This window comes from Aulonocara sp. 'chitande type north' Nkhata Bay, linkage group LG23 (assembly GCF_057382095.1).
Source record: "Aulonocara sp. 'chitande type north' Nkhata Bay isolate Kocher_YH1m ecotype deep benthic linkage group LG23, A_spYH_male_GT1.1, whole genome shotgun sequence".
In the NCBI taxonomy this organism is placed as follows: Eukaryota; Metazoa; Chordata; class Actinopteri; order Cichliformes; family Cichlidae; genus Aulonocara; species Aulonocara sp. 'chitande type north' Nkhata Bay.
Window position 1 is genome coordinate 26,913,504 of NC_141365.1, and position 72,089 is coordinate 26,985,592.

The following is a 72,089-nucleotide window of genomic DNA, read 5'->3' on the forward strand; positions in this document are numbered from 1 at the left end:
ATGATGTTTTTATTATATCATATTTTCTTGAAGCGGGTACCCGAGGGTCCACATCAAAAGACACTGGCATCACTAGACCCCATTTACTGGGACTCGACAGCTGCAATAAAATCTCAGGTTCAAGTTTAAAATGTGCTGTGGATTCATTATTAGAATAGCCCTGTGATAGGCTGTTGACCTACTGACCCCCCCATTGACACAGAATTTGATAAACTGATAGATTGATTATCAAAAAAGCAATATTTTGTTTGTGAAGCACAGATTTCTGCAGGACTGTAGGATTATTACTTAAAAGACATTCTAATATAACCGAGCACTCTTGCCCTCTGGACTTCATTTTTTTCTAGCAATTTTGGTCATGTTTTTGATAGAACAAGTTAAGGTGAAAGAAATTGTTAAATTTCTTTGCGCTTCCAACAGGTCCTCTGCTCATAAATGAATGGAAAACCAAAGGAAAAACATGCTTTGCACTTGATCCATGATGCTGGTAAGCCTTTTCTTGATGCTTTTATGAGTTTTAAGTCTTGCACGTAATGTTCCTATTTAGAATATAGTATGACACAATCACCTAACATGCAAAAGATCCCTGGTTCTCAGAAAAGACACAATCCCTGAGATGGTTTGTGTCAGGAAGGTCATCCAGCATAAAAACTGGTGCCAAATCAAATATGTGGTTCCATCTCACGTAGCTACACCTGTGGCAGCATCTGAAAGCAGCTTTTTTCTAAGTCACTATGAGCTTGCAGTGTCCCTCAGTTTCTTAGTCAGGTCTCCCACTTGCCTCTTACAGCTTTCAAATAAAAAGGTGAACTCAAGGCTTTAAGATGGAACTTTACAAACCAACAGGTGGCATGGTGACTACATCCATATTTTATATACAGTCTATGTAATGGTGGGACTTGGAATAGAATGGATCTTACTGACAGCTCAAAGAGCATTAGAAAAGCCACTCAAACATTAGATTCCTACACTGGTCAAACTTTATCCACCTCAAATCCACAGCCAATTTGGAATCACCAGTGGCAAACATGGAAACTCCCCACAGAAAGGCCCTGAGTCACCACCATCACATCCTTTAAGCTCTTATTTGCAAAAAACCTTCAAAATGTAATCACACAAAGCTACGAAAATAAGAAACAATTTGTACTAAACTTAAATGAGAGATAAGCTGAGAGACATATTTTAACTAGAGTGGGATAAAAGGCTTTAAAATGTGACATGTATTAAGGTAATGTTGTAGATACACTAGATATTCCCTTTTGATGATTCCACTTTTGTGCAGATGTGGGTCATGTACTCCATTTGACAGCAGGATCTGTTGGAGGCCGCAGATGTTGATACATCTGGAAAACAAGTTTTTTGTCATAATTAGTCCACTCACTGACAGTATGCACTCTGCAGGCTCTTTAAAGCACTTCTTTCTCATCTCAAGTTAATTACTGCCATAATCCATCATTAACCAAACCATTGAAGAACACTAAGCTCACAGGCAGCCTGCTCTAACTGATTTCTAATGATTAATAGAGCATATCCATTATAAGCACTATGTCTGCTCTCTAATCCATATAGTCAGGCTATATCTAAATGGCACAAGCAGCAAAGAGAACAGAAAATGTGACTCTGAATCATTACATTTCAGCTTTTCTCTGCTACTCCTCTGATCAGCTCACAACAATCAATATAAAATGGAAAGAAACAACACTGTCTGAAAATATTAATCTGTTAAAGGTAGAAAAATACCACCAGCCTGCAGCTACATGCCCGTAACGTCCCATCCCAACGAGACTGCTTTACAGACATCATATTTGGCTGGTGAAATGGTGAAAGGCTCTGGCAAAATTTGGAAGGCACCAACTATTGTGGCCGGTGGATGAGAATGTTAATTTCCTCCCTTGATAATGATGCATGTCGTTCCCAAATGTGATTATACAGACAGAATGGTGTGCGGCACGCTCGTAATGTGCTTAAGATATTTTAAAATACACCATCATGCCTGCACACTGTGAAATATGAAAGGCCCCAACAGAAACCACAGGGGTACCGGGCCAGTTCCCTGAGGAACTCCAGGATCAAAGGTTTAAGAACATAAAGGGAATTTGTGGCATTTGTAACACTTAAGAAGATTATTATTACGTGCAGGGTTAAATTATGAGAGGAAGGGGTGAAGAATGACAATTTTTACATGAGTGTACATTTTTACAGCACCTCAGTCGTCAAAGGAGCTTGCAAAGAAAAGCGTCTGGACTTCTTTAAGTTGCTTGAAGACGTTTCACCTCTCATCCGAGAAGCTTCTTCAGTTCTAAGGTCAAATGGTGGAGAGTCCCAGATATAAACCTAGTGGGACAAAAGGACCCCCTGATGATCCTCTAGTCGCCTGAGCCAAGGTGTGAAACTGGGTGTGGGTCCAAATCAGCCAGAGTTTCGGGTGTGTTCATTGTGAAACCTGGCCCCACCTTATCATGCGAATTCCTGAGATCAGATGGCCCAGGATGTGAGTGGGCGTTAAGGCGTCTGGGAAGGGATCTCAAAACTGGATTATAGATGGCAGAGAGTTGGTGTCGTAAACCCCCGCCTCTGTTCAAAGATGGTCGCTCACAGTGGACATAGATGGCTTCTTTCACTCCTCTTTCAAACCATCTGTCCTCTATGTCCAAAATGTGAACATTGGCATCCTCGAAAGAGTGTCCTTTATCCTTAAGATGCAGATGGACTGCTGAGGTTGTCCTGTGGAGGTGGGTTTTCTGTGTTGTGCCATGCACTTGTGAAGTGGCTGTTTGGTCTCTCCAATGTAGAGGTCTGAGCATTCCTCGCTGCACTGTACAGTATATACTACGTTGTTAAGTTTGTGTCTTGGCGTTTTGTCTTTCGGGTGAACCAGTTTCTGTCTGAGCGTGTTGCTGGGTCTGAAATACACTGAGATGTCATGCTTGGAGAAAACTCTCCTCAGTTTCTCTGATACACCGGCTACATAGGGGATGACAATGTTGTTGCGTCTGTCCTTCTTATCCTCCCTCGCTGGTGTCTGGTCTTCTTTTCTCTGCCTCTTTGCTGACTTTAAGAACGCCCATTTAGGATAGCCGCACGTTTTGAGTGCTTCCTTTACATGTGTGTGTTCCTTCTTTTTCCCTTCAGGCTTAGAGGGAACATGTTCTGCCCGGTGGTGTAGGGTCAGTCACAATTTGTCTCTGGCCAAGAAACAGAACAACCAACACTAGTTGCATAAACCGCTAAGTTAAGTTAAGTTTTGTGGATTTTGCATCTGATTTCAGTAGGCGGGTTTTGCAAATGTAAAATTCCCTTCTTTTTAAATTCATTACAAACCTTTTGGGACAGACAGAAGGGAATGAGGACAATAACTTCCTTCATGTTTTGGAAGACTGTAAGTCAGCAAGAAAGATTTATAAGCCTTATGAACAGTGTTGGTAAGGTTACTTTTAAAATGTATTCCATTACAGAATACAGAATACATGCCCCAAAATGTATTCTGTAACGTATTCCGTTACGTTACTCAATGACAGTAACGTATTCTGAATACTTTGGATTACTTAATATATTATCATGCTTTTTACAACAACGTGAATGTACTATTGCTGTGATTTATTACTATTACTGAAGGTCCGCGACTCCGAACTGTAGTAAAGGGACCTCTGACGGCGGGGTCCCTGTCGGCTCGTAGCCGAACAATAGCTTTACTTTGTTGTGTGGGTCAACTTTTCTTGTGAGAGACAGAGAGAGGCGTTGAAAGGCTGCTTCAACGGAACTTATTGTTTTTGGAGGAAAGCACGAACACGGTGTACAGTCGAGTCTTAATAGCGTACTTACAACTGGGCTCGTCAGGCTCTCTTCTTGGCTGCAGTGGTTATTATTATATTTACATGCTTCCAGCTCCCGTTTTTCCTCGATGACAACTCGTACCTTTCCACTCCCCTTTTTCTCTCTCCCTCCTCGCTCACAGACCCATAACGTGTATGGCAGTCCATTCTCCCTGCAACACGGACTACACTGCCCATGATGCTACATTCTTTAGAGCTATGCTTGTAGCATTCTGCCTGTTAGCTTAGCACAACAACAACAACAACGAAAAGGCGCTCTCTCACCCAGGAAACACACAGTCGCAGAGAGAGAGAGAGCGTCGCCCTGTAACCATGGCAACCGTAACGCTGCCGCCTGGAACAACAGAACGTAGCTGTCAAACAAAACCCAAACAGTCCTGACCCGCGACAAAATGAAACAGGAAAGTACCGCAGTGTAATCCATTTATTTCAACAAAGTAACTGTATTCTGAATACCACCTTTTTAAACGGTAACTGTAACGGAATACAGTTACTCATATTTTGTATTTTAAATACGTAACGGCGGTACATGTATTCCGTTACTCCCCAACACTGCTTATGAATAAGAATGTATGTGCCTCATTTACGATTATTATTACACATGTAAGAATGTTAAAGTTGATATGATTTATTGGACACAGTGGTGCTGAGGTGCAAAATGCAATAACACAGAAAACATAGTTCAACTGTTTTATTCTGTTTTGTTATTGTTGTGTTTTTTGGTTTGTTGTTTTCTTTTAAACTGTGTTATCTGTGTGTGTTTCTGAAGTGTCATGTTTTCTAAACTGTTACGCTTTTGATTTGGTTGTTATTTTGTGGTGTATTCTGCTTTTGTTGTTGGGTTTGTGTTTTCTGAAACTTTCCGTCACTGGTGTAGTGTTGCTCATTCCTTTTTGTTACGTTTCTGAAATGTTGCTCTAATGGACACTGTGAACATCCACGGTCACCACTTCATGCATAATGGACCTTCCATGTGTATGTGCAGGTATATATGTATGTATATGTATACATGTGTATATTTAGTGTGTACATGTGTGTGTGTACTTGTCTATAAATAGGAATAGTAGTGGTACAATAGCTATATCAAGCTATATAGTTTATGTCTCCCACATTTCCAACCATATCCATAATCACATACTGTGTATGCTACCATTGTATATAGTGTATTGTCTTACTTTTTTTCACTGATTGTACTTATTTGTATTTTTGTATTTCCTTCTGATATTTGTACCTATGCTGAGGTGACGCAAAAATTTCCCCATTGTGGGATCAACAAATCTTATCTTATCTTATCTTATCTTAATGTTTTGGTTTTGTTGTGTTTCTGAAATGCCCGGTTTTGTTGTGTAGTTCTTGTGTGTTTTCTTTAAAATGTTGTTGCATTGTGTTGTGTTTTCTGAATATGTTCAGTTTGTGGTTTTGTTGTTGTTAAAATTTTTCAATATTTTTATTGTTTGTGTTTTCTGACACTTTTGGTATTTTTTATTTATTTGTGATGTGTTTCTGTCGTTGTGTGTAAGTAGAAGTAGTGGATATTGTCTACAAATGTAAAAACATGTGTAATCTTTAAGTCACTGGATGACTTTGACAAAAGAATATAATAACAGATGAACAGTGGTGATTTAAAAAAAAATTATGACAGCAGGCTAATACTGCATACACACAAATATACAAAAATGTATGTCTTCTAATATCCAGTATGCATGTAGATTTGTGATAGCTGGTTATATTTGCTCAGTCAAAATGGGTTTAATTTAACCATAACCTTTAAACCAAGCAGCGTTTGTACTAGTAATCCCACCACAGTGATTTTACACAGTAACTGTGTGAATCCCAGGTTTGACCGGAATAAACACCTTAAATAACTCAACCATAACCTCCAAAGCAGAGATGACTAAAAGACTTACCCTCCATTTGGCCCAGCTGCAGTCATGAATATGATAAACTGTTTGACTATAAAGCATCACGATCACCCAAAGCCTCCCTACAATAAGAAGACAACCCAATTATCATAACATAAGACTCATGAATTTGACTTTGGGTTATAGAGGAGCAGGGGTGTGCTCTCTGGGGACAGGTAACACTGCTCTGCCCTCACTTTGTGTAAACAGAGGCGAGGTTGTGTGAATGCAGCCAGTGGGTTGATGCCAGACCAACCATGACAGCTGTCTACTCTTATATATCGTAGTCTGCTGCACCCGGTTCACACTACAGCGCTCTCACTGCTCTGCACACAGATACTGTTAATGTTACAGTTACAGGAGGCGCTAATGATGTTAAGGGTGGGGGTAAATGCCATATAAACACAGGCCTTCAGTTTCATTATGGCAAATGTTTTCCAGCAAACTGTGCTTATAAACTAGAAAATTATCCATTAGTGAAAGAGACACAACCAGCTGTCTGCTTAAAAAAAGCTGTGGTGGATCCACAGCAGTAAATGCCCATGCTGGTCCACTAATGGTAGGCGTGGGTTTTCTGTGGGGCAGCATGGTAGGGAACACTGTATCCAGATGTGCCCAGTGGGCCCAAACATTAACCTCAGCCTGCACACACTTGGTCTGCTTTGAGGCCCAGGTGTAGCCCTAAGTGTGGGCCTACACTGTGGGTATACGGCCACTTCAGAGCTCCACAGTCACATGTCCTTAATAATTGGTGGTAACATTGCTCAATATGGCCAATTTTCAAGCAGCAGTGGCTCCACGGGGGCAGTTAAACTTTTGTAAATTTTTACCAGCACTTCACTAACTACTACTAATACTTGTGTTTTATATAATAAATATTGTAATATATAAATATATATGTGAAACCACAGCAGCCTCCTAGCAGAGGACCAAAAGAATTCTTGTTAGCAAAACGTCCAAGTATTTTATTTATAGCAATCATATAAAAACCATAATATGAATTACTGAAAGTAAAACAAACAAAAACGCAAATGTTAACTTTTTTGTGTCTTTGCTTTTTTGTATAAAAAAGATACAAAGCATTTGATTCTTGCTTGTAATAAATAAATATTTATTGTAAGATATTTGACCCCCTTTTCCCTTCAAACCAGTTTAAATTCTTCATGGCACAGATTCAACAAGGTGCTGGAAACATTCCTGACAGATTTTGGTCCATATCGACATGACAGACAACATGTTGCTGCATAGTTACCTACAGTTTGCTGATTTTAGCTTACAGGAGTGGCATTTGGTGTGGACTTCTGAGGCTGTAGCCCATTGGCTTCAAGGCTGCTAATAATGTGTCATGAGTGTAAATAATATAATATATAATAAGCGACTTCTCTAATTCATGTCACTTTCATTGACACGTATCAGTGCAATATTTACTTTTTTCTTTTGGACTAGACTTTCTCGATTGTTGTTCTAACTTAAGAAGGGATTGATGTAAATTTTATCAGCTGTGAACTCATTTTTCTAGTTTATTCCAACACCGCATAAACGCAAAATAAGCCAACCTGTGTCTTTTATTGATTAGCTGATTGGCCAAGCCGCAGGATGAGGGAAAAATCCCTTTGGGATTGTGTCAGAAAGGGCATCTCAGTTAGCACTGGATAAAATTAGCTCTATAAGCTAATACAGAAAAAAAGTGCTGCTGCCTCAGGGAATCCCATGTTAAGCTAGCAGATAATGACTAAAAATACTGAGTTAATTAACATTTCTATAATAGTTAGGTTTTAATAATACATGAATATGATAAATGTTTAACTTTATTTTCAACATTTGACAAATGAATGGTGACACGTGTTTAACCTCCTAGGACCTGACGTCCACATATGGCGACATCACATTTTGGGTTGTCTAGACCACAATACTAAATTTGCTCTTTCAAATGAGCCACATTGCTTAAAGGGGCACAATTGTTTTTTCCCATTTTGCTTTTTGTACTCAGGAAAAATGCTGCTGTGTTCAGACACCCAATAAAGAGGTTTTCACATCATTACTCAATTTTTTTTCCAAATGTTTTACTGAATTTCATAAACATTTTCCATATAAAATACTGCAAAATTTCAAACATATAAAGCTGACTGAAGCAGACAGCCTCTGCTAAGTGTTAGCTAGTTTATTACCCAGCCAGTAGTTAAAGCAAAAGCAGATAAAGTAAAATAATAATTACAAATAACAGATTTAATATTTATACAACATTTAGCTATTAATAGTACATAAATTTGATGAATTGAAGAATCAGAATTTAATTTCAATGACTAACAAATGATGGTAAATATATATGACAATATAAAAGAGACCGATGGCTAGCTGAGCTAATTCTATTACAAATTACTGTTTACATTAGTATAAATTAATGATTCTATTACTTTAATATAGACACATCTTTGAAGGAAATGAATTTAAAATTAATCCTTAAAAGAGTCAGAAGCGCAATAAAAAAAAAGTAAAACACACAAAAATGTGATTTAAATTACACATGTAAGATATTTGATGCTCATCTTTTTAGTTTTAGTTTTAGTACAGTCATCATCTTTATATTTAAGTGTTTAGAGAAAAGGAAGAGAGTCAAGGTGGACTTTTTAAAAGAAACTGTACTCCGTTTGATCAAATGAGCTCCAAACATAAAGACTATAGAGGTGCTGCTTTGCATTGAAAGAGTTTTCTTTTTTTATTTATTTACTTTTGCTGGAGATTGGTCGTCGTTTGTTTTCTGTGTAGCATCACATGGCAAACACAAACAGAAACTGGGATTTTCTTGTTATGAAATTTTCTCACGATAAAGAACTGTGGTGCAAACTATACGGAAATTCACCACCTCATGGGACTTCTTTTTGTGTGTAGCACTAAAATGAGCCTGTGTTCTAAAATAGGCACAAATTTCTCAGTCTAAAAAGAGAACAAGAGGCATGCAGCCATGTGATATTTTGTCTGCAACATCCTGCCAATAACATGACTGGCTGTGGTCTTCAGTCTGACTCAGACTTGACTCAGGTGGTCCCGATCACATCGCTGCATGAGGTCTAACCGGGGGTCGTCTGGGGGGTTTTGGAACGGAGTCAGCGCCGGGCTCATCTTTAACCCGTGACCTACTCTTCTGTCTGCTCAGTTACACTTCACAGTTTAGTCATTTAGCTCGGTGGTCTCCAGCAGTTTGCCTCGCAGGGCCAAGAGTCTGCAGGTTTCTGTTGTGAGCAAACACTGTAGCAGAAGCAGCAGCAACAGCAGCTAGTTTCACTACCTGGTACAACTCATAGAGCCTCAAATAGTCAAAACAAGACGTGATGGTGTAGCTGTGGCTTTGGCTTGGAATAAATGAGTGCAGTTACTCATTATATGTTTAAGTATCATTAAACCACATTAAAATGTGAAAATTATGAGCATATTTTATAACTGGTAAGGATATTGTCTTCTTCTATTATCTCAACAACATTCAGTCATTACTAATTTTTAGACTTTTCCTTAAATGCCAAAACCTGTTCCCTTATCAGGCCTAAAAAGTCCTTCAAATTATGCTAAATTTTGTCAAAAGACGTATTTAATGAGCAGATCTTACTTTACTTTAAAAGGTCATGGACTAAAAATATGCTACTTTCAGCACATTGTACAGTAGGTACTGAAATAGGGTTTCAGCTCAAGATTCCCTTAGAGGATTCCCAAACAATTTATTTCTTCTCTTCGCCCTTCAAAGTTTGCTTATTATCTTTCTCTTACATACCTCTAAAATTTATATATATATACTGTGTGTGTGGAAATTTGATGAGGAGTTAGGAGCAGATCTTGCTTTATTTTAAAAGGCCACAGGGTTTAAAAGGACCTGGTGCCTCACAGAGGTCGAATGCAAATATAATCTAATTTCCTCAGGTTTCAGTGCATCAAAGTCTGCATTTCTGAAGTCTAATGTTTACTGTGTTCATCAGCAGTGTGCTTGTTTAGGCATGTAAATACTGTTGTAGTGAATCTTTGTGCTACGACCCCGGTTGGATGGCTTGATGAATGGATTTTTGGATGAATCGTCACTCTTTGATCACTTTTGGGGAACTTTGATGCGTCTGATACAAAAATGCGCTGCTGATGGTTTCTAACTACAAAAATCAAGAGTGACTGGAAGAATAAAGCATGATCAAACACACTCCAGTTCAACGCTGTAGCTTGGTGTCAAGCTTGAGTTGATTTAACTGAAATATTTTAGGGTCTTTTTTGGGGAGGGGATTACTTTCAGGTGTTTACTGTCGTCACTGTTAATGAGAAGCAACCCTACCGCACTACTTCTATGTTTTTAAAAGATGTTTTTTGGAAAATCCAGAACCTGCATGTTCTGATAGCATACGGATACAGAGACCTGGTATTTGTCCTTGACCCTTCTAAGGCAGGAGTGTCAAACACAAGGCCTGGAGGCCTGTATGCCCTACAAAGACACTAGTCTGGTCTCTTGGACAGCTTTGGAAAATGTGAAGGATGGCATAAATATTGGACTTAACTATATTTTCATGAGTTCTACAGCTTCCTCTACCATTAAAGTCCTCCCCCATGGTCATTTGACACCAAAGCAACATTTTCTGTCTGTAATTATAAAACTCTCTGTTTTATAATTACAGAACAATCTGAGCAATGAGCTTCCAGAACTTCTTCTGTAATTTTACACGTTTATTTATGTTTATAACTATTAAACCCAAAGTCATGCAAACAGATTTCTTTCATTTTCTATTCTGAAGAAAAACTGAGACGTACTGTTGAAATTGCACTTGTTCGTTTATAATTATATATCTCTGATATCTAATTGATCAAAATGATCAAAGTGGACCTTATGTGGAAGAAGGGTATGCCTCTCTCTTTACTAACCTGTGTAATCAATACTCTTCAGCTGTGAACAGCTGTGCAATCGATAATGCTACAACACACACAAACGCACGCACTCAAATTTATTTATATTTTTATACTGTTTTTTGTTAGAAATTCTCTTGTTTTATTTTTGTACTAAGAAAAAAGTTTTAATAAGATAATGAGACTGCTTACTCACACTGATTGGGACTCCACACTGGTTTGTACTTTTTGTATAATGACAATAAAGATTGTGATTCAGATTTTTCTGACGTGGCCCATGATGTATAATCAGTTTGAGAGACTGAAACTAGCCAATTAGAAAGCGATAACAGTAAAGGTGACTCAGCATTCGATCACTTTCTTCATTTTGATTTTCAAAGCCTTTGATGCATCTACGATGCCTCTCTAGTGAATTGCACCACTGATGGTTTACAACCACTAAAAAGAAGAAAATCAAGGGACTGAAATAGAAATAGTTTGGGAATAACTCAGATCTGTTTTAGCACCTTTCTATGGGGGTCTTAAAACCACTTTCGAGAGCCTGGTAAGCTTCCTTGGTAAAATCATCATAATGATGAGAAGCAACGCTCACCCAAACACTAAACCATAAATTCTGATAGCTCAGGGTTAGAGGCACTAAATGTATTTGCAACCCTCAAATTTCAGGACTGGGTATTTGTCCATGGTCTCTTAAAGAGGCTGGGAGGACACTGGCTGCACACACTTCAGATTTTAAAATGCTGGAAACTAGAATATGAGAGCAGAAAAAGGGGAGAAAAAGAAACCTAAATTAAAGCAATGACAGCCAGCGTGACTCATCCTCTCATTACTTTCTTCACTGCGATTTTCAAAACAGTATTCAGTCTCTGATGACATCATATGATGCATGTCTCACAAATCAAACTGCTGATGGTTTCCAACCACAAAAATCAAGAAAGTCAAGGGACTGGAACAACAAAGATTATGGGTTAATGTGTTCATGCTTAATCCCATGAGGTCTAAGTCACCATCTTTTCTAACCCTGACATGATTTTATTTATTTATGGTTCTTTTAAAATTGCTTGGCAATCAGGGGACACATAACCTTTTCTCTCTTTTTTTTGCTTCTCACCAACACTCAGGGTTAGGGATAGACTGCACTTTGATCTCGTTTTTAAACTCGGGTTTATTTAAGCCAGAACTTTTCAGAAGATTTTGAGGCTCAAAACTCGATTCATGTGTCCGGGAAACCTCCTTTAACCCTCTGGAGTCGTCATAATAATGAGACGCAACAGTAATCCTAACCCCTACCTCTGTGTTTTACAGAAAAATAAAAGAAAATAAAAAGAAGGACAATATTTTTACTACTATTGTACTGATAGCACAGGGTTAGGGTTACTGAAGGCTTGTAGCTGTATTTGCAACCCTCGACCGCGCACTTGTCCCTCAAGGAGTCTCGATGGACATCGGGCGCCGTCGTCACCTTGACTCAACAGTTCCTCCTCAGGGTGTCTGTCTCGCCTCTCTGTCACGGCACAGTGAGGCGAGGGAACTAAAAATAGCTTCAGGTTGTATCTGGGCAGCAGCTGGCCAGGACTGAATGCTCTTTAATATCAATGGTAATTGGTACAATGAAGAAAATAGGCTCTGGATGAGGCTCTGTAGCATGTACATTAACATTAGCTTTTGTTCTTCAGCTTAAAGGGAACAAAGCAAGAGCAAAGGAGCAGGTTAGGGGAAAAAGAAAGATGCTAAGATGGTGAGGCGGTGAAAAATGACCTTCGGGGTGTGAGGGCCTTATTTGACTCCTGAAAATTAGGAGAAAGCTGTTAGTTTACAGCAAAATGTGTTTTAATGTGGCTTTTGGGTACCAAAACTAAAAACTGGCAGCATTTATTTGCATTTTTACCCCCTCCTCCCATTAGTCAAATAATCAAGTTGCAAGATGCAGTAATGACCAACATGCACGACTCTCTTTGTTCAACTAATTGGAAACGTCTGCAGGTCAGCGCTGCAGTAATTCCCTGCAATTTCCAGAGACATGTCAGGGAACAGAAAAGCCGGCCTCTTCTCGACCTTCCGCGCCATTTGAATTAAAATGTGTGGCATTGTTCTGCAGCTCGCGGTCATGACACCTCAGAAGAAAAACAACACCATTATACTGTTCATTATTAAGGACCACGCAAGACAAAACAACAACAACAGCATCAACAGCACCGGGGCTGATGAAATTTCTCCACGGATATCAGACAGGCTGAGCGTGCCAAGACGGGTTTTGATTTTATTATTTCTTTTTTTCTTCCTTTCCTTTCCTTTTTTTTTTTAACAACAGCACATAGTCTAGTTTTTGAGGAAGCCTATTACTGTCCTCCCACACACACCCATCAGTAGCAGGCGCACCACGACCTCAATAACCCTCCACACACATATAGAGGCTGGCAGAGTCCATTTAAGACTCTGTAAATGCACCAGAGCACTACTGCCATCAAGTGGCTGCACACAAACGCTGAGCACCAGTGCAGAAATACCTCAGTGTGAATGCTGCACACTTGCACAGATGAACTATGAAACATTAAAGTATTTAAATCAATCACAACACCCCTCATTTCAATAGAAAAATAGTCATATAGATTACACTGGAATCATGTGGCCTTTTACCTTTGGGGTACTTTTTACTGGAGTAGATTTCTGAATAAACGTTTCTACTTTTACTTACGTGAAACCTACTGCGATAAAAATTGCACTAATTTTAGCCACATTAAGGCATGCTCCTTAGAGGAATGTTTGGTTTTTCAGGTGATGTGGTCTTTCTGGCTTCATCAAAATGTAGGTTGGGATTAGTTGCTTTCGCAAGACGAGGAGTTTTTGTATCGTTGGGTCTTGTTCATGAGCAAAGGGGAGGTGTAAGCTTTGATTTACTGGTGGAGTTATAGTGCTGTGCAAAAGTCTTGAGCCACCCCTCATTTCTTTATACTCTGACTTTCCTGTCATTGTTTTTTTTAAAGCGGCCTTGAGCAATGGCTCTCGAGACTTTCCGGTGGTCTTTTAAAGTTATTCTTTGGACATTGGCTGCTTTTCACTTATTTTCAGTCCAGTCCTTTTACCCGACCAGTTTCAGAGAAATGACTTGTTGATTGTTAAGCCGTTTAACACTGACCTATGAGTCATTTAAGTATTTTCTTAAAAGGCTCCTAACTTAACAGACATTCACAATTTGACTCACTCTCCAGTTTGTGTCTTTAGAGAAATTTGGGGCTTATTCTCATATCTGGTTTTTTTTCAGTGCAGTTCATATACATTAAAAATACCCCAGAATATTTCAAATTACTCAACACCAAACACACCTGTGAAAGAAAAGCAATATAAGGCTACTCATTTACACACTCATTTACATCAAGTTAATTAAAACTGGATGATTACTGTAATAAAGGAGTGATATTGGCCTTTTCCAAAAGTCCTTTAATTGACCGCACATCATTACAGTACATCGAATAGCTTCGTCTTTAAGGCTTTCCTACACATACGGCACAAAAACACTCAATACTGAAAACTATTTGGCATGAAAATAAAAGACAGGAAGCAGAGAGCGTGTCAGCTGTTGGCAGTGTAGTGTAGCACAGTAAAGGGGTCTTTGCTCAACATCGCATCATAAGAAGTTAGAATAATAATGATGATTAAGAAGAGGCACTTCTTCATCACAGCTCCTTCAGTGAGCTCTGACGAGAATTAACAGACTCAGCAGTTCCTCCCACGAGACTTCAACAATCTGATTTGTCAAGGAGCAACAAAGGTAGAGGATGTAACGTCTTTATGTGGACCAAATCTGCTTTTCCTACATTTTTGCATCCATCTTCTGTTCCAGTGGCCAAAACCCACGTTAAACATGGACAAAACGTATGTACAAGCAACCCTTTTGAGCCGCAAACTCCAAACGCCATCTTATCAGTTCTTTTGCTCTTTATGATATCAGTAAGAGCAGACGTCCTTACATATTGTCATCCCTACTGGGGATACACTAGGTTTGAGTGTGGGATGCTGCAATGCCTTCAAATCACATCAGGAGTGTTTTAGAAATGTAATCTTCTGGGTCTTTTATTTTGAAACTTTATCTGATTTCTACGCCCGAGCATAGAGACACTTCTGAAACACGTCTGCTGGAATCAAAGCGCTTAAGTGAGTGCAGTGTATTCCCAGGCTGGTCAAAGGGATGAAGTGAGACCCATTTTAAGATAAATACGGATTATTTTGAACTGTGAATCATACAAAGCTACTCTAGTAGAGTCCAAGAATGAAAATATTCTTCCCATTTCCAGCTCTGTCCATTTTTAAGGTACCCACAACCTGAAACGGCACTGAAAAAAATAAATTAAATGTATTTAAGGAATTTGAAAAATACAGTTTTAAGTATTACAGCGATTCCCAACAGACAGACCACAGATGTAACCAAATTATTGTAAGCTTATGTAAAAAATACATTAACAACCAACAGTACTTGTTTTTGTAATAAACAGTTTTTCAGATAGTTCTTCTAACCACATTATAGCTATATCAGTGTCAACTGTCATATGAGGGGCAAACTAATTTACCATCCCCCTGAACGTGACGGAGCTCGTTCTGGTTTTCTTTTATGTCTCGGTTATTCGCTTTATTCCCGCGACATTTGAGACATGAAATATGGAGATTGTGTTAACACCACACATGATAATCTTGCGAATAATACGGTGCCATTAACTACCTGAACTGTAATTATATTTCATGTGGTTGCCTTTGCATTAACCTGAATCATTCTTATTGTACAGTTATGGTTACAGACTGTCTACACTCATTTTATGCTTGAATGAATTAAACCCAATTTTAATAAGCACCAGTTTATTATTTTCATGTCAGAATCAGAGAAGTTCTCACAGGAGAAATCATCTATATCTTCAAGAAATTTCACAAATTAATTTTTACTCACGCACTGTGAAGGTGTGCCGTCACAGGCTGTGCGTATTATTATTATTTCAAATTTTTATCACCAAAGTATTAGAAAATCAGTAAAAATCTAATTTATTTATTCTCTTTAATAAACTTTTTATTTTTACTGCAACTAGATTTGCCTGATTTTTATGCACTTTTTCACCAATATATTTGCAGTATTTGCAATTTGATTCATTATTTTATGCAACTGTTTTATTTCGGTTTCCTTTTTTTGTGCAACAGTGGAAACGTAGGGGAAGAACACACAAAAAAAAAAAGACAAAACTTTGGTGAAAGTGTGCACATGTAATGTATAATTTACTGTTTGTTATTTACCTCTAAATTTACATTGTTGTGCCTCATCATGACTCTACAAAGAAAAGGAGAAAGGAGAGGTCATTTCTATGAGGAGGGAAGAGAAAGGTGACATTTTTTTAAATTACAGAAATCTTTGGGGATCGTAGAAAGAGCTCCAGAACAACAGACAGTTAACTTTTAGAGAAACATTAAAATGATACATTAACTTAAATGGGTTAAACTTCCCCAAGAAAAAAATAAACACTGATTTTTAGAAAAGCAGGCCCTCAGTAGAAAAGATAGCCTCCGTTTTATGTGCATTAAAAAAAATGTTTCTGATTTCATTTGTATACTAAGTAATCACAGGTTGAATTTAAACTTGTTGTAAAGCTTTTCTGTTTGCTGTATTTCTCATTCAGTATGTGGTAGTTTTCACGGTTAGTTACTTATGCTGCTGCTTCAAATTAAAAGCACTCAGCCAGACACAACTGAGAGGCTTTTATTGTGAATTTAGCTCCACACATTCGAAGCGTGGCCATGAAAATGATCTACGGCACATTCAGATTGAGAACTCTTGTATTACAGTAGAATTAACAAAACAAAACAAAAAAAAAATCCCTGCCACAAGTTAAAATCCCATGAAGTCATTTGTGCTGTCGTCCAGTCAAAGCTGCACGTTGTATCATTACTTCTTTTAAAAACACTTCAACAGTTTTCTTCCCATTTTAAACGTAAATTAAGTTAAATAACATATCAAGAGGCACATTTACAAATGAAGGAATTTCCTTCACAGTCCACTGGAAGGTGTTGCAGTGCGCAGAGATCAGTTTCAAACCTGCTGCAAAAACCATCCATTAATGAAGTTTAGAAACCACTCCACCTCTAGAATTAAACCATTCCCAGCTTGCTTCCAGTATTCAAGGATAATCCCCCATTTCACAATCATATGTACACACTACACTAGCTTTTAGAATAATCTGGACACAGTGTTTATAAACTGCAGAGGAATCACTTCACCACACAATAGGATTTTAACACTGAACTAGAGGACAGATGAACTTGTTTAGACAGGTCACTTTGCAGTAATGAAACACACTGGGGTTAAAGCCCTCTGTGTGTGCATTCAATAGTTTTTAAATGAACACTCAATGTGGGTTTTCTTCTGTGAAGACCGTATTGTCTTTGGGCGCTCCTCCGTCTGACGCAGGGTGCGTTTGGTCTTTGTCAGAGTCTGTGTGTGAGGTGTGGGCGGTGTCTGCTTGCGTGGGAGTTTCCGTGGTGGATTTCGGCGGGTGTGCGCCGTCATCGCTCGAGTTTCTGTGCGAAGTTGCCACCGCCTCGTACTCAGCCACCGCCCGCTCATTATGCACCTAGCAACATGAGAAACAAAAACATTGAGGGCGGCTGGCAAGAAGCCAGTTGAACATGTGGCACAATTGCCGAACAACAGTTTAGGTTACATCTGCTAGATCATGTCTAACTGCTTCCAACAAAATGCTAGCAGGAAAAACCTGCCTGAGCTGTTACTAGCCAACAAAGACATGGATACAAGGGTGCTAATGCTAACACTAGCTGTTTACATAACATGTTAACTATGACAAGTATTTAAGAATTGGGTAACCTTCCCTGAACTTCCTCTGCTACTCTGACTGCCTCCAGGTCATCTTCAGACCTCAGCTCTCTCGTCCTGGCTCTGTTCCAGGCGCTCTAAGGAGCCTGCACGGTTCAGGCTGGACGGCAACATCGGTGCAGTCTGAATGTGTTTGTCGGTGGTTAATGAATAAAAAGATTTCCCACACTGTTAGTGAGGCTGCACGACTGCAACGACACCTCTGTGCTTGAATTTTAAAGATTTGAACCAAATTTCAACCTCGATGAGTTTCTCGAGTGATGTTAAAACTATTATATAGAACATGTCATTATTGATGTTGTTTCTACATTTTAGAGCCATAAGCAATGCTCAGTGTGTTCAAATATGACTACATTAGACATTTATTCTGACCCAGGAGGAAAAAAAACTAGAAGATGGGTCTGGTACCAAAATGTAGGTAAAAATGAGACCCTTCAGATGCTAAAGACCCTTTAAAGTTCACCCGAAACTTTAAAGGGTCTTTTTGATATTTTCTCTGTTAAATCATTGGAAAACAGATCGAACCTCCAGGATACCAGTTCTGGTTCCTGTTCCTCTGCTGGACACACATTAGAATGTTGTCATTTAACTACAGATGATGCTTTTCCATGAGATCAGATTTTTGGCTGTGGATGTAAAATTGATTTGGCTTCAGTTTTTAAAAAGGGCATAAATGTTTTTTTAAATAAGTAAATCTCATTTACTTGAATGTATTACAAATTGTGCATCTGTATGTATATTGAAGGCCTGTAATCACCAAATAGTCATAGTATACGTAACTTCATTAAATAGCCTGAAGTTATTGTACAAAAACGACAAAAGTGGCTCCTAGATGTGAGCTTGTGTTTACTCCCAGAGCTTACTGCAGTGTTTTACAGTTTCATAACTCCAGTATTGCAAACAGACTCTCACTCCCACACTATTTAACTTGTAAAAAAGACATTGACTTGTAACTAAAAATGCTAGCCCTTCGTCATAAGAAGCAGCTGCGATCACACAGCCACTGAATACTGCACACAGGTTTAATGTAACTTAAATTTATCAAGGACAGATTAAGAAAATTTAATGAAATGCTGTCATATGATAGTAAATATTGTGGAAAAATGATTAGAAGTAGGAGCTTTAAATCTCCCTAAAAGCCGGTGAGGATACGAAAATGAAGAAATTTAACTGCATTAAAAAAAAGGATCAAAATATTAAACAAAGCTAGCTTTTCATTATAAAGTAAATATATGTCCACCATATGTTTCCATTATTTTTAACATCATTGGTGTTTGTTTTCGCAGATGTGGGTGTTTTTTTTTTTTGCAGTTTTACAGATTTTTTTTTTGTTTATATCTGTTTGTAAAAATATTTTAACTGTTAAAATTGAATTTAGTGATACAAAAGCTGTTATAATTTTCATCCTACATTTGAAAATTGTAGGATGAAAGCAGCTTTAATGAAAATCTTGTGTTTTATCCCCTTATAGGGGATTTACTGCTCAGCATGGCTTTTATTTTTTTTATTATTTTACTGTGTTTAAACTAAACTCAGAGCAAAGTGCAGCTACGAGTCATATTTAATCTTCAGATCAAATTGATTAAATAAGACTCACAAAATCTGATTTATTTGCTTGCACGGCTGCTACATTATGGAAAAAAAAAAAGAAGATATGCTCATTTTTCCCATAGCAAACATTACATCATTTTATCTGCAATTGTAATTATTAACTTAAACATTACACAGTTATTGTGGTGTAATCGCAACAAGGAAATGGGATACATTTAATTCTGTTTCCCCCCCTCTTTTGGATAGTATAATTCTTCATAAAAACTGTATGCATGGTGATTTGTTTTTATAACTCATCTATCTGGATACTAAAGTTAGAGACAGCACATCCAAGTAGTTTATGCTGTGGTTTTGGTGAGTTATATTCCAATTAGTCTGTCACTTAGCACAATTAACAGGTTGTGTGATGCACCCATATAGTCTATGGTAATAAAAGCTTGTTAGCATTAGTTGAGAACGCAGTGTTTCACTGTTTGGCCAAGATGCCAACATTGAGTCCCAAAACAAACAGGTGATATTTAGGTTATTTTTTTCATTATTTTTATTTGAAAGGGACTGTGTACAATACTAACATAAATGTTATTTGAGCTACTGTACTAGAGTTAGCTTAAAGCTCATTTGCATCTGCGATACTTTGGCAGGTCACATTTTTACCTACTTTTATGGTCACACAATAAAAAGTCTAAATTGCTAAAACAGTATGTGAGTGAAAATGCACCAACGTTAAGAAAATAAGCATGCGATTTTTATAAACACATTATTTTATGCATATCATCTTCTTTTCTCAGCAAAGAAAATGATATAAGTATTTTTTAACTATGAAAATTATTAAATGCGTTTTGGCCAGAAAGTCTATAACAGTTGTGTTTTAAAGATATATTATATTTAAAAACAGAATATATTGTTTTGGGAAATTCTGCAGACACCAGTAGTGCCATCAAAGCAACAAAAGACTGAAGTAGCTGCTTTACCGAGCACAGATTATCTAAATACCTCATCAGTCAGGGGTAAAGCTCAGATCAGCTCCCGGCCACAAAAGCAGACCTCAGGCCCCACCCCCAGAGGGTGGGGTTGGAGGTGACATCACCGGGGAGAAACCCATACATGTAAGCGCATCACATGATGTCAAGAGTCAGGTGTGGGCGGTTCACAGACACACAAAGACGTACATGCATGTACACGCCCACACATACACAGGTATGCCTGAGTCACTGTTATCACCCCATGCATGAGAAAACACACACAGAAAATCCTGAACTACACCCCCACCTCACAGACGCACACACACAGTAGTTTTCCATCAACCTTTGCACGCAACACCATCTCACCTTTCTTCAGTGTGTGTGGGCAGCCAGTCAGGAGGAAGTGTCAGATTAATGAGTTAAAGCATGAAGAAGAGACATTTCAGACACAACAGATGGAAACAGTGAGTTACTATTACACAACGCCTCGTAATACAGCAGCTACAGCGGCATGTGGCTATTAAAAAAAAATTACACACCGTGTAAAATGTCCACAAATCAAAAGCCTGCCCTGATTTAAATCGTGCTGATGTCTATAACTGACAGAGCTCACTTCTAACCGTTTTCTTATTTTTATACTTGTCGATCAGTCTGATTTGTTTTTACTCCTGTTTGGATCGCCAGTAAATTCCTCATCAGGAATATCCTCTTTTAACCAGACAGGCTGGCTGCTATTTTTAGATCTCTTCCTGAAAGTCACAGTCTGACCACTTACACACTACAAAAAGCAACTCGTGCCTCGGGCTGACCCGGATTGCATCTAATAATGAATGCCAGGTCTCGGGCAGTTTTCAGCTTAAAAGTCATCAGTTTAGAAGCATTAACGCTGGCGTTTGGCTATGTTGAGTTAAGGACTGTGTTCAGTTCTCACAAAAACAACAGGGTATAGCAGATGGTGATGATAAATCATGCAGATAAGATGCTGTAGGTTTGAAAATGTGCTAGAACAGGAGCAAAGATCACCCGTGAGGGGAAGAAACATGAAAAAAAACAAAACATGAATAAATAAAATAATCAGCACAAGAAGCTCTGACAGGCTTCAGACTTTTGGGTTCTTGTGAGTTTTTAAACATGTAAACCGATATACAGAAAATATAGTTTTGAAATTTGCACTGTTAAAATTTTTTATACAAGTTAATTCTATAAGAATTCATAAACTCTGAGGAGACGAGCTGCAGAAGTCTGAAGAAAATCAGGGAACAGGACATAAAAGAAGTTGAAGCTAAGATAGTTTAATGTAGTTAAGAAAAGACTAAGCTCAATTAAAAAAATAATAATTAAAAGGTGTAGTTTTAGTTTTGTATTTTCTTGACCCTCCAGGTCAATGTGAAAATTAATAATAAGCACTGCTGAAAAACTGCTGGATTATACTTTCTTTGTTTTATTTGACAGCCAGTTGCTGGTTTCATACAGACACCCATGTCCAACTGTTAGGTTACTTCAGTTAAACTACTTTGAATATGCCTGCTGTAGGCTCAGATGCACTTTAACAGGCTGATTTGGATGATAATGACAATCCTTTTGGTTTCATTCTTGAGGATCAAACCATTTGAGATCGATCCTAAAATTGAAACCCAATTTTTCTGCTCAGATTTCTTTTGGACTTTTTAACCTGTGTTTAGCTGTTAAAAACACTTTCAGTCGAAAATAAGTTTGTTTAAACATTTCATCACAACATTTAAAGTCAATGTCATGAAGCTTGGATAACTTTCATTAGTGGACTATAGGGCACATTTGAAAAGCACAGATGCAGAATTTAAACTATATTAAAGCTATTAACACCCCTAATAGCAGCATTCATATTAGCAGACCTGCATGAGTGTACGATATTAAACATGCAGAGTGTTGCCTCTATAATGCATTTGTGTACCTCGCAGCATTAATGTTCACACATTAAAGCCTCCTCTTAGACAAAGACTGGCTTCTCTGTGCTGCCTCCAAACTCCAATCAAGAGTCGACTTATTTTTGATCTTGAACTGCTTGTATATCCCACCATTAGTTGGAAGGAACGTAATATGGAACAAACCATCAGCCCAAAATAAACTTGGGAATGGCTCTAAGCTAAAGAACAGCAGTAACAGCAGCTTAAGTAGCCCAGATTACTGGTTGTTCAACATATTTTGAGAAAGCTGCTGGTGATAATGCATAGCTACAACACAGATGATTGTCTGTAAAGCTCTGCGTAGGACAACCACGCAGGTCGCTCCCAATGCCGACTGCCACTGCACTGAACACAGGTCTCGCTCACCTCCTGCCCCGTGTACCAGGTTTGCCTCCCTGTGACTTTAGTTCCAGTTTTGGGAAATGCACAAAGTTGAAGGATCAGTGTTCTGATGCAGTGGAGGACATCCAGCTCACATTACAGAGCCACAAGTACACACGGACGTAACAGGCCCTTCTGTAAAAAGCAGCTACACTGAAAACAGTCTGAGAACTCAAGTCTGATCTGATTAGAGATCAGCTGAAGATAAAATCAGGTGAGGCTTTTGATATTCAGGTATCTGCTCTCAGAACTTTCTGATCACCCCTCGTGTACACACTAATACATTTATCATGTTTGATTCAGCGCACAATGACTTCACTCTTACTTTGAAAGTCCGGGTCAACCAGGTCAGGTTGCTGCTGTGGCATAGAGTTGTCTCAGGTTTTATTCCCTGCTTATTCTAACTGAAACTCCACCTTCTGGGATGTGTGGGGCTGACCTCCAGCTTGACAGAACAAGGACTAGCATCACCAGCTGCACTGGAGATGGAGTACGTCCATGAAATGAAGACTACAGCAGCAGCTGATTGGTGCTCCACTATTTATTATCACTAATTAAAAACGGTATCATTTACTAACTAATTTAACAAAGTGTTTAACATCTACACGCAGATCCTGCCTCACCATCGCAACAAAAATGATCCAATTCTCTGGGAAACACATATTTGTTATATGGATGTCAAATTCTCAACTATGCAATCACTGATTTTAGTTTTTCTTTAATGTGGAAATCTAAACGCTTCAGCTCACCTCACTGCTGACAGAGCTGTCGCTACATTTAGCCACTTTTCCGACCCTTTTTGCTTCGTCTTTCCTAAAAAGACTGAGCTAAAAATCTATACACTCTCTGAAGCCTCTATACTGAGGCTTCAGAGAGTGACAGACGTGCTGCGGCTTTTAGATTCTGTCAGTATAAAGTACCTTGAGGCCCCCGATACTGCGATATGGCGCTCTACAAATAAAACTGTATTAAATTGACTGCAGAAGACAGAAAACTATTCAGGAGAGTCCCAGTTTAATATTCCCACAACTTGAACCAAACATAACATTACTGTAAGTCTTCCGAAATGACCAGTTCTCACATTTTTATCTCCTAAATCAGATTTTTGCTTTTCTTTTCATGTGCTCATGACTAAAACTCTGCTTGGCTACTGTCTGTTCACCTGCAGTGGGTGAGGGTCTCGAGTGCTGTTCTTTGCCAGGCTGATCATCTCTTTGATCTGGACAAAGGCGAAGGCAATGGTGACCCAGGGGGCACCGGAAAGCATCCAAGCCGGCCTGTTCGGGTCCTCCTGATCCTCCTGATGTTTAGTCTTCCTTACTGGCAACAAGGGAGCCTGTCGCACTGGGGCCGGGCTGCCGTCGGGTGCGTGACTCTGCACCAGGTCGATGGTGGCGATCGGGACTGGACTGGAGGGCACAGGGATGTTCTCTGCTAGCATTTTGTCCTCTGGAAGAAGGTGCAGAGGGAAGAAACACAAAACGACGGGCACAAAAATATAGATTTTAAGGATCTGAATGTGTATCATGTCACAGCAAAAGCATCAGTTAAAACAGTTTGTTCTGCTAATCTAGAGCAGGGTATTCCAGACATACTTTTCCAGTTTTTCCTCCACTCTCCAGAGCTCATGACCACCGGTGAGGGTTAGAATGTAGACCTACTGGTAAATCAGGAACTTTCCTCTCGATCAAAGCCCTCTCATTACCACATTATCTGTAAAACTGCACCAATCCACGTCACTCATGAACATCCTGACACACTTAGACCCAACCCCAAGGGACAAACCCAGCAAAAGCAGTGGAAACATGACCAGCCGTGATTCAACATCCGGCTCAAAATATCAACAGGAAGCACAGCTTTTGTTTACTGCGGATCACATAGTTTCAGCTTTAATTTTTAAGCTGCTCCTTTATCCACAAGGGGCTAAGGTCAAGGCATTAGTGTTTCCTCCTGGGATCAAACCAGGAATCTTTCACTTGTTAGGCAAATCTGTACACCTCAACACTATGGAGCTACTTTTCATCAATTTCCTTTTAGAAGGTGATTATTATGCTGTGTTCTTACACTTCTTATTAGACAAGATTAGTTAATGCTTTAGTTTTCTAAATATTGCAGACACTATAAACCTGCAATCTACTTAGTGACATACAAAACAAGCCTAATGTGCATATCTGCGATCTTGTTTATTTGTATGCATTTTTCCCACCTTTGCCTTCAGTGTCTCCGGTCAGACACTGGATGAAGGAGAAGATGAGGAGGATGACGAGGGAGGCCATGCCGATTCCTCTGAACGTATCTGCAGCACCTGCAGAGCAAACAGAGAAACCATTAGCAAGGCGAACTCATATATTTCCTGTGTTTCCTACCCTAAAGCAGCTCAAATAAACAACTTACACTACACCGGTACTGCATTTAAACATTAGCCAGTGTGCTGCAAGGCAATTTCCGCCTCACGTGCTCGTTTCATACCAAAATAATTGACGAATACTCCTCCGACCATGGCTCCGCAGCCGCGACCCAGCCCGAGGTGCAGGCCCTGCAGAATTCCCTGTGCCGACGTCCTGAGAGCCGGCGGGACCGCGGCGCTCAGGAAGGAGATACAAGCTGCCCAAACTGAGGCATGGGTCACACCTGGAGGACAAACAGGGACATACAAAGGGTCACAGCTGAATCTGGATCTAAATAAACTCAAGCATCCTGATGTAATCAATTAACTCCAACATCTCAGCTTTAGAGTCATTACATCAGCAGCATGTGTTGAACAAATACAGGCAGAGCCTCTGAAATTATTATGTTTTTTAACAATTGGCCAGATTTTCAACTTAAAAACACTTTCAGTCGAAAATAAGTTTGCTTAAACATTTCATCACATTTAAAGTCAATGTCATGAAGCTTGGATAACTTTCATTAGTGGACTATAGGGCACATTTGAAAAGCACAGATGCAGAATTTAAACTATATTAAAGCTATTAACACCCCTAATAGCAGCATTCATATTAGCAGACCTGCATGAGTGTATGATATTAAACATGCAGAGTGTTGCCTCTATAATGCATTTGTGTACCTCGCAGCATTAATGTCCACACATTAAAGCCTCCTCTTAGACAAAGATTGGCTCTCTGTGCTGCCTCCAAACTCCAATCAAGAGTCAATAACCTGCAGATATTGACTGCTGCATTCTTTCTTATTTATTTTTCTATTGTTATCTATTATCTAAATCTATTTCTAATTCACCTTTTTCTTCCTGGCACTTGAGTAAGTGAATTGCTCTACTGTGGAATTAAAAAAAGTCTATGAAAATTTGGCTTTTCATGCATTGCAAGATCAAATATCACAAGTTAAATTATTTGTCCTTACTTCTCCACTGCCAAGTGTCAACCATTTGTGGACTCTGGAGAATAAATAAATGCTGACATATATGTTTAATTAACCTGCAGTGACAGTTTTATTTCTTCACCTCAGCTTCCTCTCTGCAGACCAGCTAATCGCATCGAGGTAAAAAGCAGGCTGCCTCAGCCCTCCCTGTTTTTACACCACATGTGTTGCAAATGCTAAATATACTTTTAGACTTTTTGAAATTGTGTCATACTCAGCGTAACGCTGGACCAACAGGTGGAGCACTCAGAACTGAAGCCCCGATGCAGCTTTCACGTGTTTATTCTCCGAGGCAGAGGTGTTTTCTCAGGGCGGATGTCTCATGCAAACCAGTGAGCCACAGAGAGCAGCTGTTCACTGCTCAAGTCTTCACTGTAGTTTTATTGTATACACTGCATTTCTCACCTTACTTTGCATTGCTTAAATAAAGTCAAAGATAAATTAGAAATACAGTGTTAATAATCTGGGATGCCAATTCATATGGTGTGATGGGAATATAAATATAAAAAAATATAAAATTAATATATAATAAAAATATTATATATATTCTAATCAATATTAAAACTATTAAAAACAGAAAATTAAAAAACATAAAAACACAAAATAAAAAATACAATTTAAATAATTATATTTACAAAAATACAAATAAAAAATGGAAAAAAACTTAAATAAAAATACAAAATGTATATCTAGTAAAAAAAATGTTTTAAATGTATGCATAAATCCGTGTTGCTGCTAACTGTGGCTTTAGTTTCCACTAACTGTGAATCTGAAACTGAACTGACTGAGTGAAGACTGAAGACAGATTACTGCTAAGTGTTCTGTAAACCGCAGCAGCTCCCGAACAGGAAACAAACCGCTCATAAACAGGACCTATGACATAATATAATCAGTCTTTTCCTTTTTAAAACTGATCAGCCCTGTTTTGAGAAAGCTGCTGCTTGCACAGAAAAGCCAGCGTTCATTATCCGGGCTGAAAAAAGTGACACATGGTTTGCAAGTTTGCATTCGACTGATTTGTGACTCCGAGAAAGACGACTTTTTCTCTGTTATTTTCAAGTCCGGCAGTGCCCTGCACATGCTTTCTGACAACACCTCTGTTAATATCCTCTCTGTATGTTGCAATGCTGCTACAATAAAGGAAATAACACAGTAATACAGATCGTGCAGTTGAGAATCCGGGCCGTTTCCCTTCCCTTCAGTTTTTTCTCGTACTTTACAGCTTTCTGTCATCTGCTGCAGCCCTGACAGCCTTCTGCTAACCAGCGATACTGTAGGAAGAGAAACGCTGTCTGATAAGGCGCCATGCTGGACAAACAAAGCCATTTCCTGGCCTGCCCTGTCCTCTGGGTCCTGAAGTCCTAATACTCCCTGCAGACACTGACAGAGAAAGGGTTACCTTGAAGGATCTCCATGGGCAGGACGATCCAGGCGTTCTCCAGGTAGGAGATGTACAGGTAGCGAGCTGTGTTGCAGGCCAGCCCGATGTACAGCACTCTAAGGAAGGAAAGAGAAGAAGCATGAGACTTGTTGCAATGAATTACCAACTCAATCCTGAGCTGTTGTTTCTTTGCTTTAGTGATGTTTGGTAAGACTGATATGCATTTTTAAATCCTAATAACATCTTTCCAAGGACTGAAGAAATGTCTTCAACTGTTTCTATCCTGTAAGCATCCCGATTCTTAGTTTTACTGCAAGTATGACCATTAGGATGAACTGGTTGTGATAAGGCCACACCTTCAGTCAGTATAATCGTTCATCATTTGAATCTTTGTTTAAGCTTTGTTCTTTTTTTTCCACGTCAGCAAAGACAACAAATTCATCCTGTAACTAAAAACGAGCAACAGTTCGTCTGGATCTGCTTGCCTTTCTTCTTAAACCCAAACCTGCTGCAGTTTGGGTATCAGACAAAAATAATTTGTCCTATTTAACTGTTTCTTTATTGCAATAAATATTGAAGTTATGACCCAATGGTACAGAGCATAAATGCTGAAAAACTGACAAACACTCAAGCTGGTAAAAAGTCTTTAAAGTCAGCTGACTGAATTATCCTGGTGGTTTTTTGTTGCTACAAAAACAGGAAAAAGTATTTTCGTTATACGAGCCTGTATTTAACTGTTCGCCTCATTAATCTTTCTGTTCTTCTTCTGTGGTGCTGTTCGTACCCATCAAGGAGGCTTTGTGCTGCTATTTCGAGAACAATACAGCACAACACGCACCGAGTTCATCGCGCTCATCACCGGGATTATTTTAATGTTTGCTCATCAGCTGAAGCGTTACTGAACACACAGACACACTCTGTTCTCTGGGTGTGTGAACACTGAGCTCGACAAGCTCTCTCGCTGAAAACAACGTTACAGGGAAAGGTCGTGTTGTCAGCATTTCCCAAAGATAATAACAACGAATGAGAGCTGTTAGGCCTCAGCCACACAGGCCTAGAGATTGGACCGTCATTCCTGGCAACCTCTGGCTGATGGGGAAAAATGTGTATCCCCAAACTGGTTGGCCGCCTTTATTATGAAACTAGTTATAAAGTTTGCATGTTCTCCCCAGTGTCTGCGTGGGTTCTCTCCGGGTACTCCGGCTTCCTCCCACCGTCCAAAGACATGCAGCTTGTGGGGATAGGTTAATTGGTTAATCCAAATTGCCCATAGGTGTGAATGTGCGAGTGAATGTGAGTGCAAATGGTTGTCTGTCCCTGTGTGTTGGCCCTGCGACAGACTGGCGACCTGTCCAGGGTGTATCCCGCCTCTCGCCCTATGACAGCTGGGATAGGCTCCAGCGCCCCCCGCAACCCTGAAAAGGATAAGCGGACGCGAATGGATGGATGGATAGTTATAAAGAGCGCGCTGCACCAAAAATCTTGTTTCGATTGCTTTGGTTACGTGGATGACACCAAATAGTCTGCATTTCAAAAACATTTCAAAGGGGCACAACTCCTTGTATGGGTCGCTTCATACTTTTCACAGCTTCACGACCGCTTAGAGAGTAGTTGGCAAGTTTTTGCAGACAAGTCGGCATCTTCCATGCAAACCACAGGCAACCACAGTAAAGCAATTACAAAGAGGTTTTTGTTGCAGCACCCTCTTTGCGCCCAATATCGGCATTTCCTTCTCTCTCTCTCTCCCTCTCCTTCTAAAGAGTATTCAAATGAAGAAGTATGAATTAAGTTGTGATGATGTTTCAGGCTGCCTTGTTGTCTGATAATGATCTAAACCTCCAAAATATTTCAAGTGTTACAACAAAGCACAGAACAGAAACTTTAAAAATAACAACATTAAATACATAAAGCTAATATATCTGATTTGGTGTGGTGGGAAACTGCGATAATCCTCACAAGAAAGTACATCTTTAGATTCTGGACATTGCGAGTTCAGTCCGTCCTCTAAGATGGACTCCATTAAGTGCTAAACTGAGCCCATCTGAGCAGTAGCAGATGGTCTCTCTGTGCTAACAGGTCGGTTTAAAAGGGTCAACACATTAAACCTTCAGCCCGAGGTCACTTATTGACGTGCTCTCATCGGTTAAAATGAAAGCAAGTGACCACCAGAGAGGAAGCTGCTGCTCAGACGTTGCAGTGAAGCAGGAAGTGTGCTTACTAGACAGAGTCACATCCTGAAAACACAGGAAGATGAAGGGCGTGTTTGCATGAGACTGAATATACACACACAGAGTCACTAATGCAGATTAAGAGGAGCCAGACAGCCTGTGGGCCTGTAAAGGCTGTAACTGTCTTCTGTGAAAAGGTGCTTTCAAAAACAGGTGAAATGTTCTCATTGCTTTAAAATTTCTAAAGGTTTCAATGCATATGAACAGAAAGGAGCTACTGTTAATATATTTAACCAGTGTGTCTGGATTTTACACATAATGAAATAATGACACAGCAAGCCGCTTTTGATTGGCTAAAATGAAACATGGAAAATGGTATTAGGCTTCACAGCTTCAAGAAGCAAAGATGACTTCCAAAAACATTTCTGCTAATGCTTCTAGTCACTTAAAAATCTACCATCAGCTCTGAAAGTGAACTAAAAGTCCCCAGTGTGATCACAGAGAAAGTTAAGGTCTGTCACGTCAACGCAGCCGTATGGTGGCCAGGAGAAGTTCCCAAGGCGCCAATTCTGGAAAGTGCTTACAAGCGTGGACATCTGTCATAGGACTGTATGAAGGAGGAAGATGCTGATCTGAGGAATGAGTTGGATCAGAAAAATGACAAACCGACCCTCAAACAGCTGAAGCTCTCCCTCTCTATCAGCTTCCTACTCCTCGTCTCATGTTGATGTAAAAATTTGAAAACTATTGCTCTACAACATGTTACAACATTTAAAATCTGAGATAGCGAGCAGCTGGATGGTTTTTCATCCTATTGTTGCTTTTTTCCCTGTTTGTTGACATTTATGGCGATGATGTGCCCGATTTGTCTGTCCGAGGCACTGAAATCAAATAGCTTCTGATCTGTGTCCGTGTGAAAATCCCCACTGATGTCTTGCATAAGCACCTCTTCATAGTGAGCATTCCTGTTCAGTTTATTTATATTTTTGCTTCTACTTTAAAGTTAAATCAGTCTAAATATTCCCCAGTTTTAATCTTCTAACTCCCAGTGGAGTAACAAAGACATTACTACTTTCATGCCCTGTGTTTTGCTCATGTACTAACTTATATTATATGCTGTATTTTTGTTATTCTAAATAAAGGAAAAGTGAAATGTGTGTAGTTTAAGATAATCAGCAGCCTTGAGGGGAATAGAAATACTCTGAAACATTATGAATAAAAATTTCGTTGCTAACTGGAGGTCTGGTAACCACAGTCACAGTCATGTCAGTTAGAGTCCCACTATTTTCACTTTTTGCCAGTGAACAGCTGAGTAAATTCTTCTCTTTTGAGGCCTCTAAAAGTAAAACAGAAAGTACTCCACGTCTGACACCAGAGAAACGGTGCTCATCATTCATTATTCAGTTACATTATAGACCTTGTCTAGCTTCTACGACTGCCTCATTTTGTCTGAGTAATTGCTGCATGCTCCCAACTATCAGTGGCTTCGTACAAGGCTTTTGATTAATGCGAGGAACAGAAATATCAGCATGCCCAGCAGGTGTATTTATTAAGTACTTCAGCTAAATTTGCTCCATCTTCACCTCGCGTAGACTTGAGAGCTCTTTGAAAGTCAACAGCATAGATGGATCTGTGAAATCTAACCCCTTGTTCTCAGATGTCGAAGCTACCCGAAGGGTCCGACCCTGAATCCAATGGCCGCATTGTCCCAAAGAGGAGCGCTCACTTGTCACAGCTCTGACACCAAACACAGCGAGGCGATGACTGAACTGTTTGGACCCACCATTAATGCTATGAATGCACAGTTTAAACGGTTGATCAAGAGTTTTTGCTTTTAAAAAGTCTTTAAAGAAAGCATGGAAGTTGTTTTTGGTCATTTATTTGAGAAGATGGATTTTTTTTTAAACAGCTTACAGATTTCTTTGATTTAATGGTGGAAGAGTTAGATCAGAGGCAGCTGAACACGAGGAAAAAGGAACTCATGCTCCAGCAATGGTAATACAGATGAACTGGCTCTTTAAATAGCCCAGAAGGAGAGATAGTACTGTGTATCTAAGGGGGAACATCACCTATGTGAAACCTAACAGCATGATAATAAATAATTAGTAAATAATTCATTACTTCATTAGTTAATTACCAGATGTTTCTGTCTTGGTTCCCATGATTATCAAAAACAAAAATATTTGGGACAAAAAAAGTCAGAAAAAAAAGAAAAAAGTTCAAAGTAAACGTGATCTCCAAGCAGCCTTAACCTCCTCAGACCTGGCGGCCACATATGTGGACATCACATTTTGGGTTGTGTAGACCAAAATACGAAATTTTGCTCTACAATAATAATAATAATAATAATAATAATAATAATAATAATAATAATAATAATAATAATAATAATAATGGATTGGATTTATATAGCGCTTTTCAAGGCACCCAAAGCGCTTTACAATACCACTATTCATTCACTCTCACATTCATACACTGGTGGAGGCAGCTACACTTGTAGCCACAGCTGCCCTGGGGCAGACTGACAGAAGCGAGGCTGCCATATCGCGCCATCGGCCCCTCTGGCCAACACCAGTAGGCGGTAGGGTAAAGTGTCTTGCCCAAGGACACAACGACTAGGACAGAGAGCCCAGGGATCGAACCCTCGACCTTCCGGTTACAGATGCGATTCCCAACCCCCTGAGCCACGGTCGCCCTACAAGGGCCTGATATCCACTTACGAGGACATTATACTGCCACTGTTCTATCAAAATTATAACGAATGTCTTCATATGTGGATCTCATTTATTTTAGGTTAAAAAAAAAAAAAAAAAAAAGATCTGCTAATTCTTTGTTTTTACATTCATCAGGTCCCAATCAGTCCAAATAGCAAAGAAAAATTAAAGCATGCAATGAATGAGTTTGGGTCTTAGGAGGTTAAGGAATATCAACACAGGAAGCAGCTAGCAGCAACATACAACAGAAAATGTCAATGACAACAAGCCACACAACCACTGACGACGCAAAGTGTGCGAAACCTTTTAAAATTTTTAAGCAAGCGACTAAAGAACAACCAATGAAAGTGAAGGATACACTGGCAGTGAGAGAGTGGTATTACGGTTAGCCAGGCAAGTGGAACCTGGGATGCTCTTTAGCGACCAACTACCAGCTACTAACTGATGTGTGATGAGAAAATCTCTGTATATGTAGGAGCAGCTTTGGTGCTTTGTAGTGTTTGCTCTTACCTGATGTGTCCCACGAGCTCGATGAACTTGTGGCTGGTGAAATACGCAGCGAGCTCTGAGATGTGGCTGAGGACGGAGCAGACCCCAAAGAGCGTGGTGGTCCCGCCCAGGTCCTCCAAGTGCCAGTACAGGAAGCTGAAGACGAAGCCGTAGCCAAAGCCCATGAACCAGGCGACAAAGAGGACGGAGCTGTAGCGCACGCTGCACAACAGCTTGAGGAGGTCACTGTAGTGGAACTCCTGGGTGGTGTTGGGGTTGCTGGGGGTCTGCTCTGAAGTGACTGACTCCCTGTCAGTGTTCGCCGAGTCCTCCACCACCTCTGGAACTTCCTGCTGGTATTCACCGCCTTTCTCAAAGTAAAACTGAGTGGCCACAATCAACGCCACACCCATCAGAACACCAAAGACAATGAAGGCGAGCTGGTAGTTGTGAAGGCGAAAATCGGGCACAGCGCAACCAGTGCCTTCGATCGCCACGGTGATATGAGTGTGGTCAATCCAGATGCCCACCAGCAGCATTGCCAGACCCCAACCCAGAGAGCCCCACATCCTCTGCAGGCCATAGCGGTCGCGGGCTTTACCGAGATACTGCAGGGTCACCGTGTCCACGATGGTGACGGCGGGAGCGCTGAAGAACTCGCCCACGATGATGACAAGCAGGATGAGCAGGAAGATGGACTCCACCTGGTCCCTGTTGTAGATGATCTGGTACTTTTTCTCAGGTGCTGGAGCAGAACTGGTGGTGGTCTGCAGAGTGGTGTTTGGTACGAGCTGGGTGGTGTTTAGTAAATTAAATGGAGAGTATGTTGTGGTTATGTTGGCATCCACACTACGTTCTAGCCTGTGGAGCACGTGGGAATGCTCCACATGCAGCTCCAGTACGTTTCGCCGACTTCTGGTGTGGTTGGTGGAGTTGCTTGGTTGTGTTACATTATCCTGAGGCTGGACCGTTACCACGGGTGGAAGCGGCGTGGAGAGAGAAGCTCCCTTTTCCTCACATATCATTTCCGCAGGTTTGACAAACCCGATGCCGCAGTTGAACATTAACCAGCACAGAACGGAAAACAGCAGCACAACTTTTCCTTTCTTGAAACGGTCCGCCACTACACCCCAGAAGGGGGCGCTGCAAAATTCAATGAAGTAGCGGATGCCGACGAGTAGCCCGCTGCGGCTGGCTGACATGCCGAGCTGCTTGTAATACACGGCCAGCAGGGGGTGCAGCGAGCCGTAGGCGGCATAGAAAAAGAAATAGAAGACTTTGGAGATGAGGAGGTGGCTGTTGATGCGGAGGCACGTCCTCTCGCAGCAGTCCATGGAATTTGGCTGTGAGGCCGCCACTGCTGCCACCTGATCACGTGCCATGTCAGAGCCGGGTCCTGGTGGCGCTGTGACATCCTCTTGCTGGGCCATGGAGAGGGTGTTGAATGGCTCAGCGAGGACATACTTCCTCTTCTGCTCCTCCTCATCATCTGTCAGGATGGCAACCTTGTCGTCGGCTGGCATATCTGGAAGATAAGGAAATGAGGGTTAGAGCAACGCCAGAGTAACCAAATGAGGCTAAATTCATCTTGTAACTACTTCACTGTGAGACATCATTAGTAGTTTTCTGCTAAAATATAAGTTATACCAGAAATCTGCTAATAACACCCAGAAATAACCTGAAAGATTAAGAGAAATGTTTTAATATTAAATAATTTTTAAAACAGAAAAAGAACATTTGTGGATAACTTGTTTGACTACGAGAGAAAACAATAAAAAGAGCAAACCTTGATCACGACATGTCTTTGTATTTCTGTGAAAGGGCTGAGTTCTCTGGAGACTTTCCAAAAACAATACTTGTCTGACTGTGGCCAAAATCAAACAACCGGTATAAATAGATCTGCCTCTGGAGGAACATTTAGGCAGTTCTGAATACTGTAGACAAGCTGCTTTAAAAAAAAAACCCATCTATTCAGAGTAGCATTATGGAATATTAATTTAAGGATTACGGTTTAAACAGAGCTCCTAACCTGAACCTATGTTGGGTAATATAATCCAGATTATGGCTGCCCTCTGCCACCCCTGTACACCATCACCAGGTCCTCCTGTCTCGGGAAAGCCAGGACCATCAGAGGTAACCCCTGCACCCCACCCACCACCTGTTTGACCGGTTGCCCTTTGGTAGTCAATCAGGTCCCACACCTCCAGACTCACAAACAGCTTCTTCCCCTAAGACGTTCGGACTGTCAGCTAACACCGCACCCCATCCCTGCACACTCACCTCACCAGCCATGGTCTGAGTAGCCCTCATCATTCAGACCACTAACAAATGGACTCTATACTCAGACCAAGTCCTTCGCACTACTTCTATGCTCTTTGTTCTCTAACATGTAGTTATTTTTGATCTACACCTGGTGTCAAATACAACCAAATGGTTAAAAGCTATCAAGTAATCTGGTTCCAGATGGGACAAAAGTCTCACAGAATCTGAATTTGAAACTCTCCTGGATGTTTTCTTGATTACATAATCTATAGATTAAAAGAGTCTAAATGCAGCAGGTGATGGTCTAGATCGAGTCTAATGTGGTCCACTAGCCAAAAGAAAAAAACTCTCTTTAATCATATGTTTTGTGTTACAGACATGTCAAACTGTTTTTCAAAACATTTATTGAAACGGTTTGGTAATGAATGATAATCCAGATTAGAACAGTACCAAGGTAGTGGTACATGGTCTAGACATGGTGTCATGAGGTCTACATGCTAGAAAAACTGTGAATCCAAGCATTCAGAGGTAGAATAAAAGGTTCAAATAGTCTCATTCTGTGTTTTAAATGGCCCTGACGGGTGCTAGGTAATATAATCCATACTAGAAGGGGCTAAATGTGTAGAGTATCGTTCAAATTGGTAAAAAGCAAAGAAATCATCATATTTCTGTGTCACAGTATTCACATATATTAAAACAATCTGTACACTCTCCCATGTCCAAATTAAATCAGTCTAAATGGACGAGTTCCTGGTACTATAATCCGACCTGTGTAACGTCAGTGTTTGTGGATGTACTTTGAAGGTGCTGATATTTTGTTTTTATACAAAGACGGCCAGGTTAGACTCCCTGACGGTCCCTAAGCCTTACTTTGAGATCCACTTGTGTATCGTGACAACAATAAAACTGAAAGCTGAGCAGCAGTCACCAATACAGATATTTCAGCAAACATACGACCTCTGGAGGTCCTCAGACCTCAGTTTGTAAGCCGTCCATCTATCAGTGATGGTCTCCGCGGAAGTGTCAGACATGTTAAACAAAACTACGGGTTATCTAAATTGTATAAAACAAACCAAAGTCGGAACGTTTAAGGGGTAATTTAAGGAAGTGCTAAGGAAGTGCTGGCGCTCATTTAAACCCGGTTAAACACAAAGGAAGTGTCTCCGAATGTCAGGACTTGTACCATGTAACCTAAATTAAACGTTTTAAACATGTATTTCACGAGACTCAATTTAAAATAAAGGACAAATTTAACGACAACGCAAACTAATGTTCTTACCTGCTCAGGTCACCGCTCCCATTAAACTATGACTGCGCAGTTTCTCTTCAATTTTCTCTCTTCTCCTGCGGACATTTTTCACAAAAAACGTTCAAACTACCGCTTTTATTTTCTGTAAAATATTTATAGTCTCCGACATAAGTTCATGTTTTAATTCGGGGGGAATTTCAGGTCTTTCTCGTCTCCGCCTGTCTTTGTATTGAGAACAACGGCAGCTCGTCAAACCGGAGCTTCCACCTGTCCAGAAAACAGAGACGCCGCGGTCAAGCCCGCCATTGGGACCTCTACGACAACAGGCCGAGACTTCCAAAATAAAGCTCATGCGTATGCGCTACCTTATTCTGTTTTATTAAATTGTGTTTATTTTTAAATTATTGAATAGTTTGGAGTAATTCCTCTCAGAAATATAAAATAATAACCTTTAAATTAAATTTCACAATTAAATGAAAGACTGAATAAAGTTCATTTTTGTTTTTCTATAATTTACTGTTTGTTTTGTTTTTGAATTATTAAGTCTAAAAAATGTTGTAATCTGTTCAAGGAACACATAATAAAATGTTACCATAAGCACATTGGTACAGTATTTAGAAATAAGGGGAAAACAGTTTAAAATTAGAAATTAAACATTTCTTAGTGGATCTTGGGGAAGAAATTGTTTTAGAAAAGTTAACATGTTCGGTTTTAGAAAGTTTAAAAAAAACATTTGTTCATTTTATTTAACAAAAATGTTGCTACTTTTGTGTGTTTTGTGAGCCTACTTTTTTCAAAGCTGATGGCACCGTTGTGCTTTTAAGTTTTCGTCACATCCGGTAGTTGCCAGGTGTAAATTCTGGCAACTTGATACCACAAAGCGACTCCGCCTAAACGTCTCCAGTGCCTCAATTAAAGGGGAAAGTGCCATTAATCGCAGTCAAAACATACAAAAACACAGCAATAATTCATTTTTAAAGAGACACAGGCAGTTCAAAATGACTGTAGGACTCCCTGAAGGCTTATTAGTCTACAACAATAAAACATTTTTCACCATAAGGAGCATTTTGCATCTTTCTTATGATCAATATCAAATTATTATCCAATAATCATACAGAAACTCTCTTGTTTAATGCACTCATGCCCAGTTTTAGAGGAGCTGTAATCAAACCTTCCTCTTTAAAAGGCTTCATATTATAATTTAGCTGTAAAGATCATGAACTGTGTAAACTGGCTCTATTGTTAAGTCAGAAATGTTCCTTCATGATCACCATCAAGTCTGAAAGGTGTCATGTCGTTTTCCATTTTTCTTTGTGACAGAAATTAATTGGTTCAAACACCGTGACAATCAATGAGATGGAAAGGACTTTATTTGTACACCTTCTTTGCTTTACAGAACAAACAGAGCAAATGCAGAAGAGCATAATTCATGCCGTATTTAACAAAGGTGTAAAGACAGGTGGGTGAGGACTGCTGGCTTTAAATACAAGAGCAATGAGAGTTCCTGGAAGGCATCATAAAGTTACATCACCAGGAAACCACACACTCCACCCAGCCGCTTGAAGTAAATAACGTCTCATGTCACACAGTCATTTTCAGAGCAGTAAAAATCTGTACCTAAGGAGCTGTAGTCATACACACTCATGATTATTGATTTAAAGATGGCCATACCAAACTTAAGGCCATACCACCGTGAGCACACCTGATTTCATCTGATCTCAGAAGCTAAACAGGGTCAGGCCTGGTTAGTACTTGAAAGGGAGCCATCTCTGATTGCTAACTCGGAGGATGTTGGTCTGCTCCAACTTTCCGAGTGGGAAATCCAAGTTGAGGGGATGTTCCACAAAAAATTTCCAATTAGGAACTTGGAATTTCTGACTTCCAACTAATTCAGGAGCCCGGTATAAGCCCCAGCACACATACAGCCAGCAGCTGCAACCATTGGAGTGAGAGTGTGTGTGCAAATGTTAGACAAGGTGCTTAGGCATAGAAAAAAGCACCTGTATGACTGTATGGGTAGTGTGGTGAATGAGGCTTGTGGTAAGAAAACACTTTGAGTGCTTAACTAGAAAGCAGTCTTTGACTACCGGTCCAAACAAATGGCAAAGGACATGCCTCTTTGAAGAAAGGTTGATTGACTGGTACTTAAATAGTGCTTTCTACTCTATTTCAAATAGGTGCACTTCAGAGTTCAGCATCTTACCCGATCTACTTCAACATGCAGACTACAGGAACTGTGTTTGGAACGGGCAACCTTCACGATTAGCTGTTAGCCCACTCTACCTTGTGACCCACAACCACTACCACAACAACAACAGTAGTAGAAAAAATGGGCTTTGTTTGGTGAAGTCCTGTGAAAGCTCCAGCAACAGGAGATTGAGGACAATTTTGTCTAGCCTTTCATGCTCTTGAAACTGCTGCAGAAAAGATAGACTGTAATGGATTATCTCTAATATAGCTGTCAGTCAACTGGACCTTTTGATTGTGCTTATGCTGTTGGTGCCTTTTGGAGCATTTTAATGCAATGATCTATTATATATATATTGCTAAATGGTTGTGGAAATCACTTCTGTTCTCTGTGTGTCTGCAGGCTTACCCGCTGGCTGGTTTTTGTATAAATCTATCCTTGAGCTGGTTCCCTCTTATCTGTGTGTATACATGTGTAATCAGCAACCTTCCCTTCAGTCATAACAGACATGCTTTAAAGGGCGTTTTGGGAGTTTTTCTGGGAGGGAACCCTCCAAAGCTGGGAGGAGACCGTGGGGAAGAACATTACTTGTTTCAGATCATCAAATACATTTAAATAATAGACAAAGATAACCCAAGTATGAGCATCTACCCCCCCCCCCCCCCCCCCCCCACACACACACACACACCCAAGTTGACTCTGAATATAGCCTTCCAAAAAAATGTGGTTACTCAATGTCACTAGTTACACCCAGACCTGATTACGACCACACCAGTTGAATCAAGAAAATAAAATTGAACCTGATTTCAATATTCTCAAAAAGAAACACATTATGTCATGATCTAAAGAAACAGCTGACAATCAAAGTCACTGACATCTAACAGTCTGGAAAGGGTTAGAAAAAGAACAAAAGAAACCTACACAGCATTTCATAAAATCAACATCATAGCAACAGTCAAACATGGTGGTGGTAGTGTGATGGTCTGGAGTTGCTTTGTTGCCTCAGGACGACTTGCTGTAACTGATGGAACCACAAATTCTGCTCTCTACCAGAAAATCCTGAAGGAGGATGTCCGACCATCAGTTCATGCCCTGAAATCCTCAGTTAAAAACAGATTTGTTGTGACCACAACCCAGCTTCACATATGTAGAATGCAATGAATGGATGGATGGATACAATCTCTGCTGCCTTCTTGGCCAAGTCACTTTTGAAAAACAGGTTTTTAATCTCACTGAGGCTTCTATCTGGACTTTTTAAACTCCACTTCTAGTCTAGCTATGAGCACTCTTGGTTGAAAATACTATCAGACTACAGTGCGAGAAAAGAAAGAGTGATATATTTAAGTCAGAAACAGAAGTTGCTTCAGTAGTCTGACTCGTCTGAAAAGTCTCCCTGCTGCGTCCAGTGGAATCCCTTCTTCTTCCTCCTCCTCCTCTTTCTCTCACCCATCAGCATGGCAGCCAGCAGGGTGATGATGACGGTGATGGTTATGATGAGCACAGTGACCGTCTCAGCAATGCACAGCTCATCATCCACGTTTATCAGAAGGTAGCCCTGGAGGTCAGGTGGCGAACTGCATGTCAGGTTGTAGTAGTCATCCAGGAAGAGCCGCTGGATGCTGTGCAGCTTCCGGAAAACTCTCTGCAGGTCACAGTCGCAGTTCCAGGGGTTCCCCTCCAGCAGGAGGTGGGTGCTGTAGGTGTGGATGCTCAGGAAAGTCTTGAAGCAGATGGTGGTCAGCTGGTTCTTGGCAATGTTGAGTAACGTCAAGCTGGCAAGTGGCTTGAAGACACCAGTCTCCACCTCACTGATCTGGTTTCCGGCCAGGTTGAGGACTTCGAGAGAGCGCAGCATGGAGAAAGTGCCACTCCTCAGAGACGTCAGCTGGTTGTCCTGCAGGTGGAGCTGTCGGAGGAGGCTCATTGAGGAGAACGACCTCATCTGAATGGTCTGGATGCTGTTGTTGGTCAGGTTTAATCGCTGGATGCTGTCCAGGTGCCGGAAGGTCCGGCTGCCCAGGGTGGTCAGTCGGTTGTGGGACAGCTGCAGCTCCTGCAGTGAGGCTAGGCCAATGGAGAATCCCTCAGAGAGAGTGGTGATCTGGTTCCAGCTCAGATCCAGCTTCTGGAGGAACTCCAGTTGTGAGAAGGCCCCATCCTCCACCACGCTGATGTTGTTGTTCTGCAGCAGGAGTACCCGTAGTTTGCGAGTGGTGTTGAAGGTGCGTTCGGGGATGATGGAGATCCAGTTGTCAGACAGGTCGAGGCGTTCAGTGTTGGGAGGCACTCGGCTGGGGAGCCGTGTGAAGGAAGCCCTTGAGCATATGGTGAACTTGAGGTCTCCAAGACAGTCACAGCCCTTCTCACACCCAGAGCTGTGAGACCTGCAGGATGCCTCCGTCACCAGCAGGAGGAGCAAAACCAGCTTCATGATGGCTCTCTGAAACAACAAGGAAGGATTTTACCACTCAGTGACCTCTTTCAGGACTGTGACATGGATACACAAATCTTATACTGTGCAGGAAATATATATAGATTTAGTGTGAAGATTTGTGATTGTAGTGATTAGAAGAGGAAAAAAATGAAGCATTATGTTTCAACTATGTTTTCAACTTTTTACATTTTGAACAAAGAGTAACCCTTTAAACTCTTTTGACTATTTTTCTTTGCAGAATTGGTAGGGTTCATTTAAATTGGTTGGTTTCCAGTCACGGTCCTGGCTTTTATGCATCATCCGCTTTGGCTTTGGCAAGGCCAGTCCAGAAGTTTAATGTGAGGCTGCTTTATCCATACCAAAACCAGTTTTGATGTTTGTTTGGTATCATAGTCATGTTGGAACACCCAACTGTGTCCAAGTTTTAACTGTCAGACTGTTGATTTGAGGTGAAGTTGAAGAATTTGGAGCTAGTCCTCCTCTATTATATTATTATATTATTCCATGAAATTTGTTCAGCTTACATTGTACCAGTACCACTGATAGCAAAACAACCCCAGAGCATGATGATATCACCACCATGCTTGACAGCTGGTATAGTGTTCCTAGGTTTGAAAGTCTCACCTTTACTCCTCCAAACATACTTGTGGTCAATGTGGCCTACATCAGCGGTCCTCAGCCCCCGGGCCACGGACCGGTACCGGTCGTTTGGTACTGGACCGTGAGAGTTGAGATGTGAAATTTATGGTTTTTAGGGTTTTTATCGTTAACTCGGTTTCCCTGGGTCTTTTCCAGTGTTGTAGTTGTGTGGCTTATTTTGAAAGAAATTAGGCATTACCATAGCGACCAGAGAGCATTAAGGGGCAGAGAGGAGGAGGTTACTCTCAGTGTTGTCAGCACTGCTAATAAAGTTACACAATTACACAGTGAATTCGTGTTTATTATTAAATGTACAAAATACCACAGTTTTTGTCTTGGTCGTATCATTTTATTTTGTTGTATTTATCCGCAACACCTTAAAGGCCGGTCCGTGAAAATACTGTCTGACATTATACTGGTCCGTGGTGCAAAAAAGGTTGGGGACCGCTGGCCTAAATAGCTCAATCTTTGTCTCGTCTGACCATAAAGCTTTAGGTGAGTGTATGTACATATTTGAGCCTGTGTGGATTAGAGGAAATCCAATATTCTTGTTTTTTAAAGTTATTAAAAATATATCCTGTACAATCATTCCCCGCTTGAAAAAGACAGTTCAAAGAAATCATTATAATACCAAAATTACAGTTACATTCTTGCCCATAAGGAGCAGATGTAAATTTCTGACTACAGCTGTATATTTCTGTGTTTCTGACGAATCGACATTTTTATAACTGAGAAAAACAACCAAACAAACAGATAGCGGGAGATCTCTACCTATAAATGCTGTTGCCTTCATTTGTTCTTGAATGTACAGTGAGTTAGACCTGAATCTTCTTTGTTTTTATAAAAGTTGTAAATGCTGACTAAAACAACTGTGGGAAAAAAATAATCCTTTTTTTTTCATCACAGGAGCTCTAAACTAATCTTGTGACCCTGTGTGGGAGCTCGACTTCAAAGCATAAATCCACTAATCTACAAATGACAGCTTTCAGCAGGACTTCTTTACAGCACTGAGAATTTAAAATTTTCATAAAGACATATGCAGTACTATCTGTGATGAGATAAATGAGAAATCCAGCCTAAAAGGCTAAGAGAGAGAGCCACTGTACCTTGATGACACTGCAAACTTTTTAAAGGTGAATTTTTAGATTTTCTCATTTAAATTCATTCAAACTCATTTAAATATCCTCCAATCTGATCTATGATCAGAAATGGGTCAGGGAAAATATTCCTTTATTGTAAAAAACAGCAGTCAGATTTAACTAATCATCATTACAAAACAGATGTTAAAAAATCTGAGATTTTCCCCCCACATTCAATCACAGCTCTGCCATTCAACCAGGGCTGTTTAAATGAACATTCATTTAAACACCACTGGGTGTTAAAACCAAATCAGACAACTCTAACAGAAACAACAAAAACCCTTTACTAACTGTCCAAATAGACAGACCACCTTTGCCATAAAGAGGTTGCGCAGGAGTAACAACGATGGGGGAAAGGAGATCACGAGGCAACACATGGGAAAAAACATGAACATTTACAGGCGACAAAGAGGAGGACAGGACTATTTATACACCGAGGGCTGATTGAGGAATCACTCAGACAAAAGAAGTAAATATAGCACAGGTTCCAAAAAACTCTAACCCTCAAAGTAAAACAGGAACTAGTCAGAGACAAAAAGAGTTGCATCAACTATGAAGACATACACAAGAGGACTGGAGGACAAAGGCATCAAGCGTATGAGACACTAGAAGAAAAAGGTCAACTTTACACGCAGTTAGAACTTCACTAATACAGAAAGTAATGCTCAGTAAAACCTAACCTGAAACGCAGACTCACTTAAAAAAAAAAACCCTGAGTTATGCCCCACTCTCATTAGTCTGCAAAGCCAGATTGGGTCGCGCCTGGACTAATCTGTCACATTGCGTCAGAGATCATTTAAATAAGAGCTGCTGCAGCTCTACAGAGTTAAAGAGATGCTGTAATTACACATTTTAGAAGGTTTAGTTATACTGAAGCTATTTTTTTTATTATTTAATAATGCATACTGGACATCTGAAGCCTAAGAGGTTTTTATCTTTTAAAATGTTCAGTAGTTTTGATTTAATTTAATTATTAATATATTTTTTCACTTTTGCTTTTTGGTTGCAGTGCTATATATTATTTTGCAATGTTATTTTTCCTAATATTACAACACTTTTTGTAATTAAAAATATAATGAAAGAAAAAATAAATAACTAAAAAGTTGCTGATTAGTTCTGGTGAAATTTTGCAGTAAAAACACAATTTTTAAGTGAGCTTCTGCCCCTAGTGGGTAAAAAGGCACTGCACGTGGACCTTTGGAAGTAATTAAAAGTTAGTATATTAAAAAAAAAAAATCTAGTTTAACAAATCCACTGGATATAACAGGAATCTCTTGGTTTTCTGACATATTTTCACTATTTTCCTGAACTTGTGTTGCAGTATTTGAATGAGAAATAGGTGCAGTGATTCATTTAGTCTTCAGACATGGTTCTCCATTTTGACAAGATGTTCAAGATATCAGCTTTTTCTCCCTGTTTCCTTCCTTAGGCATGGCTTCCTTCCACTAACACCATTTCTGAGGCTTCAGTGAACAGTAGATAAAGGTCCAGGTGCATCTCTCAGGTTGTTTTGTATGTCTCAAGGACAAGACTTTCAGATACTGTAGATAGTTTTCTTTAGACTGAGACTTGTTCTTTTGTTATCCACTTTTGCAGTTTCCTCAAATCTTTTAAGGTCAGACTGCACACCATGCAAGTTTTCAGCTAAAAGCTCTCTGAGAATCACCTTCTGTCAAAATTCAATTACAGAAATGGGAAAAAATTATGTTTTTAACAAACAAATAAAAAAAACATTCCTCCAATAACGGTCAGTTACAAGGACTGAAGTAAAAGTGAATGAAAAAACATCCAATGTACAACATAAAACTGTAAAAACTATCAGAGAACGATTGATCAAGACCACTTTAAAAAATGACAACAAAGTCTGGCTGCTTGGAAGCAAAATGCAAAGACATGACGAGCTGTGGCCGTCGGGAGGCTAAAGTGAAGCTGTTGATGGAGAATCACCATAATTAAACTAACTGACAAAAATATTTATCATAAAAAAAAAACATGGAAAAATATTTTTCATCTTTGCCTGATGTGATGATCAGAGTTGTGATTAAAGGATTTTGGGAGTTTTCCAAGAAAGATTTCCAGGAAATAGGCTGCTGACTGTGGAACTGAAAACTATTCAAACATCTGCCTGCAGGTGCAAAACACAGAGTAAAAAAAAACAAAACTCCTTTTGTGCAAACTGTCAGACTTTGTAAAGCCATCAGGGGGCCGGACTGATTCGTCATAATTTAGTAAAAGCTGCAGCATCTCTGCACTACTCCTCTGAAATGGACAAACGTGAATTCAGACGTCATGTCAAAAGTAGTCTGATAGATTTTAATAACAACAGAATTTGAACATAAATCCTATAGAATAGAGCACCGAGAGGTTTAACAGCATGTTATAATACCAGAGAAGCATCACTGCTCTCCTGTGTCACCAAAACTGATTTTGTTGATAAAAACAAAAAACTAATAATCATCTATTCATTAAAAAAAGGAGTTTATTGATTACAGATCTGGGAATGAATAAAGTTCATCTGAGTATAGAAAACTGGGTGCAGCGAGAAAGCAAAATCACATACATGACTCGAGCACTCTCACAGTTTTAAAAAAGGGTCCCCATCAGGGCGACGGCAGTAAAAACATCCTTTAAATGAAACGAATGCTCAGCAGACTCATTCACTATGTCGTCCTCTAATAAAATTATACCTGAACATGAGAAATAAGAAGAATGAGGAGCAGATGCAGCCTGTGAGATAAAAACCTCCAAAAAGTCTGTGTTGTCTGACCGTAACAGAACGGTTTCATCTTACCAGCAGCTGCTGCTCCTGCCTGCCCCTCCGTCCGTCTGTCTACCTGCTGACAGTCGTCAACATCCAGCCAGCAGCAGGTGGCGAGTGGACGTGATGGAGCAGAGGGAGGGGCGGGTCTTCACGGTCTGGAGAACCCGGCGAGCGACAACACAAAGACAGAGTGATGGAAAGAAACACAGAGAGGGAGGGAGAGGAGGCAGGACTCGTCAATTATTCACCACGCAGCGCTGTTGGTGTGCTGTTGGTGTGTGGTGTGGTGTGGGTGTGGGTGAGGAGATGGGAGCTTTAAGAGATTGAAGCCAAACTGGGCCACAGAGCAGAGAATTAGGAGGTCTGGACAGATTTGATTGACCGCAGGCGCCGCTGTGTTTATCTCCCCGATGTTCCTGCATGTTTACAGCAGGGTTCGTACACACAGCTGCATTTAAGTGTGGAAAAAAATTGGATCATCAAAGAAAAAATGGAAAAAATATGTCTTCAGTTGTAGTATTTATCATTATAACCACCCTGAGGAGGCGTCGGTGCATCCACATACTGACCATATACCAAATGAAAAGAAAACAACTGAAAACAAACCGAAAAGCAAAAAACTCAAAACTAAATCAATATATAACAAATCTGTTTTCGAGATTTCGAGATCAGATGTTCCATCACAAGAAAGGGTGATTTGTGTGCTTTCATGATCAGTGTCTGCGTCTTTTTTAAAAACTGGATGCAGAGGAAATTGCAAAGACACTCTTTGCGGATTTGCTTTAATTCAGACACACTGGATGATTTTCCAGCATGAACAGCCTGTTTAAGGTCACGTCAAAGCTTCTCAATCTGGTTTAACTCCAGACTTTATCTCAGCCACTCCAAAACCTTCATTTTGTTTTTTTGGAGCGAGTCAGAGGTCGACTCGCTGGTGTGTTTCTGATCGTTGTTCTGCTGCAGAACCCAAGTGCTCCTGAGCTTCAGAGCATGAACTGATGGTCGCACATCCTCCTTCAGGATTTTCTGGTAGAGAGCAGAATTCATGGTTCCATCAGTTACAGCAAGTCGTCCTGAAGCAGTCAGTCCACAGAACATTTTCTCTGGGTTGATTAGGTGTTCTTGGTAAATATGACACCAGCATTTGTGATCTTTTTGGTCAGCAGTGGTTTTCTCCTTGAACTCTCCCATGGAGACTATTTTCCCCAGTCTCTGTCTTATTGTTGAATCATGAACTTTGACCTTAACTGAGGCAAGGGAGGCCTGCAGTCCTTTACATTTTGTTTTGTGACCTCCTTGATGAGCCATCGAAGCTCTTGGAGTAATTTTAGTCCATAGCTTCACCACTGTTCCAGGTTTCTTCTTTGTGTGGATAATGTCTCTCACTGTGGTTCACCGAAGTTCCTGAGCCTTAGAAATGGCTTTGTAACCTTTTCCAGACTGATACATGTCACTGACTTTGTTTCTTAGCTGTTTCTTTAGTTCGTGGCCTGATGTGTTGGTGTTTGAGATCTTTTATCCTGCTTTACTTTGTGAGACAAGCTATTTTTTGGCTTGGGGGTTTCTTTGTCTAATATTAACATATGTTGATGGGTTGAAATATGCACGCTTGATAAATATGCAAAAAAAAAACCCCAACTAAACTAAGAAATGAGAAAAGGGGGAAATACTTTTCCATTCCACTTTATTAACAGTTCACTATAATTTATATACAACGACTCAGCAAGTTCACTTCAATAATAACCAGAACTCTACAAAGAGCAGTGCAAACTATCAGCCCCAAACCCAGCAGACCCAATGACGCAGAGAGTGATTTAACCCAGTGAACAAAAACAATACAATTTGAGCTCAGGTTTCTCTCTGAAAACAGTAATTCAGGTCAATGAGACAAGGACGAAGGAGCATCAGTGTGTTTTGGTATGAGCGATAACTCCCTCAGGACTCCCATGATGTCCTGAGGACTGAGACTCAGGTGGAGCAGGAAAAGAGCTGGTTTTATTTTCATTTAAAAGCCAAACAGAGTTTGATGTGGTGTGCATTAACCTCTATCTTGTTAGCTTTTAATCTGCACAGAGCAACAGTTTGTGGATTTTAAGAAGTTTTATGTAACTTGATAGATTCACCAGAGGTTGAAACTTCGGAGATGATCGTCTGTTCTCGATGTTATCAAGGTGGATCACGTTTTAAGCAGCGGAGCAGATTATGTTCCAAATGAGACATAATCATGTACCAATCCACCACCTAGTGACCAATCAGATCTGTGTAAAACAGCGGCACCGTTCCTCAAAGTGCCCTCAAACTTCAGAGTCCAGAAATGATCACATCAAAAATCTCTGTAAAACTTTACTCCCGTTTGTTTCCTTCTGAATAAAAACCCAGAATCTTTACCAAGAATCTTACTTGATGATCTTATTTAAATATTCCAGGTATTATTGTTCATAATGAATACAATAAAATCAACAAATACACTTTTTTTCATTCATATATTTACGAAAATACAACAATGACTACGTCTGTGATCACTGTTAAATCTCCTCTATATCTAATTCTGCTATCAGTACTTCCTCTGTTCCCAGTACACAGTACTACCAGTACCAACACTCCTTTCACCTATATTGAATTTACTTTTACTTCCTCCTTGTCTCACAAATGTGTCCAGCTGATTGGGTGTCTGTGTTAACAGCTGTCAGACTATCATGGAGCCGGAGGATTACAGTAAGACAGAAACCCTGACAGTGGAAGATGAAGATAATCCCCGAGGAGGAGGATTAGCTTTATATTCTTCCCCTGCTGCTGCAGAGAGGAACATTAAAGTCGCTCTTTATTTCACTAACCAATTTAGTTTGATTATCAGTATTTTTCCCGAGCTGCTGTGCTCATTTTTCATTATTCTCTCTTCTTTTGGTAAATTGCTTTCAAACGGTTTTACAGCCATAATTTCTTTACACTGTATTCATTATTTGCATCAGAAGCTGTAAGTGAAACACGCTGTGATATTTACTGAAGGCTGTGAGCAGATCTGGTGTAGTTTCTGCTGCTGGCCACCAGAGGGCGAAGCAGGTCTGTTAGAAAAGGATGAGACCGCAGGCGGAGCAGCAGCACGAGTAGTAATGGTTCTCAAAATGTGGCTTTTACGTCAATAAAACTAAAATTGGATCCTTTTTTAATTTTTAATGATAATTTTATTGATCATGATGAAAACTGTGGGCTGGTGGGAGTGAACGTTTTTGGCTTTGAGTTTGAGGACCACAGGTTTAGATCAAGCATCAGCCTCTGGGGATGAAAAATTAAAAGAAGCTGACAGAAGTTGCAGTTCCACTAATCACCACCTGGGGTTCGTTAGTAAACAATTTTTACAGCCCAATGTGAACATTTGTTTTGGCCTCTATTGATAGCTTTACTGAAACTCTTTCTTACTTAGGACCGATTAGCATATATGTGTACTTGCATGATCTTCTCATTTACGTGAAGGATGTGGCTTCCTTGGATAACTCTGTGTTCAATCGTCTTGTCCAAGTGTGATAATGTCCAGCTCCAAGAAAACCAACCTGATGGTGTTCAAATCTGATCTTTTCTACAAAGAGCGGTCAGCTGACATCATGTGCACTAAGAAAACCTACTGGAGCTCATGTTAGAAATTATTGTGAGTTATGATTCTTTTCCCTGAGCTGAGCCTGTATTTCATCCACCTGATGAATCCCACTGTAACCCCTGACTGAACGCTATTTACCTTTTATGTGTGGAGGTAAGGTCACCCTCTACAATATAGGCAGCAGAAAATAGTTTTTTTTAAATTCACTTTCGCTGCTTATGTCCTACAGGTCAAACCGAGTACACTCATTAGAGTTGGAATTTAAATTTGAAACATTTTTATCCTCATTTATTAATATTACTTTATTATTATATTAATACAGCACAAGGTTCAGTTAACTTAACAAAAAGTTATTCGACTACTTTTTACTTTCTTACTTTGAGGAGATTTCAGAGCCTGTACTTTTTCACCTTTACTCGAATAAAAATATTTGCTTGAGTATTTTTTAACACAGGTATCTGTACTTCTATTTAAATAAAGAAAGTCTCTAATTTTAGCCACCTCTGGCTGGGAATGGGAATAGTAGTTGTAGCACAAATATGGCAGCTTCAGCAATGAATCAAGTCTGTTTTAGTTGATGCCTAAGAAGACTAAAACCAAGCAGCTTCAAACACCAAACCAGCGTTCTTAATGTCCTCAGCCTGCAGCACATGATGAACCTGAATGATGAGTTCACCAAAGCAGAACAAAGACTGCTGCTGGAACCTGTCCTCTGAGGCGGAGCCATCGTCCACCTGTGAGACGAGGTGAGATGAGGTGAGTACTTATTAATCCTTCTAAAAACGCCTGCTTCCAGCTGTGGAAAGAGGCGCTAGATGAAATTAGAGGGCTTCACACACTCAGTATAGACGCACAACTCTACAGGACAGGACCATCACTCGTCGCTTATTGTCAAAACACTAACATGCAGGTGTGTGTGTGTGTGTGTGTGTGTGTGTGTGTGTGTGTGTGTGTGTGTTGCACTGAGGTGCCAACAGCTCCGACAATGGCAGAGTGACGTGGCGGCCTGTTCACGCCCCTCCTCAGATCCGCCGTGGCAGCTCTGACTGGGTGACAGGAAGAGACTCGGAGAGGTTGTGGAGGTCAGGAAAACACGGGGTGTGCCGGCGGGAACAGATTGTCCCTGCCGCTGTCAAGTCTTCAATCAGGTCCTCTGATTGAAACACAGCGAGTGGACGCCCAGGGAAGTGATGACGAATGTCTTTATTTATTAAATACAAGTGACTGTTAATTACTGCTGTCCCCCTAACTAGTAGGCTGAGTAAGGGCGTGAAGAAGACAGGGTGTTACGTGGAGTTAAAGTAAATAAATAAATATAAAAATAAAAAAAATTAAATGAAAAACACTAATTAATCATAATAAATGCTAATGAAATAAAAGGTGTAAGAATAAAAATAAATAAATAAACTAAAAATTGAAATTGTGGGACGAGAGGAAGAAATAAAGTAATTCTAACTAATGATCAGAAAGAGCAATATTAACAGTAATGAAAGAATTGATGTTTAAAAAGATACATTTAAATGGGTGATGGAAATAAAAGATAAAAAATAATCAATAATGATGACAATATAATGTAAATAAATACAAATATAAAAACAATAAATAAATAAATAGCAGAATAAATAGTGAAATTTGTTATTGTTGACAACTGTTGGAGTCAAATTGTTGAATGTTGTCATTGTGTTACTTAAATTTGTAAGTCTTAGTTCAAACTGTAGGATCAAAGACATTCCTTTGTCTCTGACCACCTCTCCAGCCAGTTTGTTGGTGGGGGAGGCTGAAGTGTTTTATTATAGGATAGATAAACAGATAAATACTTATAAACAAATTAAATTTGTGAGGCAGTGGAGAGACATAAACAACAATAAATAAAGCATAAAAATAACAAATATTGATAATAAAATAAATACAAAAATGTAAAAAAATATATAACAAACAAAACAATAACAATCCCATTTTAATTTTGAGGATTGATCAACACAGTGCTCGTTTAATTAAAAAAAATGAAGAAAATATTTAAATACAAAATTTTAACCACTTAGTTCTTTTATCTCGGGTGCTGAAAAAAAGAAAGTTTAAAATCCTTTGAAATCAGAACACTTGTGCTGTACGTGCTGTGATGATGTTAAAGAGTCTGATGGAGGCTCCTCGCTGAGTGTGAACCCATTCCTCTGAATAAACATCAACACTTCTGTCATCGTCACCATCGCCACCTTCATCATTTGTCTGATACTTAATTACTGCTGAGATCAGAACTTCATAAACAATCTGGCAGATTTTTACACACATCTAAGGCTGAGTACTCGTGCTGGTGTGACTGGTTTCTGCTGCTATTATTATTTTTTAATAATGATGTGCTATGTGCACATCATAGTCACAAGTACTTGAGCTACACTAAACCTGCAACCACAGTAAAACTACTGCTGCTACCTTTGAAAAACTACAACAATGGGTCAAAGTGATCAGTCTAATAGTAATGCTGTTCAGTGAAGTGTTCCTCTGTTCCTCCCGTCTGGCAGCTCCATCTCCAACATCCTTTTTCAGATATATCCACTATCCCTCCTCTGCACATGCCCAAATCATCTCAGCCTTTGCCTCTCTAACTTTGTCTCCAAACCGCTCAATCTTTACGTACTCATTTCTAATCACGGACATTCTGGTAACTACCAATGAAAATCTGAGCTCGGACTTCCATGTTTTCTTTTTCTTTGCAAATCTCTTTTTATTAGCATTGCTTTTTTTTTCTTTTTAACAAACAGAAAATACTTAAAGAACATTACATAGTAATCAAAAAAAAAGAGTAAGAACAAGATAAAAACAACAACATAAAAAATTATAAAGACGAAAAGAGGCAGTGGAGGAGTTACAGTGAGTAGGAGATTAGCTCGGCCGCAGAAACCCCATTTCAAGTTAGAATTTGATCATAATTTTGTGAAACCAAAACCTTCATGTTGAAAATTTGTAGAGATTAGAACGTTTGTCCACATAAAGGACAATAATATCGGTTTCCGCCACTGAACACCTCGTACAGATTATATGCAGGTCTAAAGATAAAGTACACATATAATAATAATATTAATAATAACAATAAAAGTTACATCCATAAAAATCCACAGGGGAATACATGTCGTTGTTGTTGAGCGTAAAGTCAATTCTTGCGTCAGAAATGATCAACATTGACCACTTCTTCCAGTTCTGAGTGAAGAGCTGTAGTTTAGTCGTAATGCGAAAGTTATTTTCCCATACATACTTTTTGAATTATGTTTGTCCAGTGAAGGAAAGTTGGGGCCTCGGGCTTAAGCCACAGCCTAGTAATGGCTTTTCTTGCTGCAGTAAGAAGAAGCTTAGTTAAATATAAGTCCTCTCTTTTAACTCTATCATCAATATTTCCTAAAAATAAAGCAGTACAGTCCTCAGGGACCTTGTAACCAAAGACTTTTTGTAAGGTATCATTCACTGTTGTCCAGAATAATTTTAGAACAAGACCAAAAGATATGGGAGTGGTTAGCTGCCACTTCACCACAGCTTCTCCAACAAGGCTGCTGTGTGCCCACCTGCTTGCTCCTAATGTGAGGAGTGATAAAAAAAAACCTAATAAGACATTTCCAATTAAATTCCCGCCACTGTAGGGAATTTGTAGACGTTTGAAGTGAACCACATAACTGGTACCATGTTTCATCTGTAATTGACAGTTTTAGTTCCTGTTCCCATTTTGTCTTTACATATAAAGAGGTAAATCTTTGATTCTTCATCAAATTAGAGTATAATTTGGATGATAGTTTAGTAGTTTTCTGCTGGTAGGCGTCGCACATCGTTTCAATTAGAGGGTTAATCATCTCAGCCTCAGCTATCTCTTTATTGTAATAATCTCGAAGTTGTAGATATCGAAAGAAATCCCGGTTTTCCAATTCAAACATGTCCTTAAGCTCTTGAAAGCTCCTGACTTTGTCCTTTTTGGTAATTAAACAGAGAGCAGTTAGGCCCCTGTTGGTCCACTCTTTGAAAGCCTTGTCATATTGTCCTGGTTTAAAACCCCAGGCTCTCCATCTCAACTTCCTCTGGCCATTTTGCGGTTTTAAATGTTTGACAATAGAGCACCATATCTGTAATGAAAACTGGGATATGGGATCGAGTTTTGACTTAATAATGTCAGTTAAGGTATTTTCTCCTAACAGTGTCTGGACATTATAGTCCGTGCTATCTTGTGTCTCAATCTGTTTCCACTTTGCAGTGTATGAATTATCACACCACAGGCATAAAGGGCGTAATTGTGCTGCCTGGAAATATAATTTAAGGTTTGTCCTTTGGCAACTGCAGAGTGGAGAAGCGTACTCTTGCCTTTTTGCCTCCCCATATGAATCTCGACAACATTTTATCCCAGGCCTCGAACTGTTGAGATGGGATTTCAACCGGCAGTGCCTGGAAAATGTACAGCAGCCTTGGCATTATATTCATTTTTATCACATTTATTCTGCTTCTAAAGTCCAACGGGTATGTTGACCACCTCTCCAAGTCTTTTCTAATATCATCCGTGATCGGAAAATAATTTGAAGTGTACAATGCAGCTGGGCTTCTTGTTATGAAGACACCCAAATGTTTTTAGTTTTCCAATTGATATTAAAGCCTTCTTTAATTTCTTTGCTCGGTACATAATTGAAGTGAATCATTTGTGTTTTTGCGATGTTTAGTTTATATCCCGAGCATTCATGAAATTCTGCTATTACTTCCAGAAGCTCAGGAAGGGAGGTGTTCAAGTCCCTCAGATACAATATTACATCGTCTGCAAATAATCCTATTTTATGCTCCCTTTTTCCTATAAAGACCCCTTTTATTTCTACCTCTTGTCATATTGCTTGAGCCAGAGGTTCAATATATAATGCGAAAAGTATGGGACTTAACCCACATCCCTGCCTTGTTCTGCGATGCAGGCTGAATCTTGCTGATAGGGATCCATTTATTTTAAGTCTAGCTACAGGTTGGTGATACACTGCCCTTATCAATTTTATTGAGTCTTGAGTGAAACCAAATCTTTCTAAGGTCTGATACAAGAATCCCCACCCAACCCTGTCAAAAGCCTTTTCGGCATCCAGACTAATAAGAGCTGCATCCCATTTATTACTATCAATGTCCTCCTGATATTGTCCTGTGTTTGCCTCCCTGGAATGAATCCACATTGGTCGTCCTCAATTATATCGTTAATGAACAGTTCGATTCGTTTAGCTATAATTGAAGTGTACAATTTGTAATCTACATTTAGGATAGATATCGGTCTATAATTTGCACAGTTATCTCTATCCTTCCCTTCCTCAGAGTTCAGAGTTCTTAGCAGGATAGGGTTAAGCTTCTCCCGAAATACCTTCTACCATTCTGCGGGGAACCCGTCACTGCCTGGGGATTTGTTGGCTTTCAGTCTATTGATTGCCTTATTCAGTTCTTCTACTGCGATTTCCTTAGTAAGTACTTCGTTTTGGTTTTTCCCGATGGTAGGTAGATCTAGTGAGTACAAACATTTTTTTATTGATTGTACATCTATTATTTCCTTCTTGCAGATAGAGATTTTGGTAGTAATTGTTGAAAATGTTTACTATTTCTTCCGGTTTAGTTCCAACTTTTGAGTTATAGGTTTTCTAATTTTGTGTATTGCTGTATCTATCTGCTGTTTTCGCAGTCTGCGAGCTAATAATTTGGCAGATTTAGGGCCTAGGTCATAATAATTTAGTTTCAAATATCTTGCCTTTCTTTCCGCTTCCTGATTCAATAAATTTTCTATTTGCATTTTAACCTCTAAAATTTGTTTCTGTGTTATGGGGTCCTTTTTAGTCCTGATGATTTGTTTCAGCTCTTTTAAATTTTTTGTCAGCTGATTATATTTTTCAATTCTTTTTTTTTTTTAACAAAAGAAGCTTTTGCTGTCAAGCTTCCCCACAGAACAGCTTTCATTGAATCCCAAAGAATTAAAGGGTTCACTTCTCTGTTGTCATTCTCTTTAATGAATGTATCTATTTCTTGTTTAATATCATATGTAATAGATTCATTATTCAGAAGCCCTACATTAAGGCACCAAACCGTGTTCCTTGGAAGTGAGTCCAACTGAATTGTAAAAAAAAATCGCATTATGATCTGAGACATCCGCTACCCCGATTCTACAGTCTAACACTGTGTGACATTCTTCCTTTTGCATTAGAAAATAATCAGTCTGGGTGTGCACTGAGTGTGGAATTGAGTAATGTGTGTAGTGCTTTTGTGAAGGATGCAGTAATCTCCACCCGTTTCCTCAAGTGTCAAGTTCAAGTGTCTGCCTATATGTGTTTTGCATCTAGTTTGACTAGTTGTGTCCAAATTATAATTCAATATTACGTTGAAGTCTCCTGCACAAATACAAATTCCCTCTGCCTCCACTGAGATTAGGTCAAAAAGATCTTTAAAGAATGATTTGTGACTATTTGGTGGTGCATACATACAGACAAGAGTCAAGACACTATTTAAGGTTTTGCCCTTCACAATGATGTACCGTCCTTCTTTATCTTTTATTACTTTAAAGAGTTCGAATGACACTATGTTCGCCATAAGAATGGCCACCCCTCTTTTATGGCTGTTGATATGAGAGCTATAATATGTTTTTCTATATCCAAGTTTCTTTAATTTTTCGTTCTCTTGTGGTGACAAATGGGTTTCCTGCAGAAAGATTATATCCTTATTTTCTTTTTTAATTTTTGTTAATACTCTGGCTCTTTTGATTGGATTTCCCAGACCGTTAACATTAAGCGACATCAATTCCAGACACTGTGACATAGTATAGGCTACTGTTGTGAAAGTAAAATGATCCTCCACCACTGACCTCGAAAACAAACAAAACCTAAACCAAAACACGGTAGGACAAATAGATGAACAATTACAGAGAACTGTAGAATTCAAAACTCGAACAACATTGCAATATGACTCCCAATATGAGGTAAATGACACACCCCCACACAATGATGAGAGGGAGAGCCACACCGAAAGTGAGGGCCCTCTCTTAGAATCAGTGAGAACCCCGATCTGAGTCACACTCATCCTATCTTAAGTTGTTGGCTACCTCAAGGTAGAGCGATTATACACAACTAGAACCATAAAGAACATATTCATTATTCAGGAAAGGCAGATATATATTTGAAATGTTCATCTGCCCCCACACTGAAATAGTTTCTACAAAGTCAAACCCTTCTCTGAAGTCAAGTTGTTCTGCGCTGGAACTCTTGTAGTTTGTCGCACACTCTCTGAGTGGCTCCGCTGTTGCTTCTCCGGGTCACTGGTTGCCATGGTGACGCTTTCTCCAGTTGCTCTAGTTGAGACGTAGGGTCGAGTCCTCCTCTTTCGCGTGGCTCCTCCACTATAAATCCCCTCCGCTGCATCTCTCGTACCGCATCCGCCGGACTGTGAGTTTTGTGAACGGGGATTGGAATCGTATGCCCTTTTGTTTAAGTGCGCTTTTCACTTCTCTATATGCACGATGCTGTTGTACTACCGTAGCAGTGCAATCATGGTCGAAACCGATGGGTTTGTCTTTGACGAGGATCTTCTTCTGCCATGCGTTTCTGAGGACGGTTTCCTTTGTTTTGAACTGAAGAAAACAGACGACAATGGAACGGGGAGCGGCATCAGCACCTGGCTTAGGACCGAGGGATCGGTGAGCCCGTTGTATTTGTGGGTCAGTGCCATCAGGTATTAGCCTCTCTTCTGATCACATTTTCAACAAAGCTCATTACCGAGCTGTCCTCTTCTCCTTCGGGGACTCCGTAGATTCGCAGGTTATTTCTTCTCGATCTAGACTGAAGGTCTTCTAGCCTTTCGGTTAGTTTCCTCTGCTCCATTAGCGATTGTCTCAGCGCGTCATAGGCCACCGCTGACCAGCTTTCAAGCCCCGCCACTCGTGTTTCAGCTTCCTCGAGTTTCTCACCGTATTCTTGGACCGCTAGCTTGTTAGCCAAGAGCTGTGGGTTTGTGTCTTCTTTGAATTTCTTTAGGTCGTCTTTCAACTCACGCCTGAAGTCTTCTTTGAATGCGTTGAAATCAGCTTTCATCTCCGTCCGGAGGTCAAAGATTTGTTGGCTGATATTTTTAATGCCCTCTTGCAAAGATTCGAGATTGGCCCCCGCGCCATTTGCTTCATCTGAGTTAGCCATATCAGCGTGCGTGTCCTCTCGTTCTTCTGGAAAATACTGTTCAGTTGGTTCATGTATCTTCTTATTCTTTTTCTTTATTCCCCCCAGTATTTTTTTAAACATAGAAGCAGTCGGAAAACTTGAAATTAAGGGGGAATTCGCTCGACCTTGAGGAGCTCATTCTGCTCGCTGCCAACCAGAAGTCCGGACTTCCATGTTTTCATCAGCACCACTCCAAAATCTCCAAACTGTGCACCGTAGAAGGTCTCTATCATCTTGCAAACCATCACTTTGACCCTGTCATAAATCATCTCCACCCTGCATGTGCTCTCTTCTTCTCCCCTCTTGTGCACTGTCTGTTGCTTTGAGTGGCTGACCCCAGGTATTTAAACTCATCTCTTGTCCATCACCACTGCAAACAAGAAGGGATTCAGAGCTGATTCATAACCCATCTGTCACTCCTTCTGCACACCTCACCAATGTCTTGCTGTTCTCATACATGTCCCGCATCACCGCCACATACTTCCCTGCCACCCCCATGGTTTTATTATTCATACATTACTTCCAAAAATTATTCTTCTCACCTTCCAAGCGCACAATCTTCAGTCATAAGTATATTTCCGTCTCTATCCTTAATCATCCTAATCTGTTGCAGATCTTTTTCAGCTTGATCTCTCAGTCTAATCAATGACTACAGGTTCTTTTCTCCTTCCTTTGATTTCAGCTTCCCATACAACTCACTATAGGCCATTTCCTTTCCTTTTGCCAGCTTTCTCTTTGCTGTACGCCTAGCCTCCCAGTACTCGTGTCTACTTTCTTTAACCACTATGTCCTGGATCTGCCCCAAGGTCTTCTGCCAGTTGGGTACACCCAAAACACCTCATCTAGAAGACATCCTAAGCAGCTGCCTCCTTTCAATGTGGAACTCCTTCCAAATGACTGAGTTCCTCATTCTACCACTTATGCTGCTTGTATGTTCTTATTATCTCAGTTTCTACCCACTGTTCAACCAGTAAATGGACAGCTATGGTTTCAAGCTCCACTGTCTAAATCTGTAGGGGTGGAGTACATTTACAATCCTTAGGGTGAAGATTTGGATCGTTTTCATCAATGGAAAACTTCATGAAGTGTGATAAAGGAGAATTCCTCATAAGCACTTAGGAAAAGAGAATCCGGCTTCATTCACTCTAGCCACTCTACTAACATTAATCAGGGTTTTGTTTTATTCTATTTGCAGCCTGGTCACGGATCTCAAGTCTACCATCTGTAACAACCAAACAATTCTTGTGTGAACTCTGACCTCTGTGTGCGTGCACGTTTCCAGACAGAGGTGCAGGCGGTAAAGAAGAAAACACCTACACACACACACACACACACACACACACACACACACACACACGCACACACACACACACACACGCACACACACACACACACACACACACACACACGCACACACACACAGTCTGCGTCTCCAGTGGTCTGAGGTTGTCAGGGTGGATCCATCAGACCAACAGGAGGGAGGCGGTGACCTCCAATAATGCTCCTCACTTCATCCCTTTCCCAGCTCCTTGTTTTATTCCTCCTCTGCTTTTTAGCTTTCCCCCCAAATCCTTTCCACTTTCCTCCTGTCCATATTCTTTTCCTGCTTTCCTCCCTCATTCTATTTCCCAACCTCATCTGTTCCTCTTCAGTCATATCTGCTGCATCTGCTTTTTTCTTCCTTTCCTGCTTTTTTCTTCCTTTCCTACTTTTTCTTCTCCGATTCACCCATTTTTTTACTCTTTCCCTCATGCTTTTCATTTTTTCTTCATATTCCTGTTTTCTTCCTTTTATGATGCTTATTTTATTTTTCCCTCCTATGTTTTCCTCTTCCACCTCTTACCATAATTTTCTTCTCCCTTCTTTCCTCCTATTTTCCTTCTCTACCCCTCTTGTGCTTTACTCATTTTCTTCATCGTCTTCCTTCCTCTTCTTCTCAATTTCTTACTACGTTTCTCATCTTTTTTCTTCATCCTTCCCAACTTTCCTCCTCTTCTTTCCCTTTTCTTAATTCTCCTTTCCTCCTTTTCCCCTTTTTTCTTGTGTTTTTCTAATTTTCTTCATCTTCTTACTCCCTCCTTTCCTTTCCTTTTCCTCCTTGTCTTTCTACTTCTCTCCTTCCAGTGTTTCCCATTTTTATTCATCCTTCTTTCTTACTTTTTCCTATTTTCCTCATTTTCTTTGTCCTCCACCCTTCTCCCCCCTCTTTTCTGTTTCTTTCTCATTACTCCCTTATCCTCTTCTTCACTCACCTTCTTCCTTTCTTTTTTCATGTCTTGGATTTGCTGTTTCTGCTTCTCAGTTAACTTTTCTTTGACTTCTTTCTTCCTTCTGGTTTTAAAACTTTCCTTCTCTATGAAAACAATTCCATGGTCTGTTAAAATCTCTTTTTTTCACAGTTTTTAATTTCTTCCCTTCATCTTTGTTTCATATCTTGTCCCCCTTTTGCTTCCTTCTCTTGGTTTCCTCTCTTACTACTTTATCTTGTATTATCCCAAAACTCATTCATCGCTCCACCTTTTCTTTCTTCATCATCTCTCTTCTCCCCTTGTCCTTTTTTTTCTCTTCATCTCCACCTTTCTCTCTTTCAGCCTCTTTTCCTCTGCCCTTGTTTCACCTCTTTATTCTCCATCCTTTCATTTCTTGTATTGATGCTCTTGTCCTTTTCCTTGAATCCTTTTCTTCTTCTTTATCAACTATCTGGGTCAAGGTTGTGTAGCTGCTCTCTAGTCTGGACATGTGACACGCACACACACACACACACACACACGCACACACACACACACACACACACACACACACACACACACACACACACACACACACACACACACACACACACACACACACACAGGCACTGCTGTGATCGCCCCTTGAGATGTCAAAGCTTTTAGGTCAGCCTGATCTGTGAGCTTCAGCAGCTTCCTTGAAAACCAAAAAGCAGCAGGATGCTAAAAACTCTTCTGAATTATTCAGCATCATCGTATCAAAGTCAAGACAACAAACAGCAACAACAAGAGAAGCTGTCAAAAACGGAACAGCACGTTCACCTGTTGGTGCCATGAAGGATTTATGGTTCCACATTTTTCATATTTGAGTTTAAACTCTCTTATTTTGTGCAGGGAAATCATTCACAGGTGGATATAAGCATAAATGTTAGCACATTTTAGAAATGGCCACCAACTCCGGCCATAAAATGTAATTTCTGCTAAAATAGTTAGAAGTGGACTTCAGTTTTAAGCTTTAAGGCGATTCCCCACCAGCTTGCTCAACTCTGGGCAATCTTCTCCAAATCCCTCCAGGAGTGTCTCCAGTGTCAGAATTCATAGTTTCTCTTCATATTTTTGTTTCTCCTCCATGGATAAATGATCTGAGTAGTCTTGGCTCAAAACACTTTTGTCCTGCAGTACTACCGACTGTCCAGTACTGACCATCATGATGAAGTAATGTTTTGCCAAGTCAGCAAGTTAGTCATGGGACTGTAAAGTATGAACTATGAAAGTTTGTCTGCAGTCTTCACTTGTAATCTTTTGCACAGACAGCTTTCAGAGTGTAGTATAGCTTTCACACCGGTGTTAAACATCCTCAGCTTCAGAATCAGAAAAGCACTTTGAGTTTGTTGTTTCTTTCCATCACATCTGCATCCATTCCACTCATGCGTGTCCCCCATGCTCCCAGTAGATGGGTAAATGGGTGGACCTCTTCTAGGGAACCTCTGCCTGTCTGCTTCATCCTCATGATCTTGGTCTTACTCTCGCTGATTTTGAGGCTTAATAGTCTGAAATTACTGAGAAGCTTCTTTGAAACTCATGTGTACACATTTTTTCAGAGCACCACGGAGTGGGTGTGTGGTTGAGGGAGTAAAACTGGTAAAACAATAAACAAAATTGGTAGGAGAGCCAACCCAAAGTTGGATTTATGTAAGACAGCTAACCTAGGAACTGTAACTGGTGGAGATAGCGAGACCGCCAGGGTCACCGTGGATGGTCTGCCCGCCCAGCAAGCGTAGAAGGCGACGGAGGGAAAGAAAGCAGAAGAGGGGATGCCGGTCGGGCTCAGACGCTAGGCTACGCAAACATCCACACCGGCCAGCACTTCCGAGCCTTTTCCTATCGAACGCCAGATCCATCACCCACAAACTTGACGAATTGGAGCTACAGATAGCCAACACAAGCTTTGCACGTAACTGCAGCATTATTCTTATTACGGAGACGTGGCTTCGCCCGCTGATTCCCGACGCTGCAGTCGAGTTAGCAGGCCGCACGCTACACCGGCATGACAGAAACAGCAACTCAGGTAAAAGCAGAGGAGGGGGGCTATGTGTTTACGTGCATAACGAGTGGTGTTGTAACAGCAGGATCATTCACACACACTGTTCTCCTGATTTGGAGGTTCTGGCAGTCTCGTGCAGACCTTTTTACATCCCGAGGGAGTTTACAGTAGTTATTGTGATAGCTGTTTATATACCGCCGGATGCTAACGTTAGCACGGCTCTCAGCCTCTTGCTCAACACCATAAACAAACAACAGCTTGCCCACCCCGATGGGGTTTTTATTGTCGCCGGCGACTTTAACAAAGCGTGCCTAAAGACTGTGCTTCCTAAATTTATCCAGTTTGTGGACTTTGCTACGAGAGGAGAACACACTTTGGACCATGTCTATTCAAACATCAGGCATGCTTTCAGAGCGACACCCCTCCCCCACCTGGCTGGATCTGACCACCTCTGCATGTCCCTCACCCCCACCTACACTCCCCTGCTGAGAAAAACAAAGCCCCAGACAAAGACAATAAAAACCTGGCCTGAAGGAGCCCTTTCTCAACTGCAGGACTGCTTCTCAACAACTGTATGGGATTTATTCTCCAGCCACAACCTCCAGGAGTACACGGACACTGTACTCTCGTACATCAGGAACTGTGTTGACAATGTCACCGTCAACAAAAGGGTCAGGGTGTTTCCAAATCAAAAACCCTGGATGAATAGCGAAGTGCAATCCCTCCTAAAAAGCCGCAACACTGCCTTCAAGTCAGGGGACAGGGCTGCGTATAGGGCGGCCAGGGCAGACCTGAGTAGAGGCATCAGGAAAGCTAAGGCTGCCTATAGGAGGAGGATTGAAGATCACTTTGCTGACAACGACCCCAGAAAAATGTGGCAGGGGATCAATCACATTACCAACTACAGAAGCAATAACCAGGCAACATCTAGGACTGATGCCTCACTGGCTGAGGATCTAAACCGTTTCTTCGCCCGCTTTGAGACGACCAAGCCCTCAGCTGCCACACCACTTCCACCCGCCCCCAGCACTGGCACACTAACACTTAGGGAGCACCAAGTGAGGTGTGTTCTAAGGTCAGTGAATCCCAGGAAGGCGGCAGGTCCTGATGGAATACATGGAAAGGTTCTCAGAGCATGTGCTGACGAACTGACCGGAGTCTTCACTAAAATCTTCAACCTTTCCTTGTCATCAAACACCGTCCCGCCCTGCCTCAAAACCTCCACCATCATCCCCATCGCCAAGAAGACAGCTGTGGCCAGCCCAAATGACTACAGGCCTGTTGCACTTATGCCTGTAGTGATGAAGTGCTTTGAGAGACTGGTCTGTCAGCACATCAGGGCCGGTCTGCCTCCCACTCTGGACCCCCACCAATTTGCCTACAGGACAAATCGTTCCACCGAGGACGCTATCACCATAGCACTCCACACTGCGCTGAGTCACCTGGAGCACCGAGGAAGCTATGTGAGAATGCTCTTTCTGGACTTCAGCTCAGCATTCAATCATATCATCCCGGAGATCCTGGTCCAGAAACTGTCTCACCTGGGACTCTCCACCCCCATCTGCCTCTGGATCAAGGACTTCCTGACAAATAGACCACAGTCTGTCAGACTCGGCCCCCACCGGTCCAGCACCATCACACTCAGCACCGGGTCTCCACAAGGATGTGTTTTGAGTCCCCTCCTGTTTACGCTCTACACATCCGACTGCTCCCCTACCCATCTCTCAAACACCATCATAAAGTTCGCGGATGACACCACAGTGGTTGGACTCATCTCAAGGGGGGATGAGTCGGACTACAGAGATGAGGTCAACAGACTGACTGAGTGGTGTTCAGTTAACAACCTCCAACTGAACACCACGAAAACTAAAGAACTTATCTTGGACTTCAGGAAGGGCAGAGCAGACCCGGCCCCACTTTACATTCACGGGAGCTGTGTAGAGAGGGTACACTCCATGAGGTTTCTGGGCGTGCAGATATCTGATGACCTCTCCTGGACTGCAAATACTACAGCGGTGGTTAAAAAGGCCCAGCAGCGTCTCCACTTTCTGAGAGTGCTCAGGAGGAACAACCTGGAGGAGAGGCTGCTGGTGACATTTTACAGAGCCACCATAGAGAGCATCCTAACGTACGGCATAACAACATGGTATGCAGGGTGCTCAGCTGCAGACAGGAAAGTACTGCAGAGGGTCATCAACACAGCCCAGAAGATCACTGGCTGCTCTCTGCCCAGCCTGGAGGTCACTGCAAACTCTCGGTACCTCAGCAGAGCTGGCAATATCATCAAGGACCACTCTCACCCCAGCAACCAACTGTTTGAACTATTACCGTCAGGCCGACGGTACAGGTCACATAAAACCAGGACAAACAGATTCAGGGATAGCTTCTTTCCCAGAGCTATCACCGTAGTAAATAAGCACAAAAACAATTGAACCTATTCCATACCGTCACTGTCATTATATTATGCTGCTATTCATACTGTCATTATGTTAATGCTGCTATCCTGTATATATTGTACATACTATTGTTTGAGTACTTACGATTGTTTTTTTTGTACTTTTTATATTTTACATTTATATTTATTGTTGAAACTTGCACCAAGGGAGTGGCACTCCAATTTCGTTGTACTCTGTACAATGACAATAAAGGCTATTCTATTCTATTCTATTCTATTCTATTCTAATGAGATGCAAGAAAAGAAATGGAAGGAAGTGAACAGGTAAAACCAATGAACTCAAAGGACTTTCTTGTATGCAGCTTTAACCTAATGTTCACAGACCTGGGGTTCAGCACCTTGCCCGAGGATGCTGCAGGTTGGAGGAACCTAACTCTTGATCTGAAGTCATTGATTAAATGGCCTCTACGACCTGGATAAAAGGTAGAAATCTTATGAATGTCTGGACTACCATGGGGAAAAAATGTCCTTTTCTGATGTGTTCTATTTGTGCTGTGCCTTCATGCGTTCATTAAACGCACCCTGAGAATTGAGTCCACTCTAACATTGAGAGTTTCAGAGTGAGCGAGAACTTTGTCCAATAAAGAAAGTCTGCTTCTTCTGAGGGGGGCAGAAGGTTTGGTTTTATTATCCGACAACCTCTCTACACTCCTTGCTCGCTGGGGTCGCCAAAATAATGCGCTGATCCAACCCGATTTGTCACACTGATGAGAAAGAAGATGATGAGAGCCATGTCACACATAAACTGGGTGGTGTGTGAGCATTTGAGGCTGGGTTGAAAGTCAAAGCAGGGAAAACGGAAACACGAGGTCCTTCTTTGTCTTTCTTTCTGGTCTCCTTTTACGTTACTGCATGGATAGATAACATAAATAACATGAAGGGTGTACGGCTGCATTCAAATATCTATTTTCTAAAACTGATCTACCATTTTAGCTCGAGGGCATGACGCGTCTCTCACTCTGAGCAGTGATCGTCACGCTTCACTTCACCTCGTTACAGACTTTGTCATGTAGAATTAGTGACTCTTCATTCACTCTGAAAGCAAATGATGTCCTGCCTTTAATTTAGACTACTGTTTGAAAATGACTCATCTATATTGAATTATCTGTGCTTTTTTTTTTCCACATACAGAAAAGTCTTGATGGGCATATTTGCTTCAGTCAATAATTTCGACTTGATTTTAGTAGGTAAAGAATATTTCTGCACTAAGAGCTCCAAAGAGTGATGGGAATGTTTACCTTCCAAGCCTACATTTAGTAATGCTGTTCTTAGACTTGGATGTATAGTGAAGCTTTCCATGGATTGTTGGTCAGGTAACTCAGAAACAGAGTTTCTGTAACAGTGCGCTCTATGTACCACAGAAATCTGACAAAAACTCAGATCTCTGTTTTGTAGCACATTAAGGATAAATTTTTATTCAGTATAAGTACTCTTCTAAAAAAAAAGCTCTAGGATATTGATATTATAATTGTATAAAAATATAACATTTTAGAGCCTTTTTACTTTGGTGTATTGTTAGGTTTATGTACAGCACACTCAAAATACACAAGCTAGCACAAACTCCATTTCTTGAGGCACAACATTTTTTACAGTGTTTTGTTTTGGGGTTTTTAAAGGTTTTTTTTACAAGTTTTTTTTCAGAAAAAAAAAGTACATCAATGATTTAATAGCTTGTAGAAACACCTCCACTGAACTCTGGGTTTTTTTTGTTTTTTTTACAGTATATAGCACCTAATCACAATAACAATCGCTTCAAGATGGTTTATATTGTAAGGTACAAACCCTACAATAATACAGAGAAAACACCAACAATCAAGTGAGCCAATAGGAGCAAGCACTTGGTGACAGTGGGAATGAAAAACTCAACAGGAACCTAAGGCAGAACCAGGCTCAGAGAGGGTTAGCCATCATCTGTGACTGGTTGAGAGTGAAACACCATCAACAGCAATAACTTAAACTAATAATTTTCTGTATGAATTTTTCAGTCGCTCACATTGTTGTGGATGAATTTTTGTCTTTACAGCATTGTTTCAGCTCCTTGTGGTTCATGCACAGCACAGCTCTCTTAAGGTCCCACCTCAGCATTTCAATCAGGTTGACGTCTGGACTTTGCAACTCTTTGATTCTTTTCTTTTTCAGTCATTCTGTTGCAGATTTGCTGCTGTGCCTGGGATATCAGACAGATGGCCTTACATTAGAGCTGACACGCTGTGTGTGGTTTTGTGCATTACGACCATACGTCTCCACTTTGGTCTTATCTGTCCAAAGGATAATGTTTTGTAAAGTCCTCTGGTTTGTTCAGATGCAGCTTTTCAAACCTAAGCTGTGCTGCCATGTTTTTGTGTTGTTGTTTGTCTTGTTTTTTGTAGAGAGTAGAGCAGTGGCGGAGCGGGGGGGTGGCTTACTGGGCTTAAGCTCGGGTTGTTTTTTCAGAAGCCCGGGGTCTTTTGGAGTGTAATTTTTTCATAGTTAGATGCCTGGCTGACAACTGTATAAAGCAAAAAACTACACACAATATTCGAAGCACATAGTGCACACTGTGGGAATTTACGACTGTGCGTAAATCCCCCCTGATATTGGTATGATCCGAGCTCAGGCACTAAGCGGGGCGGGGCAGCTGCTGCCTGCGAGTGAGCTGTTGGAGAAACGGAGCCAGGCAGACAGAGGAGAACTGAAGTTCGACCAGGTACCAAAGCAAATCGTTCGTACTGTACAAATAATGTAAATATGACGGTGTATCACGAAAGATTGATGTCAAACTGATCACTTGACCCATATTACATTACTCGCTCTTCAAGGGAATCAACAAATGGCGAAATGAAAAGCCGAACAACAACAATGCTGTTTCTTTAGAGAGTCTTAGCTTACATGTGTGTTTATTTCATATTTTCAGTTGTTACCCTCCACGGCTAAATAAATCGGTTTCAGTAATGCACTGATATACAAGAATGGACATAAGGGGCTTCTTTCAAAGAAAAAACTCTGGTAGTATTTTATATATTATGCTTTGTATGTTGTTCAGTATATTTCTATGCAAAACAAGAGGAACTTCAATACACAGCAGTATATTCACAGTTGAAACCAGATATTTACATACACTTTATGGAAAACACAAGAACATTTCTTTGCTGTACAACATCAATTTAGAGTAAACTTGTTTTGTTTTGGATAAATATTGAAATATATTTTGAATTAGTTAAATGTCAGAATAAAGAGAGACAGAGCTGTCTATTTTTTATCACTTTCATCAAATTTAGGATTACATGTACACTAAGTTTATTGTTAATTAATAAGAAACTCCAGACGATTCCATTCTGAGCTGAAGAAGCTTCTGATAGGTTCGTAGAGTCCATGTGAGTAAATTGGTGGCACAGCTGTGGATGCATATAAGGCAAAACACAGAGCCTGTTTCTGTGACATGGGAACATCAAGAGATGTCAACCAAAACACCAGGAACAGAATTGTGGAGCTCCATAAGTGTGGCTCAATTTTGAATACAATTTGGTGCCATTTGCAATTAAGAAACACAGATAGTTTCTCTCTTTACTCTTAAAGTTAAAAAATATGTTTTTTATATTTATCAATCTAAAAAAAATAAACATTTAGTCTGATTTGATGTTACAATCAAAAAAGTGTTTGTGTTTTGATCTGAAGAGTTTGTAAATATCTGGTTTCAACTGTATATTTGATGATTGTCAGCACAAAGAGGGAGAGAGAGGAACAGAACAGAGATGGAACAAGAGCAGGTGAGACACACATGTTAGTCAAATGGTTGTTTACCAAAAGTATCACTGTATCATAGGTCCTCATGTATCTCGTACCGAGTGTTTCTTTTTAGGTTTCTTATTTTTCAAGTTATATATTTATTAAGTTATGCAGGCTTGTTTGCACAACAAGGCTAAACTAGAAAAATTTGCATTTCCTGCGAAAATGCTGTGTGGATGCCTTAACGCTGAAGATGTCTGCAGAAAAAAGCTGAAAAAGTTGAAAAAAAAAGGTTGCCCTGAGCAGGATTCAAACCTGGCCCTCCTGGTCTAAGGGCAGCTATTTAGCTCACTGAGCCAAAGTCATTCTCACAAAGAAGAGGTGGAGAGATTGACAATTGTGCTGAAATGAGCAGAAGCTGCTGAGAATTGTGCTGATAAGAGGTGGAAAGGCTGAAAATGTTTCAGAAGAGGTGAATAAGCAGAATTTGGGCAGAAAAGAGGTGAAAACTCTGAAAATTTTGCTGAAAAGAGTTCAATCAGCAGAATTTCTTCTGAAAAGAGTTCAATCAGAAGAATTTTGCTGAAAAGAGTTTTTTTCTGAAAACAGCAGAAAAAACTGAAAATCTTGCTGAAAAGAGTTGAATGAGCAGAATTTGTGCTGAAAAGAGGTTTTTGCTGAAAACAGCTGAAAAAGCTGGTATTTGTGCTGAAAAGTGGTGAAAAAAATGAAAATTGTGTTGAAAAGGGGTGAAAAAGCTTAAATTTGTGTTGAAAAGAGTTAACAAAGTTTAACTGTTGACTGAAAGAAATGTTGCCATAAGCGGGATTTGAACCCAGGCCAGTCTGAGAACGGACGCTTATCTCACTGAGCTAAAACACAACTCAGTCCAGCATGCAAAATCAGTGAGGCCATTGATAATGTGTTCCATTCATTTCAATGGTCAAAAGTCATAACAAACATCAGCAGAAATAGCAGAATATTTTAAAGTTTAAACATAGTATTTCTGCTAAAACTTAGTATTTAAACTAAATAATATTTTTTTTCCTGCCAAATCATAGCATTTGTGCTGGAACACAGAATATTCTGCCAAATCCTACAATTTGTGCTAAAACATTATTTATGATTTAGTAGAAACACTGGGACTTGGTAGAAATACTATGATTTACATGAAATACTTTGACTTAGCAGAAGTACTACAATCTAGGAAAAAAGTACTACAGCATAGCAGAAATTCTATCATTGAGCAGAATTACTAGGATTTAGAAGAAATACTAAGATTTGGCACAAACACTGATGTGGCTCAAGAACCTTTATTGTGCAGTTATACTATGATTTGGAAGAAATACTATGTTTTAGCACAAATACTATGATTTGGCTCAAATACTATGATTTGGAAGAAATACTATGTTTTAGCACAAATACTATGATTTGGCTCAAATACTATGATTTACCAGTAATACTATGTTTTGGAACAAATACTACACTTTGTCACAAATACTATAATTGAGTACAAGTACTATAAGTTTACAGAAATACTATGATTTAGCAGAAATGCAGTGTTTTTGCAGAAACACTGTAATTTCGCTTAAATAGTATGAAATAGCAGTAATACTATGATTTGGCAGAAATACTACTTTTTAGCACAAATACTATTGTACAGAATGGTGTACGTCAGTTTAATGCTGGGTGGTGCTGCAATAGTAACTATCCTCGGTCAGAAGGAGAGGCTGACATCCAGGGATTAGATTACCACAGGTGGAGTTTATTGCGGTCAGATGGATGGTACAGGGAGGTATGGCATACAGTAGGAGGATGTGGAGAGGTGATATGGTGTGGTTTCTATGATTAAGAACAGGGTATGCATTACAACATGCATACAGATTAAAGATTAAGAAAACTGGCAACAAATTCCTCCACTACAAATCAGTCTGATACCACTTTTTACAGGGTTCCCGTTTACTAAGGCACTACCCAAAAGGCGCCACAAGAGGGCAGTCCAACACAAGAGATGACCTATTTACACTGATGCACTTAGTAAACAGCCCCTACTTAGCCACTACATAATACAGTGATAATGCAGTATTCAAATTCAAACAAATACTATGATTTGGCAGAAATACTATGACTGAGTAGTAATACTATAACATAACAGATTTCCTAAAAAAACTATGAAATTGCAGTAATTCTATGACTTGGCAGAGATACTACGTTTTAGCACAAATACTATAACAACGCAGAAATACTATGACTTAGTAGTAATACTATAACATAACAGTTCAATGTTCTTGCACAAATACCACAATATGGCAGAAATACTATGTTTTAGCACAAATACTGTGATTTGGTATAAATACTATGATTTGGCACACATACTATATTCCGCAGATACACTATAACATAACAGATATTCTAAAACTTAGTAGTAATACTATAACATAACAGAATTATTATTTGGGCACAAATACCACGATTTGGCAAAAATGCCATGATTCAGCACAAATATGATGACATGGCAAAAATACTATGATTGGGTACAAATACTATGATTTGGCACAAGTACTATGATTTAGTACAAATACTATGATTTGGCAGAAATACTCTGATTTAGCAGACGTACTATCTTTTGGTAGAAATTCCTGCTAAAAGGTAGTATTTCTGCGTTTTAGCAGAAATACTGTAATTTGGCATAAATACTATGATTTGGCAGAAATACTATGCCTTAGTAGTAATACTATAACATAAGAGATATACTATGGTTTTGCAGACATACTATGTTTTTGCACAAATACCATGATTTGGCACAAATGCTGTGATTTAGCAGAAATACTATGATTGGGTTCAAATACTATGATTTGGCAATAATACTGCGTTTTAACAACAACTACTGAGATTTGATTGAAATACTATGATTTAGAAGAAATACTATGACTCCATACAAATACGATGCTTTGGCACAAATACTATGATTTGGCAGAAATACTATGACTTAGTAGTAATACTATAACATAACAGATTTCCTAAAAAAAACTATGAAATTGCAGTAATTCTATGACTTGGCAGAGATACTACGTTTTAGCACAAATACTATAACAACGCAGAAATACTATGACTTAGTAGTAATACTATAACATAACAGTTCAATGTTCTTGCACAAATACCACAATATGGCAGAAATACTATGTTTTAGCACAAATACTGTGATTTGGTATAAATACTATGATTTGGCACACATACTATATTTCGCAGATACACTATAACATAACAGATATTCTACGACTTAGTAGTAATACTATAACATAACAGAATTATTAATTGGGCACAAATACCACGATTTGGCAAAAATACTATGATTGGGTACAAATACTATGATTTGGCAATAATACTGCATTTTAACACAACTACTGAGATTTGATTGAAATACTATGATTTAGAAGAAATACTATTACTCCATACAAATACGATGCTTTGGGACAAATACTATGTTTTGGTTCCAATACTATGATGTGCAACAAATACTATGATTTGGCACAAGTACTATGATTTAGTACAAATACTATGATTTGGCAGAAATACTATGCCTTAGTAGTAATACTATAACATAAGAGATATACTATGGTTTTGCAGACATACTATGTTTTTGCACAAATACCATGATTTGGAACAAATGCTATGATTTAGCAGAAATACTAAGATTGGGTACAAATACTATGATTTGGCAATAATACTGCGTTTTAACAACAACTACTGAGATTTGATTGAAATACTATGACTCCATACAAATACGATGCTTTGGCACAAATACTATGATTTGGCACAAATACTATGACTTAATAGTAATACTATAACATAACAGATTTCCTAAAAAAACTATGAAATTGCAGTAATTCTATGACTTGGCAGAGATACTACGTTTTAGCACAAATACTATAACAACGCAGAAATACTATGACTTAGTAGTAATACTATAACATAACAGTTCAATGTTCTTGCACAAATACCACAATATGGCAGAAATACTATGTTTTAGCACAGATACTGTGATTTGGTATAAATACTATGATTTGGCACACATATTATATTTCGCAGATACACTATAACATAACAGATATTCTACGACTTAGTAGTAATACTATAACATAACAGAATTATTAATTGGGCACAAATACCACGATTTGGCAAAAATACTATGATTGGGTACAAATACTATGATTTGGCAATAATACTGCATTTTAACAAAACTACTGAGATTTAATTGAAATACTATGATTTAGAAGGAATACTATGACTCCATACAAATATAATGCTTTGGAACAAATACTATGATTTGGCACAAGTACTATCATTCAGTACAAATACTATGATTGGGCAGAAGTACTATGTTTCAGTACAAATACTATGATTTGGCAGGAATACTCTGATTTAGCAGAAATACTATGTTTTAACATAAATACTGTCTTTTGGCAGAAATTCCTGCTAAAAAGGACTATTTCTGCTTTTTAGCAGAAATACTGTAATTTGGCATAAATACTATAATTTGGGATAAATACTATGATTTGGCACGTATAATATATTCAGCACATATATTATAAAATAACAGAAATATTATGATTTGGCCTCAAAACCATGATTTTGCACAAATACCATGATTCTGCAAAAATACTATGATTTAGCAAAAATACTATGATTTAGCAGAAGTACTGAGATGTAGCAGAAGTACTTTGTTTTAGCAGAAATACTATGATTGAGGAGTAATACTTAAACATAGGAGAAATATT

The 72,089-nt window shown here is 39.8% G+C and overlaps 2 protein-coding genes across 3 annotated transcripts; both read right to left on the minus strand.

Moving 5' to 3' along the window:
* Window positions 1–15,827: 15,827 nt before the first annotated feature.
* Window positions 15,828–36,260, minus strand: LOC147302005 (major facilitator superfamily domain-containing protein 6-like). Of its 2 annotated transcripts, none has more exons than XM_086282503.1 (7): window positions 35,974–36,260; window positions 32,454–33,957; window positions 27,080–27,177; window positions 24,775–24,936; window positions 24,512–24,610; window positions 23,468–23,754; window positions 15,828–17,208 (listed from the first exon to the last, which is right to left on the minus strand). In XM_086282503.1, the coding sequence occupies exons 2-7, from the start codon at window positions 33,953–33,955 to the stop codon at window positions 16,984–16,986; spliced, it is 2,373 nt and encodes a 790-aa protein (XP_086138629.1). In that variant the 5' UTR covers window positions 33,956–33,957; window positions 35,974–36,260; the 3' UTR covers window positions 15,828–16,983. The 2 variants fall into 2 exon arrangements, 1 of the variants encoding a protein (XP_086138629.1); XR_015127123.1 differs by having other exon boundaries at window positions 17,074–17,208; window positions 20,013–23,754.
* Window positions 36,261–38,808: 2,548 nt separating this feature from the next.
* Window positions 38,809–45,370, minus strand: LOC147302006 (uncharacterized). Its single transcript, XM_086282988.1, has 2 exons — window positions 45,135–45,370; window positions 38,809–40,571 (listed from the first exon to the last, which is right to left on the minus strand). The coding sequence occupies exon 2, from the start codon at window positions 40,560–40,562 to the stop codon at window positions 39,495–39,497; it is 1,068 nt and encodes a 355-aa protein (XP_086139114.1). The 5' UTR covers window positions 40,563–40,571; window positions 45,135–45,370; the 3' UTR covers window positions 38,809–39,494.
* Between the last annotated feature and the right edge of the window lie 26,719 nt (window positions 45,371–72,089).

Coding starts and splice junctions, on each gene's coding strand:
- LOC147302005 (XM_086282503.1), bottom strand. CDS start 33,955: ATGCCAGCCGACGACAAGGTTGCCATCCTGACAGATGATGAGGAGGAG. Junction 27,178..32,453: donor GAGCTCGTGGGACACATCAG/GTAAGAGCAAAC, acceptor TTCCTTCCTTAG/AGTGCTGTACATCGGGCTGG. Junction 17,209..23,467: donor GAGACCCTCACCCACTGCAG/GTGAACAGACAG, acceptor TCATGTTGCTAG/GTGCATAATGAGCGGGCGGT.
- LOC147302006 (XM_086282988.1), bottom strand. CDS start 40,562: ATGAAGCTGGTTTTGCTCCTCCTGCTGGTGACGGAGGCATCCTGCAGG.